At 41.1% G+C, this 72,089-nt stretch overlaps 1 protein-coding gene and 1 non-coding gene across 3 annotated transcripts; both read right to left on the bottom strand.

The window, feature by feature from the left end:
* Window positions 1–16,795: 16,795 nt before the first annotated feature.
* PPM1K (protein phosphatase, Mg2+/Mn2+ dependent 1K) lies at window positions 16,796–42,118 on the bottom strand. Of its 2 annotated transcripts, none has more exons than XM_033214120.1 (7): window positions 41,690–42,118; window positions 35,437–35,935; window positions 34,434–34,534; window positions 25,620–25,785; window positions 25,060–25,204; window positions 22,231–22,365; window positions 16,796–19,949 (listed from the first exon to the last, which is right to left on the bottom strand). In XM_033214120.1, exons 2-7 carry the CDS (start codon window positions 35,874–35,876, stop codon window positions 19,818–19,820), a joined length of 1,119 nt encoding a protein of 372 aa, XP_033070011.1. In that variant the 5' UTR covers window positions 35,877–35,935; window positions 41,690–42,118; the 3' UTR covers window positions 16,796–19,817. The 2 variants fall into 2 exon arrangements, with proteins under 2 accessions (XP_033070011.1, XP_033070012.1); XM_033214121.1 differs by lacking the exon at window positions 41,690–42,118 and adding an exon at window positions 41,244–41,371.
* On the bottom strand, window positions 32,476–32,579 carry LOC117086468. The gene has a single exon (XR_004438377.1). It is a non-coding gene; the product is annotated as a U6 spliceosomal RNA (small nuclear RNA).
* Window positions 42,119–72,089: the final 29,971 nt, after the last annotated feature.

Genomic DNA, 72,089 nt, shown 5'->3' with positions numbered 1-72,089 from the left:
ACACCTGGCAGATTATTCTTTATTCCAGGTAGAAACAAAGTTTAGAACAAACCCTGGTATGAAGTTTCTGCCATTTCTGTGGCTATATCTAAACTTCTTTTATTATTTATTTACTTATTTATATTTTGAGAGAGAGTCTAGCTCTGTTGCCTAGACTAGAATGTAGTGGCATCATCTTGGTTCACTGCAACCTCTGCTTCCTGATTTCAAGCGATTCTTCTGCCTCAGCCTCCAAAATAGCTGGGATTACAGGCATGCACCACCATGCCCAGCTAATTTTTATATTTTTAGTAGAGATGGGGTTTCGCCATGTTGGCCAGGCTAGTCTCGAATTCCGGACCTCAGATGACCCACCTGCCTCAGTCTCCCAAAGTGCTGGGATTATAGGTGTGAGCCACCGCGCCCAGACTAATGATACATTTACAAGAAGTTCTGATACAGCTATAGAGGTGGTAGGACTTTTATTTTAAGATTTGTTCTAAACAAAATAAAGCTAACCTGGCAAATACAATTTTAAAGATAATTAACACATATTGAAAGTAAATAACTATGATTCTACGGATCAGCTAGACACTGTTTAGGAGCAAAAGGGGTGATTTCTGTCCTCCAGGGGTTGGTGTCAAGGTTGAGTTGACAAGACTAACACACATGACCTGAAAAGTGTTGGCTGAATGCCATATTGGTTGAGGCTGTAGGTAATTGGAGAAGAGAGCCCAGTGTGGGATGAGGCAAGTGGTGATATTAGATCTTCACTTTCTACTGATGTAGACTTCATGCTGACTTGGCCAAGATGACCAAGTGAATTCAGCAAAGCTGAGAGAAACTGGACTCCAGCTCTCATGATTCCCATCTATTCCAGAATAATAAATGTTAGATAAGGTCTTCCTTAAGAAATAACCAAAGACTCCTTTTCCACTGTGGCAAATCTAAATGATTCCAATTTAGAAAATGCATACTGTTTTTTCTGACAGAAGATAACAAATTTCCTCCCATGTTTCATGTGAAGGAGTTAAGGGCACGCTGCCCCAAAATATGCTGCTTTGGCATGTTAAGTATTTTGAGCTGAAGCACTTGAGAAACAGCTGATGAAGGAAGGGCTCTCTGACCTCCCCTTTTCTACTTAAGAACAGGCCGTAAAACTTCCCATGAGATAGATGCCCTCCGTATACCAGAAAGATAAGAAATCATCACCAGAGACTGGGAATTGACATTGAAATGGATCTGTATAAACAAACTTAATAAGTAATCCTTATATCTTACTAGTTTTACCCACATTCATATATCTCCCAGTCATTTCCCCACAATTTATTACCTCCGGTCCAAACCCCTTTATCTTGTTATTTCTTCATAAATGTATAATTTCTTTGTCAAAAATGTTTAAAAAGATTTCTGCTCTGGCCACTTCCTTAGAACATCATTTTCTTGTGAAAGCCTGTGTACATGTAAAAATTTAATAAAAATTGTCTACTTTTCTCCTGTTTATCTGTCTTATGTCTGTTTAATTCTTAGTCCTAACCAGAGAACCTGAGAAGGTACAGGATAATGTGTTTCCTCCCCCAACAGATGTAACATGTTATTTTATGTTATTAAATATACTACTAAGACCTTTGTAATTCAATATAGAAAGGTAGAAAAGAAAGGAAAGAAGGAAAAACTAGAACGTAAATGCTTACCTGCAAGGGTATGAGTAAGTAAAATTCAGCAAATGCATACAACAGGATGTTATGCAACAGTCTGAGATAGAAATGCATGTGCTGAATTGACAAAGGTCTCCAATACATATTAATTGAAAACAGCAAGCTGCTAATTAACACAGGGCATAAAAATTCATTGATATTAAAAGACACACACAGACACACATACACACACCTCACAAAACAAAAGTATATATTTCTTTATGTACCTAGTATTCATTTATTTACAAAATCACCTAGAAAAAACTCTGAAAGACATGCCCCCAAATGGCAACAATCTCTGGGAAGTATGGCATTGGGAGGCAGGATGCAAATATACATCTCTATTATTTAAACACTTCTCATCCTTTGAGCTGGAGTTGCAAGGTAAAAATAATAACAAATAAATAACAAAAAAGATTTCCCAATAGACATTCATATATTTCCCTGTTTTTCTTAGGGTCAAAATCAAAGAGGGCTGGGTACAGTGGCTCATGCCACTAGTCTCAGCACTTTGGGAGGCCAAGGTAGGCAGATCACTTGAGTTCAGGAGTTCAAGACCAGCCTGGGCAACATTGATGGTGGCAGTGGCCTGCCTGGAGTAGACGCTGTGAGGACACTGGCTGCAGTGGGGGAGGCAGAGCCAGGGCTGCATGCACTGGAGGGAACAGGTGATCCCAGCAAGAGCCCCATGCTTTACCGAGTTGGTTGGGCAGGAGCCCACACTCCCGGGTGCACTGCAGTCGCCCAGCCATGGTTCTGGACCCAGGCATGCCTGTACGCTCAGGGCCCCAGGAAGCCCTGCAGGCTCCCACTCCCTGTCCTCTTTCCACTCTCAGCATCCACACCCATGGCAGAGCAAAGCTGCAGAAGTGTACTGTTAACTGAGCCCAGGTGCTGTTGTGACCCGGCCCGGAGTGCACACACTTGGGGCAGCACTGATGCACCACCTCCCTGCCACCGCCACCTCAGCCCCCTCCAGAAACTGCTTCTGAGGGTGAAACTTGGGGTGCCAACAAGTATTGGAGGGAGGCCTGGGGGGCTGAGGGCGGCTTGGGGCAGGCGCCCCTTGTGCAGACAGCCTGGGTGCCATGGACAGCATGTTGTTGGTGGTGGGAGGAAGACAGGTTCCTCTGTGGGAAGGGGCAGGTCCCCTGTGAAATCTTATCTTCAAACCAAGCATGGCCTGAAGCCTGGGGGCTGGGCTGCCAGTTCTTGACAAAGTCTGCCACCCACAGTGAGAACTTCCTTGATACCTTTTGGCAAATCAGGTGGTGCTTTTTCCAGGCATGCCCATGGACCCGACAGCACACAGTTCCTCCATTCTGAGCCCATAAAATCCCCGGAGTCAGCCAGACTCAAGACACTCAGGACCATTTGCCTTTGAATAGGAGCTACCCACTTCTGGTCTCCTCTCTGCTGAGAGCTGTACTGCCGCTCAGTAAACTCCTCTCTGCCTTGCTCACCCTCCAGCTATCTCCGTAACTTCATTTTTTCCTGGAAGCAGGACAAGAACCCGGGACCCGCTGAATGGCGGGAGCAAAAGGAGCTGTAACACTTTCCTAGCTGGCTCCCGAGCTGCGGCAGGAGCTAAAGGGGCTGTAACACTATAGCCCTCATGCCCTCCACGGGCACCAGGCAGCTGTCCCATGTGACAGGAAGCAGTGGTGGGGTGGGGCCAGCCCAGGAGCCCTGGGCTGACGCAGGGCAGTGGGACTGAAAGAACCGCAGCACAAACGGGCTGAAATATGCTCCCTACCCCCATCACCCAGCTCACCGTGCTGAGACGACGAGGAGAGAAGAGAGGGCTCTCCTTCTGGGAGCCCAGACCTAGGGGCTCCCTGAGCTAGAGCTCGACATGCTGTAATGCTCTCTTTGGGACTCTGTGGTTCCTGGCATCTCTGAGCTTTTGGGCGCCACCTGTTCCCCTCGTCCAGACACTAGTGCCTGCAATGGAAGCCCCTTACAATACATCTGGTCCAGCCGCATCCTTGCACAGAGCCGGCGCTTGTGTTGATGCCTGGAACTTCCCACCCTGCCACAGCAGCCAGCCTGCCTGGCTGTACACAGTGGCCAGATCCTACGCTTGCTCTCTGACACACCCCACACCCCTTGCCACTCCATGCCTGGCTCGCTCTTGGCATGCCTGGGATCCAGGCTGGCAGCACCAGCCAAGATCAGCCTGCCAGGCCAAGTGAGCAAGCCCAGTGAGCACAAGCAAAACTCAAGCATAAGTGCACCAGCCACAGAAGCTTCTGGCTGGTGAAGCAACACCCTAAGGATCCTGAGACAACATGGCAAAACCCAGTCTCTACCAAAAATACAAAAATTAGCCAGATGTTGCCTGTATTTCCACCTACTCAGGAGGCTGAGGCAGGAGGATTGCTTAAGCCAGGAGTTGAGGCTGCAGTGAGCCAGGTTCACACCACTCATACTCAAGCCTGACAACCCTTCTCCAAAAAAAATAAATAAATAAAAATTTTTTAAAAAATCAAAGATCTTCACAATCTGTATTTCCTACACCCTACTTCTCTGATCTCATTTTCCCTTTTACTGATTGATTTTATTTTCCCTTTTACTGATTCCCTACCTGTACTTCTCTGATCTCATTTTCCTTTTTATTAATTGTAATCTCCTTGCTAAACCTCAAATATACATGCATTGATGCACCTTAGGGCTTTTGAAAAGGCAGCTCCCTTTGTGAAGAATGCTCTGCCTCTGTTTACCTATAATGCTCATTAATTCACTTCCTTCAAGTTTTTCAAGTGGTAACTTCTCTGTGAGGCCTACTCTGACTTAATTATAATTCCCCCTACTAGCATTCCCAGTGTGCCTCATGTTATTCTTGTTTATAGCATTACTCACCTTCTAACATATTATATAATTTGTTACTTATTGTGTTTGTTTTTCTCCTTTCACTAGAATGTAAGCTCCAGGAGGGCATGGATTTTTACTTCGTTTGTTCATCAATATATCCTTAGTTCTTAGAATTGTGCCCAGTATACCAGTCAGTGCTTGATAACATGTGATAACTTATAAATCTGCACAAGAATATATTCATGTGTTTTGCATGTTTTTAAAAATCAAAGACTATGAATCAAATATAATCACCAATCATACAACAAAAAGTTAAAATAAAATGTTTGAGGAACTTCTGGGTTCTGTGGAACAAAGTTTGAAGATCTCTGGATTAAAGCAAAATCAGACAGAGCTCATACTGATTTAGGCATACCACTTGCAATGCAAACTCCTTTACCCTGGAACATCCATTTTTTCAAAACACTGTGAATAAACCAACCATTCCTAGGAGTTTCTGTGAAATCCCCAGGGATTGCTTTTCTGTTTTGCTTTTGTTTGAGACCGGGTCTTGCTCTGTTGACCAGGCTGTAGTGCAGTGGTGCAATCATAGCTCACTGCAGCCTCGAACTCCTGAGCTCAAGCAATCCTTCCACCTCAGCCCCTTGGGTAGCTACGACTATAGGCACATATCACCATACCCAGCTAATTGCTTTTAAAAAATTTTATAGAGATGGAGTTTCCCAGGTTGTTCTTGAACACCTGGCCCCTCGCAAGCCTCCTGCCTCAGCCTCTCAAAGCACTGGGATTACTGCTGTGAGCCACCACACCCAGTCTCTCACCTATTTCTCTCTCTCTCTCTTGCTCTCTCTCTTGCTCTCGCTCTCTCTCTCTCTTTTGTAGAGGCAGAGTCTCCCAGTGTTGCTCAGGCTGGTCTCAAACTCCTAGGCTCAAGCGATCCTCCCACCTATCTCTCTATTTATTATCAAGATTCATAATTATTATTTACAAGCTCCTCAGCACTTGTAGTTTTGACTTCTCATTTTGCCAATTATATTATACATTTCTCAGAGTTACTGGCCAAATCTTATGCTTCTATGGTCCAATAGTGTGATTCTGTTCACATAGTAATTATTTAATCAAGGCTTTATAATCAGCATTGTAAACCAAGTGAGAATATAAATGAGCCTATAAACATTATCTCAAATCACACAGAACTTTGAACTTTGAAATACTAAATCTATTTCAATGATTTTTTTCTGAATTTTAAAAGTGAAGCTCCAGAACAGAACATTGGCAACTGACAAGTTTTCCTTGTTAACTCTTCAGATTTGTGTACTGAAAGGTGGTACAAACAGCTCTTGGACAGGGAAGCTTAAATCAAAGCTAATAATTTTACTAGACAGACCAACCCCACCTCTCTTTATTACCTGGCGTATGCGTGTGGCTGTTCATAAATGTTTGGGGTCTGAGAATCCAGGTATAAGAAAGTTTATGATTGGTACCTAGATCAGCTTGACAGAGAGTAAAGACTTCCAAGAGCACAGCGCTGCCTGGTTGGTTGGTTAGTTCGTTTTCAAAAGGCTGAAGATCTACACAACAAATGCAGCAAACTTTATATATAATTTACATAATGAAGCCCTTGTATGTTTGTATATACATTTTGTGGCAGAGAAGGCAATGGAAAGTGGCATAAAGTAAGGAGATTTTTTTTTTTTTTTTGAGACAGAGTCTTGGTCTGTCACCAGGATGGAGCATAGTGGCGCGATCTTGGCTCACTGCAATCTCCGCCTCCTGGGTTCAAGCAATTCTCCTGCCTCAGCCTCCTGAGTAACTGAGATTACAAGCATGCACCACCATGCTCAGCTAATTTTTGTGTTTTTAGTAGAGACGGGTTTCACAATGTTGGCCAGGCTGGTCTCGAACTCCTGACCTCAAGTTATCGGCCATCCTCGGCCTCCCAAAGTGCTGGGATTACAGGTGTGAGCCACCTCACTCAGCCAGAAATAGGGTTTTGATAGTTACTACTGTTTCTTCCCTATCAGTTTACTAAATTTCATCACTGTCAGTATTTTTTGAGTGAGAAAGAGGCAAAAGAATATTAAGAAGAAATTCAATCAGTCAGGGAAAGAGATAGTTTTAAAAAAGAAAAAAGTAAGAAGATACTAAAAGGAAAAAAGCATAAAGAGAAGAGGTAAAAGCATAGAAATATTTGCTAAAAAAGCAAAACCTACAGAGACAGGAACCAGTGGCAGAAATGGTGATATGTTACTGTGTAGGTTGTTTATTAATTCGAATGAATCTCAAATGTCTCACAACAACCCTACATGGTATTATAATCATCCTCATTTTTAAATGACAAAACCAAGTGACAGCATGGATTAAATAACTTGCTCAGTTATTCTAGGGGACAGTGGAGGGAGATGAGATTGAGGTAACATCACTCTTTGTTGTTGGTGTTGTTGGGTTCTTAGAGACAGGGTCTTGATTTGTTACCCAGGCTGGAATCAGTGGCTCCGTCACTGCAGCCTCAATCTACCGGGCTCAAATGATCCTCCAACCTTGGCCTCCCAAAGCACTGGGATTACAGGTATAAGACATCATGCCTGGCCTAATTTCATGCTCTAAAGCATTTTTTTCACCACCTCTTATGCAAACATGTAAACATTCCAAAAGATAAGTTTCCATCATCCTTTCAAATAGTGACAACTGATTCAGCAACTTAACATAAATTTATTTGCCTTTGTTCTAACATAATTTTGAAAAAAATATTCATTTATTTGTTTGTTTGTTTATTTTTGAGACAGAGTCCCGCTGTGTCATCACCCAGGCTGGAGTGCAGTGGCATAGTCTTTCCTCATGGCAACCTCCATGCTCAGGTTCAAGTGATTCTTATGTCTTAGCCTCCTAAGTAGCTAGAATTATAGGCATGTGCCACCACACCCAGCTTTTTTATTTATTTATTTTTTTTGAGATGGAGTCTTGCTGTCACCCAGGCTAGAGTGTAGTGGTACAATCTCAGCTCACTGCAACCTCTGCTTCCTGGGTTCAAGCGATTCTCCTGCCTCAGCCTCCCAAGTACCTGAGATTACAGGCATGTACCACCATGCCCGGCTAATTTTTTGTATTTTTAGTAGAGACAGGGTTTCACTGTGTTAGGCAGGATTGTCTCAATCTCTTGACTTCATGATCCACCCACCTCAGCCTCCCAAAGTGCTGAGATTATATGCGTGAGCCACCGTGCCCAGCCTCGTATTTTTAGTAGAGGCGGGTTTCCACTATGTTGGCCAAACTAGTCTCGAACTCCTGGCCTCAAATGATCCACCTGCCTCAGCCTCCCAGAGTGCTGGGATTACAGGCATGAGCCACTGCACCCAGCCTAGACTTTAATTTTTAAGTAATTATTTTTCCCCCCTAAAATTCTAAAGGTTTTCATCTTTGGAAAAATGGCAGTATGCTCTTTCACCTACACCAAAGAATATGGTAGAGCATATTCGTTCATTTCTTCATTCGTAAATTACATGCCTATGTCCAGAACTGTGATCAGTACCATGTGTATATGACAGAATAAAACACACCTGGACACCTGGCTCCCATTCTCCAAGAACTTACACAGTGACTGTTAGGGGATAATTTGGAAGATGTTCACTGTTTTAGCATCTAATAAACTGTGTAATTTTGAAAACAAGAGGTTAGATTAGAAAACCCAACATTAATATTATCTGATTTTTAAAATGTGGATGTTGGGACAGAGATTCTCTCTAATGAGCTTGGATTTAGGCTTTGGCTTAGACAGGCTGCTCACATTTCTTTGATCCTTAAGAGCAGGCGTGGTGTCGGGAAATATCACAGTGTGAAAATCTTCTTGGCAGGACCTAAGGAGACTCTTAGATTTGTATCTTCTTACTTTATCATCATTTCTTACTTCAAGCACCAGTGTCATATTTTGTCAGCTGTGCTGCAAAACTTTCTAGAACTGATTGAACAAGAGCTTCAAACAATGCTGGGCCCACCTACTCCATTTGGTTCTAATTGGAGAAATCTGAGGACCTCATTCTTCTTAGTAACACAGTGATTTTAACTTTTTCCATGATTCATTTTTTTGGAAGGCTGCCTTCTCAAGTTTCAAAAAAGGTTCAGGAATTACATAACTCTTCTCTATTCTAAGTTTGTCATTCAGATCCATTGAATGCCTACTATGTGTCAGACCCTGTGGTAATTGTTAGGATTATATAGAAAGAAGACCTAGGCTGGGCACAGTGGATCACGCCTGTAATCCCAGCACTTTGGGAGGCTGAGGCAGGGGGATCACGAGGTCAGGAGTTCGAGACCAGCCTGGCCAACGTGGTGAAGCCCCGTCTCTACTAAAAATACAAAAATTAGCTGGGCATGGTGGTGTGCACCTGTAATCCCAGCTACTCGGGAGACTGAGGCTGGAGAACCGCTTGAACGTGGGAGGTGGAGGTTGCAGTGAGCTGAGATTGGACCATTGCACTCCAGCCTGGGTGACAAGAATGAGACTCCATCTCAGAAAAAAAAGAAGACCTAGTCCCTGCCCTTAAGGAATTCACAGTTTAAAGGAGAAGCAAGGGAAGGAAACAAAGCATCATAATGTAGGGTAATGAGTGTTTGAATAGAAGTAAGCGGCCGGGCGCGGTGGCTCAAGCCTGTAATCCCAGCACTTTGGGAGGCCGAGACGGGCGGATCACGAGGTCAGGAGATCGAGACCATCCTGGCTAACACGGTGAAACCCCGTCTCTACTAAAAATACAAAAACTAGCCGGGCGAGGTGGCGGGCGCCTGTAGTCCCAGCTACTTGGGAGGCTGAGGCAGGAGAATGGCGTAAACCCGGGAGGCGGAGCTTGCAGTGAGCTGAGATCCGGCCACTGCACTCCAGTCCGGGCGACAAAGCGAGACTCCGCCTCAAAAAAAAAAAAAAAAAAAAAGAAGTAAGCATTGGATGTAGGAATTCACAAGAGGGGAACTTAGACTGGAAGTCTTAGAATAAACATCTTGGAGGAAATGACATCTGAATTTTGAAGTCTACCAAGGAAAGAAGCAAGGAAATGAGTTAAGGGATAGAGAAAAAAGTGCCCTGAATGAGATCAAGGTTAGGAAGTGTGTTAGTCCATTCTCATGCTGTTGATAAAGACATACCTGAGACTGGGTGATTAATAAAGAAAAAGAGGTTGAATGGGCTCACCGTTCCAAGTGGCTGAGGAGGCCTCACAATCATCACAGAAGGCGAAAGACATGTCTTTACATGGCAGCAGGCAAGAGCGAATGACACCCAAGCGAAAGGGGTTTCCCCTTTTAAAACTATCAGTTCTTGGAAGACTTATTCACTAGCATGAGAACAGTATGGGGGAAGCTGCCCCCATGATTCAATTATCTCCCAGCGGGTCCCTCCCACAACACATGGGAATTATGGGAGCTACAATTCAAGATGAGATTTGAACGGGGACACAGCCAAACCATATCAAGAAGGAAAGTTGGAAGTGGAAGAAATGACGCTGGAGCAGTGGCAGGGAAGAGATTACAAAGAAAGTGTCTTTCATGCAATGCTAAAGGGCTTTAATTTTACCTAGAAGGTGCAATTGGAAGAATGTAAACGTAAGTATGCTTTGATCAGTGTGTGAAGAATGGACAAAGGGTGACCCCGAAGACAAGGGAAACCAGTTGGAAAACTCCCGTGTTGTAGTGAGGGTGGCACAGAGGAGACAAATTATAGACATGAAGGAGCAAAGGCTGGTTCCTGGGTTTTGCCTTGGGAGTCTGAGTGGGAGGCATTGCCATTCACCACAAGAGGCACATTAGAAGGAATAGGCTTGGGCAGGAATTCCATTTTGGATATGTTGAGGTGTCTAGAGGCCCTCAATGGCCATTTTCAGTCCATGTCTGGATATTTTAGTTTGGAGCTTAGGAGAGAAATCTTGGCTGGGAGTAAAGTGGCAAGTCACCAGCATACAGGTGACAGGTGCAGTCATAACGCTGTGTTGCCTTTCATAAGGAGAGAACACACCGTGAGAAGATGGTTAATGGTAGACAATGAGAGGGCAGGGGACTGAGAAGCAGCTGCTGGGTATTTAGAAGGAAAACCAGAAAAGTAGTGATGGGAAAGGTAAGACTGCTTAATGAGAGGGGAGTGGCCAAGAGGGTTAAATGCTAAAGAGCTCAAGTAAGTTAATACTAAAAAGAACCACTGTATCTAGCCAATAAGAGGTCAGCGTGGACCTTTGAGACCAATGTTTCACCGGTGTGGTGGAGTCAAAGGGCAGAGGTCAGGGAATTGAGAAGTGAATGAGAAATGGGAAAGTGAAGCCATAAATGTGGTCAGTGAAGTCTAAAATCTTAGAGTTTGGTTAACTTTAGTCTTGGTCTTGTTTACTTTTACTGTGCTTTCTCCTTCTTGCCCTGACACATTTTCCACTTACTCTCTTCCTCCTGGTTTCCAATGAATGGCTGCAGCGTTCTCATGTTCCTTCTGGTATTTTTTCACTTAATTATTAATGTGTAAGTACTTATTAACCTTATCTGACTTTTGCAGTGGAAAATAACTGACTTTGGGATGAAATAGAGCTGGGTTTGGATCCCTTGCTAGAGTCCTCAGGGGCTGCTTTTTTTGTTATTAACAGGAGTTTCAAACTATACAGAAATCCTCTCAAACCAGCCAGGAGCCAGGAGCTGAGACTGCTGGGGCTGAGGCAGCTCTTTCCTCCACTTCTGCCTCTCTCTGGGAAATGTCTTTTCTCATCTCTGCTTTTCTCCGTACTTAACAGTGTGCACGTTTTCTAGAAACCACTAGGCCAGTTTGACATATCTGTCAATCCTAGTGCCTTCTTACACAGCTCCGGAGCCTGACCTTCTCTCAGTATAAATTTTTAAGAGAATACGGTTGTTGATTAGTCAAGGATTGACTTTAGGATCATGTAATCCAAATAGCAAAAAGTGGCCAGGTGCCGCCAGTGGCTCACTTCTGTAATCCCAGCACTTTGGGAGGTGGAGGCAGGACAATAACTTGAGGTCAGGAGTTTGAGATCATCCTGGCCAACATGGTGAAACCCCATCACTACTAAAAATACAAAAATTAGCCAGGCATGGTGGCACACACCAGTAATCCCAGCTACTCGGGAGGCTGAGGCAGGAGAATTACTTAAGCCCGGGAAGCAGAGGTTGCAGTGGGCCAAGATTGTGCCCCTGCACTTTAGCCTGGTTGACAGAGCAAGGCTCTGTGTCAAAAAAAAAAAAAAAAAAAATAGCAAGAAGTGTCAGTTGGTACAAACAAGGCCACCCAGACCAAACATTTAAGCAAGAGCTATGAGTAAGGGGCAGTTCCCAGGAATGAAGGTTTGAACTGGACAGAAACTGGTGTGGGACTTTGGACAAATCCCTCAATCTTTTCAGTCTTAAACACAGAGTGAAGTTAAAACTTAGTGGGTGCAGGGCAGGGCATGGTAGCTCACACCTGTAATCCCAGCACTTTGGGAGACTCAGGCAGGGTGATCACTTGAGGCCAGGCATTTGAGGCCAGCCTGGACAACATAACAAGACCCCATCTCTACAAAAAAATGACATCTATAGTTTTAGCTACCCAGGAGGCTGACACGGGAGGATTCCTTGAGCCCAGGAGTTCCAGGCTGCAGTGAGCTGTGTCAGCACCGCTTCATTCCAGCCTGGGTGACAGAGCAAGACTGTATCTTTAAACAAACAAATAAACAAACAAAAATCTTAGTGGATGCTGTGCTGTGCGAAAAGAACTCTTTATCTAGCTGCTAGGAGCACTGCCAGGGGAAAGCTCTCATCCATCATCCTCTCCAGGTATTTCCTGATGGCAGATGGCAGAAGACAGCCTCCTTGTTCAGTCACATCCTCTTTCCAAGGATTGTCTGCATCCAATTAGTGCTCAATGTTGGGAAAATAAAAACCTGTTCCCCGGACCCCCATCAAGTGGGCACAACTCTAAGGGACATTGCAATTCCAGAGCTCCCTGCAGAGGATGGTGGGCCTCTGTTGTGACATGACAGACCAACGTCTCCCTCTGCCCATTCCTGCTTCTGTCCTTTCCCTGTCACATGTGTCGTTTCCAAGAACATTACCTAATAAACTTCCTGCACACTAATCTCAGTCTGAGTCCGCTTCCTAGGGAACCCAACCTTTGACAATACCTTACATCCAGCTTACAATGTTTTGGGAAGAAATAAATGAAATAGGACAACTCCTGGGACACCTTAATTGAAAGCTCTTTCTCTGAGCTCTTACCATGAAGTTTTCTGCTACTTTTTTTTTTTTGAGAAAGAGTCTCACTCTGTTGGTATGATCTCGGCTCACTGCAACCTCTGCTGCTCGGGCTCAAGCGATTCTCGTGCCTCAGCCTGCAGAGTAGCCAGGATTACAGGCCTGCACCACCACACCCAGCTAATTTTTGTATTTTTAGTAGACATGTGGTTTCACCATGTTAGCCAGGCTGGTCTCGAACTCTTGGCCTCAAAAGATCTGCCCCCCTCAGCCTCCCAAAGTGTGGGATTACAGGAATGAGCCACGGTGCCCAGCCTCCTACTACTACTACTTTTATTGACGCCTGCTGTTCTCCTAGCCTCTGCGCATGTGTGTGTTGTATAGCACTATTGCCTTCTTTACATTATACTCCTCTCTTTTCTGTGTGCGCTCTGCAGTAACTTAAAATTCACTCCCAGAGTATTTTCCCTTTGGTTAGGGTCAACTTCATGAGTGTCAATCCTGTGTAGCTACATAGGGCCCAGCACTTGGAAGGGTCCCATGCTTGATTTAGTGCTCTATTCTTGCAATCTTGAAATTCCTTTTCCCTTTTTTTGAGATGGAGTCTGAAGTCTTGCTCCCCGTTGCCCAGGTTGGAGTACAGTGTCGAGATCACAGCTCACTGCAGCCTCAACCTTCTGGGCTCCAGCAATCCTCCCATCTCAGTCCCCTTAGTAGCTAAGACTACAGGCGTGCACCACCACATCTGGCTAATTTTTCTATTTTTTATAGAGACAGGGTCTCACTACATTATCCAGACTGGTCTCAAACTCCTGGACTCAAAATGATCCACCCACCTGGGCCTACCAAAGTGCTGGGATTACAGGCATGAGCCACTGCACTGGACCCTTTATTAAATTCTTAATGATTTTTTAATAATGGCTCTGCATTTTCATTTTGCACTGGGCTCCGCAAAAAAAAAAAAAAGAAAAAACCAACCAACCAACAAACAAAAAACCACGTAACTAGTCTTGCTTTAGGCTCCCTGCCTCCTAAGATGTGAGCTAGATCTCCTGATCCTGGATAGAACCTATCCTTGGTGTGTTACCAAAGGCTCAGTGACTTCACTGGTTAGATCTCTGTTGCTTCCACATTTGTTTCACTTATTCAGATGAACACTGCTATCTTTCTGGTATAACTCATTTTCCTCACTTTTCCATCTCCTGACAAAATCTCTCCAGGAAGATAATCAACCACCATTGTCCCCAAGCCCTGCTACATCCACCCTGGTGTCTTTTACAGAAATGTACATAGGTCATAGGTTCTCAATATTTACCACTGGTAGACTGACTTATTAGGCTTCCCGACATGGTCATTTCTAAATCCTGTACTGTTAAGTAGTCATTCTATTCACTCCTTCACACTTGCTCCCCAGTTACATTCATCTGGCTTGTACATTTATGTGACATATTCTCAATTACCATCTCTAGTGTTCATTCATCCATTAGGTTAGAGTTTCTGGACTATGTCTTTTTTTTTTTTTTTTTTTGAGACAGAGTCTCGCTCTGTTGCCAGGCTGGAGTGCAGTGGCACGATCTCGGCTCACTGCAGGGTCCACCTCCCGGGTTCACGCCATTCTCCTGCCTCAGCCTCCTGAGTAGCTGGTACTACAGGCGCCCGCCACCACACCCGGCTCATTTTTTGTAATTTTTTAGTAGAGACGGGGTTTCACTGTGTTAGCCAGGATGGTCTTGATCTCCTGACCTTGTGATCTGCCCACCTTGGCCTCCCAAAGTGCTGGGATTACAGGTGTGAGCCACTGCGCCCAGCCTTTTTTTTCGTTTTGTTTTTTTTTTTTTTTTTGAGAGAGCGTCTCGCTCTGTCACCCAGGCTGAAGTGCAGTGGCATTATCTTGGCTCACTGCAACCTCTGCCTCCCAGGTTCAAGTGATTCTCAGGCCTCAGCCTCCCGAGTAACTGGGATTACAGGGGGGTGCCACCATGCCAGGCTAATTTTTGTATTTTCAGTAGAGATGGGGTTTCACCATGTTCACCAGGCTGGTCTCAAACTCCTGACCTCAGGTGATCCACTTGCCTTGGCCTCCCAAAGTGCTGAGATTACAAGCATGAGCCACCATGCCCGGCCCATTAACTTTTATATCACTCTTTTATGGGGTTCACAGGATCACATATACAATGTTGCAGTCTGGATGCCAAATAAACAAGTTGGATTTTTAAAATTGTTTAATGCACGTACTTTATTAGAATGATATTTTGAACACTGAGATAATGTGATTTTATTCTGCTCACAGTTACTCTTAATACATAGATCTAAAACAATGTCCAAAGCAGCAATTACATTAACTCACTATAGGAGTCATCATACACTCAGGTAGTACTTTGGTAAATTATAGAACAAATGTACACAAGGGCACTTCAGTAGAAATTAAATCAGTTTGGGGACACATCAGGTTGCTAAATTCTGTACTAGAATCCAACACCAAATGAGTCATTCTTGGAAGTGGAAGAACTCCATGATTTCATAGCCCAGAACACTAAGTATGACCACCAATGGACCATTTCAACCATCTAACAACCAATGGGAGAGTCAATTGGTCTCATCCCAAATGCCAAAAGCAAAAGGCAGGCCATCACAATTTGGCTTGTTCACCTTGTAAAGACATGACTTTATTTCTGCTTAAGTCATCTATATAAGTGAATCTAATAAATACAATAAAATGTAACCCAACCAAAATCTCACGTCACTTTTTACAGACATGGGTATATGAGAACCATGGAGGTGCTAAAGAAAAATAGAATAGGTGCTAAAAAAAAAAAAAAGTTTTCTTATTATCATATTACCATGAAATTAATGTCTGTTCTAAGGAAAGAAACTAAATGTCCTATTTGATATTGATGAGTAGGCCTCTCATTCTCTACCAAAATCCTAAAAAATAAAATAAAATAAAATTTCACTTAAAAAATAATTTCTGGGCTGGGAACGGTGCTGTAATTCCAGCACTTTGGGAGGCTGAGGCAGGAGGATCACGAGGTCAAGAGATCAAGACCATCCTGGCCAATACGGTGAAACCCTGTCTCTACTAAAAATAGAAAAATTAGCCGGGCGTGGTGGCACGCACCTGCAGTCACAGCTACTCCGGAGGCTGAAGCAGGAGAATTGCTTGAACCCAGGAGGCAGAGGTTGCAGTGAGCCGAGATCACGCCACTGCACTCCAGCCTGGCAACAGAGTAAGACTCTGTCTCAAAAAAAAAAAAAATAATAATAATAATTCCATCTTTTAGATTATGCATTAATAATTCTTTGAAGTAATTATTTTTTTAAGTGTTGGAACAGGGGAAAGTTCACATTATTGAGTACAAAGGATCAAAACAGATCCCTCTAAAATGGACATCCCCCCTAGAAAAATGCGTTAAGACTTTGAAGCACTTAAGAAATACAAATATCTGGCCAGGTGCGGTGACTCATGCCTGTAATCCCAGCATTTTGGGAGGCCGAGGTGAGTGGATCACTTGAGGTCAGGAGTTGGAGACCAGCCTGGCCAATATGGCAAAACTCCATCTCTACTAAAAAATACAAAAATTAGGCAGGCGTGGTGGCACACGCCTGTAGTTCCAGCTGCTCAGGAGGCTGAGGCAGAAGAATCGTTTGAACCCGGGAGGCAGAGGTTGCAGTGAGCCGAGATCACACCACTGTACTCCAGCCTGGGTGACAGAGTGAGACTCTGTCTCAAAAAAAAAAAAAAAAAAAATATATATATATATATGTATACAAAATCTGTAACAAATGAACAAATGTAACAATGTAACATTTGATGTTAAAAATGTAACAAATGATGGGGAACAGGACATCGATTACTTCTGAATCTATAAGGTACTTAAGAACTTGTGGAAAATCACAATGACAATGAATATTTCACCAAATAGATGGTGGCAAATAGTTTGGCAACACATATTAGAAAGGTGATTTCTATACTACACATAAATGAAAGACAAACCCAACCACAACTGATGTTTTACTACATTAATGTAATTTACACTATACCTATACCCACATGGCAAATTCAGTTTTAACTGAAAAACTAGAGCAGTCCCTTTTTTTTTTACTACTATTTGCATATTTTCCAGTATCCTAATACATGTATACTTATCTTTTATAGATTATAACAATCTACATTTAAAATTCCATTTTAATATTGTGGCACGAAAAATACAAACAACAGTACAGTATGTTTTATGCTTAGTCAAAGTTAACAGGCTCAGGGTTTTAAAACCTTTCCTGGATAAAGCAGAGTCAAGTCTACCCTATATCCCCCTCCTATAAATTCCTCTTTGTCGAATCTGGCAATCTCAGTGAGCTATGACTGCACCACTGCACTCCAGCCTGGACAACAGAGTAAGACTCTGTAACTATAAAAAACAAAAACAGACAAACTTGGCTATCTACCTCAATCCATCAATCACCCTCACGCCTCTGAACCTGACATCACTCCTAGTCTTAGTTTTTAAAGTATAAGAGAGGAATAGTGATGTAAAGCATTCAAAACAAAAATGAAACCTACATATTTATTTGTTTATTTATTTATTTGAGATGGAGTTTTTGCTCTGTTGCCCAGGCTGGAGTGCAATGGCGCAATCTTGACTCACTGCAACCTCCGCCTCCCAGGTTCAAGCAATTCTCCTTCCTCAGCCTCCCCAGTAGCTGCGATTATAGACACCCACCACCACGCCTGGCTAATTTTTGCATTTTTTGGTCGAGATGAGGTTTCACCATATTGGCCAGGCTGGTCTCTAACTCTTGACCTCAGGTGACCCATCTGCCTTGGCCTCCCAAAGTGCTAGGATTACAGGCTTGAGCCACCGTGCCTGGCCAAAACCTGCATCTTTAGAAGGTCATTTTTGTGCGTTAGTTTTCCTTTGCCTGTTGGTTTGGAAATTCTCCATGTTCCTAAAGGTAGCTTCCACATTTCTGTTCCAAGAACTGATTAGAAAAAGCAAGATGGTTTCCTGCTTTAGTTGCCTCCCTTTGGTTCCTCACCTCTCAGACAACAAACAGCATGTTGTACTCTTTCCTGTGATGTTTTTCTTTCTTTCACCTAACTTCCCTTGAAAAAAAAAATCGAAATATTTATTTAGCACTTTTTTCAAAGGGTAATTCCTGATTAATATAGGCAGAAAAACTCAAGATTTATCTTCTTCCATTCCCAAAAAGGTAAGAAAATGTGAATATTTATATTGGGCCCTCTCCCTCCTCATACACTTTTACCTAAAGCTTAAAGAAAAAAAAGTCAACTCAAAAAACAGTTGAAGGTATATACTATATCAACTTTTTCTTTTGTTTCTGCCACAACATTCCATGTCATTCTTAAGATTCAGTATTTTTCTCACATCCTATTACTTTATATACAAATTGCCATATCACAATTTTTAATCTATTTCCTCATCTGCTGATGATCACTGGGTCTCCACTATAAGGAAATTGCTCCTAGTTTGTCAAGAGTCCTTAAAAATAATATATCAATAATTTAAAACTGGTGAAAGAGCTATGCAAGATTGTTCCCTTTAGTTTTATATTACTCCAAAATATACATATGTACACATACCCACACATATAACAAATTTACATAGCTTGCAGAAATAAACTACAGATATAATTCCAAACACACGTTTAGAAATTCATTTTAACAGCAAACTTACATGCAGATAAAGAGAAGTATAGTTTTATACTTCCTAAGTTACACAGCAAGCTGAAATGGAGAATGTTTTAATGTTCATTTTAGATTTATTCTTTCTCTTAAGTCTTAGAAAACGAGCAAAAAGGAGACCTAAAACTCAAGCTATGTCTATAGCAGTATCAGTCAATGTGGTAATTTTACTAACAAATTATTCAATTGCTTACTCTATACAAAAAGTGATATACACATACTATAATACTATATACAAAATAGAGTTTTGTATATATAATATACAGAGTTTTCTATATAGTATTGTATATACAAAATAGAGTTAGAGATAACAAATCAGAACTTTATATAAAATACTTGATTACGTCAGTATTTCACTTTTGACCAGAAGACTCAGCCTGTGCATTCTTTTCTGATATTAAGGAAGTCACATTTTTATAGTATTCTTAACTACAGAAAAATAGGAAAGAATGGAGGGGAGGGCTGATGACAGCTGAAATACACATTTATAAATATGTATACAATTTAGTAATGTCATATCATGTGAATTAATTTCTTTCATTTGTTTTTTTTTTTGAGATGGAGTTTCGCTCTTGTCACCCAGGCTGGAGTGTAATGGTGTGATCTGAGCTCACTGCAACCTCCGTCTCCCGGGTTGAAGCGATTCTCCTTCCTCAGCCTCCTGAGTAGCTGGGATTACAGGTGCCTGCCACTATGCCCAGCTAATTTTTTTTTTTTTTTTCCCAGTAGAGACAAGGTTTCACCATTTTGGCCAGGCTGGTCTTGAATTCCTGACCTCAGGTGATCTGCCCACCTTGGCCTCCCGAAGTGCTGGGATTACAGGCATGAGCCACTGAGCCCAGTCAAATTAATTTCTTTTGCACAGTTACTTTCATCAATAAGTGGTCCAGAATACAAAATATGGTAACAGAGAACTGTTTTCATAATTATTTCTTGGTACAGTTATTAAAAATAAAAACTTGCATTTTAGGATTAGCGAAGTCTAGAAAAAAATTTTTTTTAAACTTGGAGATCACATATTGAATAGCTGTCAAAATTCAAACTGACTAGTTTTGAAGAACTTCAAAAACGTGCTCAAATGAATAAAGAACAAAAATGATCAAAAGAAACCCACAGCTGCCTAAGAGGCTTAAAAATTATTAATGTGACACTCTCATCTCTCACCAAGTGTATCCAAACCACTTCTCATTTGCTCTTTCCATTTAAAGACTCACAGTAGCTTCACTACACATATATTTACACTGAACATGTACAGCTGACCATAAATATGATGAGCATTTATGAAAAAACTAAGTAGTTTACACTGACTTGTGCGCTGATCTAGTGAGTCAGGAGACATTTTTGAGTTTATCAGTTTCTTGACATGCTCAGTGAAAAACTGTTGCACAGAAACTCAAAGTCCCAGCTGGTAATCAGGCCCATCGTCCACTGGAGGCAAAGCTTCTGCTGAATGAGAAGTTGATTTCAGAGTTCTTATATTTTCCCCAGGCACCAAAAGGCACCACTACTGCAGTACTGTTATCCTCAGTACCGTACTGTATTGCCTGCAAGGTTTGGCAGGAAGAAAGAGAAAAACATTGGAAATCACAGTCTATACAAAGAGAAATCAGCCTTTCCTTCCCTTGGAAATACCCTTCCCCCAGAAAGCCAAACTGGTCTTATGTGCAGTCACTAACCTACTTATTTCACAATGGTTTGTGATTTTCACCCTGTATTAATGCCCACAAGGATTATTAAATTGCACATTGAATAACAGATGACCCAAAACAACCCTATTAACTACATTCTGCTGTAGCAATTTTGGCAACAGAAACACCAGTGGACTAAGGTGCATTGGTATGCAGCTCCTGAAAATGAAGACACATGTAAAGCATTTAGTGTAGGGCGTAACGCATGGTAAGGACTTGATAATTGTTAGCTTTTATCAGGAATTCAATTCCCTTTAGGGAAATTTACCCTAACAGAATAAAAACCTTGGAAATTGAAAGAAAAAAAAACTAGTCATAATCATAAGAGAAATACAAATGGCTAATAAGCCTATGCAGATAGCTAACTCCACTAACAAAGAAAAAAGACATAAATTTCTACACTAAAATTTGATTTTTCCATCTATTGAATATCGAATTGGTAAAAAAAAATATGGCAAGAATTTGGAGAAACAAACTGTAGAACATGCTAGTGTAAACTGGTACAGTATTTCTGGAGGAGAATTTGGCAAACTTATTAAATGCTCTAGAACACTGTGTATTCTTTCATCTAGAAATTTTATTTATTTATTGAGACAGGGTCTTGTTCTGTCACCCAGGCTGGAGTGCAGCGGCACGATCTCGGCTCACTGCAGCCTCAACCTCCCAGGCTCAGGTGATCTTCCCACCTCAGCCCTCCAAGGAGCTGATACCACAGGCATGTACCACCATGCCCAGCTAAGTATGAAAAATATTTTTTTTGGAGAGACTGGGTCTCGCCATGTTGCCCGAGCTGGTCTTGAACTCCTGGGCTCAGGCAATCTTCCCATCTCAGCCTCCCAAAGTGCTGGGATTACAGGTCTAAGCCACCATCCCTGGCCTGAAAATTTTATCTCTAAGGGCTCAAGCAATCCTCCCACCTCATCCTCCCTCATTCCTGGGACTAAACATGCATGCCACTGCACCTGGATACTATTTCTAAGAATTAAACCTATTGCCTGAAGGAAACAGATATGCAAAAATAGACATCAGAATGTTTATTACAGTGCTTCCTCTATAGTATGGAAAAAATAAACATAACTAAATCTCTTGACCAGAGGAAATGTCAAATGAACTATGTATAAGAATAAAATGGAACACTATGCATTCATTACAAATTTCATTACCTTTGTGAATTAGAATGCAAATATCTGCAAGACAGGCAGCTGAAATTAGGAAAGAAGTGTTCATCCATGAAACTGGGCCTATTTCCTCAATTTCATGAACACCCTCTTTAGCACAGGTGAAGGCAGTAACCAAATGAATAATTCATGTATTATAATCATGTTTGCCCATCTAAGCAAATAATACTTTTAAAGTAAGGTCTATTATCTTAATTTGGGAAATGCAAAAATAGCTGCTGAATTAAAACATACCTCTAATACTTTAAATAATACAAAGCATAGTTTATGTTTTCTTTACTGGATATTACCCAGCTTTCTTCTAATTTTAGTTCTGACACACAACCTCATCCCTATGTCTTTTTGTATTTTGGTTTATCTTTTCCACACACCCATTCTGAATAACCAGAAAGTGACTATGCTATTCTCAAATTGGGTATTTACTTGGAGCACTCTAGTTTAATGGCCAAGAGGCTGGACTTGGGAACCTAGTTGTCTGGGTTTGAAGTCCAGTTCTGCAATTTAATAGTTCTGCGATTTAATAGTTCAGTGATTAACTCTATAGCCTCTGTACCTGTTTTCCTCATTTGTGAAAAGGGACAATAATAGCTCCAACCTAATAGGATTATTGTGATGATTACAATATATGTCACTGTACATACTGTACAATACATACAGTAAGGGGTTAATATATATGCATACTGTCTGACACATAGCAAGTGATATATTAGTTTACTATTATGATAATTTACTATTGCCATTACTATCATTTCAAGGTATGTACAAAGCCAAAGAATAAACAAAACACACTTCCTTGGCATATTAAAATTTTAACTTGGGGAAATAATAAAAAATTTTATAATTGGAAATATTATGGAATCAAGTGTAAAATTCACTGCAACACTCAAAAGCTAAAACACAATGCCTGGACTGTCCTTTCCTTCTCCTTGGGACTTTTTCAGGCAGAAGCTCTGAGTCACCTGTTCAGTCACCGCATGGGCTGCTTCGTTGGGATCATGGCACTGATTGACAAAGTCACAAATCTCTTGACTATTCACCATGAAGTTAATTCCATCTGTGGTGAGGACCAGGAAGCTATCATCAGCATGATGTAACTGCAATCAGAACAAAATGCCTATGATTATAAGCTAGACTCTGCCTCAAAGATTTTATCTGTTTTGCTAAGTGGTCATCTACATAAGTGCTGATATGGTTTGACTGTGTCCCCACCCGAATCTCATCTTTAATTATAGCTACCGTAATTCCCATGTGTTGTGGGAGGGACCTGGTGGGAGATAACTGAATCATGGCGGTGGGTCTTTCCCATGCCGTTTTCATAACAGTGAAGAAGTCTCACGAGATCTGATGGATTCATAAAGGGTAGTTCGGCTGCACATGCTCTCTTTGCCTGCCACCATGTAAGACATAATTTTGCTCCTCTTTTCTTTTTTTCTTTTTTTTGAGACAGAGTCTTGTTCTGTTGCCCAGGCTGGAGTGCAGTGGCGTGATCTCGGCTCATTGCAAGCTCTGCCTCCCGGGTTCATGCCATTCTCCTGCCTCAGCCTCCTGAGTAGCTGGGACTACAGGCACCCACCACCACGCCCGGCTAATTTTTTGTATTTTTAGTAGAGACAGGGTTCACCATGTTAGCCAGGATGGTCTCGATCTCCTGACCTCGTGATCCACCCACCTCGGCCTCCCAAAGTGCTGGGATTACAGGTGTGAGCCACTGCGCCACGCTGACTTTGCTCCTCTTTCACCTTCTAGCATGATTGTGTGGCCTCCCCATGCGAAACTGTGAACCCATTAAACCTCTTTCCCTTATAGATTACCCAGTCTTCAGTATATCTTTATTAGCAGTGCGAGGACAGACTAATACATAGGCAAACAGTGAAAATGCAAAGCCTACACGTTGGGAAAAAGTAGTAACATTTAGAATTAACCAACAAGGATAAAGCTACTATTTAGTTAGTAAAATATAAATAGCAGTTAAAAGCAGAAAGTAAAGGGTAAAGAAGTTGCAATCCTCTGAAATCCCATCACCAGAGGTAATCACTCCTAACAATTTAGCAAACACCCTTCAATATATCTTGATTTAATTCCATAATTTAACATCACAAACGGAGAGTCCAGATAGCCCAATGCTGAGAGGTAGCTCAATGTAATGGTTATGAGTGCTGCCTCTAAGGCCAGGCTTCTAGGATTTGAATCCTGCCTCTATTACCTGGCTGGGTGAGCAGAGGTGCATCGACCTCTGTATGCTTTAGATTTTCCTTGAAAAATGGGGATAGTAGTACCTACTTTGAACAGAGCCTAGCACATAGTAAACTCTGCCTAAGTATCTGCTAGATAAAATGAAGTGGGATATATATAAGACACGAAGTGGGATATCTATAGATTTGAAACCCTTCATGCAATTAATTAACAAGCGTTTGTTGCCAGTTTTGGAAGCCTACACTATACTGTGCTAGGGACTATTGTGGCTCAGGAGTTTGAGAGAAGTGTCAGCTCATGGACTGGGTGTGTGTTGGGGTGCAGTTCAGGACAATGAGGACACTGATTACTAGCATGTAATGGATGCCACAGAAGTAGAGATGGGTGATTATTTGGCTTAGTGGAAAAGGGAAGTTGGGGCAGCTTCCAAGTGGAGGTGATGCTGATCGATTGGGTGCAGGTGATGCTGGCTGACTGGGTGCAGGTGATGCTGGCTGGGTGCAGGTGATGCTGATTGATTGGGTGCAGGTGATGCTGGCTGGGTGCAGGTGATGACTGATTGGGTGCAGGTGATGCTGATTGGGTGCAGGTGATGCTGATTGATTGGGTGCAGGTGATGCTGGCTGACTGGGTGCAGGTGATGTTGGCTGACTGGGGGCAGGTGGTGCTGGCTGGGTGCAGGTGATGCTGGCTGATTGGGTGCAGGTGATGCTGGCTGATTGGGTGCAAGTGATGCTGATTGATTGGGTGCAGGTGATGCTGGTTGATTGGGTGCAGGTGATGCTGGTTGACTGGGTGCAGGTGAGAAGGAACAGCAGGACCATTCCACCAGGAGAATTCCATAGCTGGGGTGAAACAAAAACCTGACACTTCATACTGAGAGAAACCAAAATATTTCTCCCCCAAATATTGAGGATTGCTAAAGTCAAGTCACTGAAAAGGCAGGGGTACAATTCCTCAGCCTCTACTTGACAGGTGGCAGGACATCAATCCTTCTTTACTGAAGACAGCACTTGTTTATCGGTCCAGAGAAGGAACCAGCAGGCACCAGGGAAATCTGGGAACAGGTTTTACTATCTCCCCACATTTTCCTGACTTTTAAAAGACTGAAACTGTTCTCTTCTTTATCTTGTCACTATGCATGATTTATGGCTCTTTATTTAAATACAATTTAAGCAAAGCTCCTAAGCCACTGCCTTGAGAGAAATACTTTTAACTGAGGACTTTCCCCGTACAATGGGTACCGCATGCGCAAATGTCTGTTTGTTGTTGTTGTAATTAATCTGACTTTTATTTTCAAGAAAGTGTCTCAACTAAGAACCACCTAAAAAGGGGGAAAAAAAGAATTTGTTTTGTCCTCTACAATATATTAGGCCAGAATAGTAGCATCTTATTTTACCTGAAAAGTTTTTTTATCCTTCCATAAATTTAAAAATCATTTTAAAATGATTTTTTAAATCATTTATTTGATAAATCAAATCTTCCCTTTTAAAAATCATTTGGCTTCAGTTAAGGCTCCCAAAGAAAGGTGCAACAGAGACATTCCTAAATCCACTCTCTGCAGGTTTATCAAGTGTTTGCAGGTCCTTTCTTACCTTAATCCTCTTAGTTTCGGGTTCTGCTATGACACCACTGGTTTTAAGGTCCAAATCTCCAATACTTCTTGTCATCGCAAGCCTGCCATTTACGTGAGGCTGCCCCAAACTATTCCAAGCTACAAAACCACCACATTTCTTGATCCTGTTAAAAGTTAAATGACAATGATGTGATACGTAGAGAACCCACTGGGAGGCCGAGGCGGGCTGATCACGAGGTCAGGAAATCAAGACCATCCTGGCTAACATGGTGAAATCCCATCTCTACTAAAACACAAAAAATTAGCTGGGTGTGATGGTGGGCGCCTGTAGTCCCAGCTACTTGGGAGGCTGAGGCAGGAGAATGGCGTGAACCTGGGAGGCAGAGCTTGCAGTGAGCCAAGATCATGCCACTGCACTCCAGCCTGGGCGAGAGTGAGACACCATCTCAAAAAAAAAAAAAAAAAAGAAAACCAAAACCAAGTCACTGTTAAACTTAACCATGACATTGGTTTAAAAACTATTATGAACTAAAAACATCATCCACATAGAATGATATCATGGATCAGTGGTGGTAGTACCTTTCTTTTTCATCTTTTCTTTCTGGAGTATGGTCAATGGTCAGCTTCATGGGTTTTCCTTTTCTACACAAAATAGCCCGGCTGTCCCCAACACTGGCTACAACCAGTTCAATACCATCTCGCAATAGGGCTACTGTTGCAGTAGTCCCAGAGGTCAGAAGAGTTGCTACAAGTATTATGAACAAAAGAGTAGAAGTTAGTGACAGTCAAATGATTGGATATGGTATTTTTATTACAAAATAAAACACAAGCATGATAAACTGATGCTGGAATAGATCATTCTAATTTAACTAGAGCTAAGCAAAATGCAAATGAACTATGTAAGTAACAGCATGCAGAGAAACAAGTATTTAATTCAGTAACAAGGCTCTATGCAAACAGAAAGGTTGCTAACCTAATTTGGCAAACACTGCGTCACTATCTACAAATGGCCTCTATTCATATCAAGTAGAGCTGACTTGAACTTATAACAACACCTTCATGGATATCTGGTGTCCGGACTGAAAGTATTAAAATTTAATTACGTTGACTATGATGGTGGGATGACTTAGGTCTACTTGAGCCCACTGAGGCAAGCTGACTTTTCTATAGTCCATGGATTTAGAAGGTTTTCTCTTCCATTTTTTACTCCTATCCTGTGAACATATTCTCAGTTAGTAGGCTAAGTGAGATATGCCAAGGGTATACCATTTGCATATTCTACCTCTGTATGCTTCTAAAACTGTTTTAATTTTATAAATGTTCATCAAAAAATCCTAAAATGGTTACAGGCTCACCTTCTTTTCTGTTTATCTTTGTCCTCCCTAGCCATGAAACAAAGTTACAACCATCATTACAGGAGCAGAAGATCTGGGGTGGGGGAGGGGAAGGTGGAGAATGAAGTTCATTCTAGTTTTTCATAAACTTGGTGTAATTCATACTCCTAACTCCAGGAAGTTATAATACAAAGAGACAGTCTTCAAACGCAGGGCAGTACTGCCAGCTGCAACTCCTGGGGTTCTGCTTAGGGTCAGAGCATCCCACAAATATGAATTTTCTCTAATAACAAATAAAATTCATTGTTACTGGGCTTGAGGTCACCACTGTTTCCTCCATCAAACTCAGACTGCATTTCTGCATCTTCCTTTGATTTCTTCTAACAGTGTCTGCCCTAAGTTCTTTATCATCTGTTAAAAATTGTTAATTTGCATTGAGCCTTGTCAAAAGTGAGAATACTGTGAAATTATGGGCTAAAAAATAAAACAAAGTGGAAGAAATTGGAAAAGATAACTTATTTAAAGCAGGTATTGTCTTTAGTAACACTCTTAACTCTTTAAAACATTCCAAAGATGACTATGATTTTAAAAGATTTAGGAAAAACAAAGTGCTACTGATTTGACTGATTAAGACTCAATCTTTCCAAGTTTTTTTTTTTTCCCAAAAAGACAATTTTGAAAACTTCATCAGTAATGCATTGGAAGGAGATATATACATAGATAGATTTTTCCAATCAGTATATTAAAATGCCTGCTTTAATCAGAAAAGTAAGATGGAAAAGCATGAATAAACTCTACTTAATCTTTTATAGTCATGCTGAACTTTCTTGAGAAATAACATTTATAGTTGCACTATCTTTCCATTTTTCTCTTGATTTTGGAACTGTCGTGCCAATATAATATTTCTGTAATGCTGAAAGACATATTTGTCCACCATATAACATAAATGTTTTAGCATAAGTATTAGTGATATTTATATTACAAATGTTAACTCTTAACTTTAAATTACCCAAACGACTATACAGCAGTGGAGTCTTTACAGTTTGACTAGCTATAATATTTCAAATGATTTAAAGAGCCAGGTAAGGGAACACAGGCATTTATTCAGATGCTACCTGTCCTGGGAATTTAACATTCCTTCCCTTTGTTTAAACCATCTGCAATAGCTTTCTTAAAAATGGTTTATTATTGGCCACAGTAAAAGAGTTAAAATTTCATAAGTAAAAGTTTACTTATTTAGGTTTGTAATTCATGGCTCTATCACCTAGGAATTTTAAAAGAGTTCGAGTTTTTACCAACCCAACTTCACAGTTCCAAAATCCCAGGATTTATAGGAAAGGCTTCAAAACTAACTGTCAATTCTGATTTGCTAAGCATTTAAGAATGTAAATATTGAATCAGCATTCATTTTCATTTAACATTTAACATGGAAGTAAAAATTCTCACTTTTTGTCCTAACAACAAAACTAGAAAACTAAGACATCTTTCAATAAGTTCTTAACACTCACTGGACAATTTCTACTGCAAGTCATCTCAACTAATGGGACAAAGAGATGTGGGAACCTTCCCGTAGTCCAGGCTAGGAACCGCTGGACTCCTTCACCTGGGACAAAATTAAGCAGATCTCTCTTTCCACTGAAGCCCAGCATATAGTGTCCACGGGCTCCAGGTCTAGAGCTGCTGACCAGGCACAGTTCTCTGCCACAAATAACACGCACAGAGGCAAATAGGAATTTCACCCAGGAATTGTGCTCAAACATTACAAACCTGCAACACAGGGGAGAGCAGAGAAAGAGCTGCAAAATAAGGGAAGGGTTTTTTATTTTGGTGAAAATTTAACTAGCAAATTATATAATATTCCAGGAGATGCCAAATCAATTATTCCAAAACTCAGTTTGTTCCAGTTGATGGTATTTTGTAGTTGAGTCTATTTTTTTCATCACAGGGTAACACTTCTTTCTTAATTTTGTGGTTTCTAAGGTTGAAAAAACTGTATAAAAATGTATCTGTACCAAGACACATAAATGGTGACACAGACATACATTTAACACACTCACAAAAACACTCATGCATATACACATTCACTGAAATAGTTGGTCTTAAACACAGTAAATCACTACCTTTACTGAGTTAGAAAAAATGTACTGTAAATTTGTTTGGTAGCAATATCAGAATTGTCTCAATAATAGAAAGGTAAATCTATAGCTACAGCATGGAAGAATTTGTATCTGACAAACAGGATGTAAACTACAGTATACCACCAAATTACTGGGACTTAAATATATATCCAGAAGAAATCAAAGCACCTGCTATACCAGATACATGGAGTAATGCATTTGTTAATGGTGCTTAATGCAGAATTTTGAGTAGAATGATTAATTTAAATTCATTGTTTAAATAAAGGCTAGCGAGACTCAGTTTATAATTTTATATAATTCACAAAATGTGTATTTCTGCAGCTCTCTCTTTCCCCCAGTGTTGCAGGTCGACACATCAAAAGAAAAATGATCAAGATTTTGAATGCCAACATAAAGAGCAAAAGCTGTATTTTTCAAAGTATAATGACCCCTAGTAATTACTCAATTGTGTAAATAATACTATATATAAACCAATACAGTTTCAATATTTATTAAAAATGGGTGTTCTAGACTCATGACTCATGAACACCAAAATCAAAGTAATGAGCTGAAGCAGTAGCAGCACAATAAGAATATCTCATCAATGCTCTCCCTACTTGTTCTTCTTTTGACTGTCCCAGCATAGGGGATTCAAAAATGCTGTGTTTACAGCCCTGGTTCTTTTGTAGGTTAATTCTTTCATAAAGAGGTCACAGGATATGAGGAACATAAAAGTTTCTGGTGAGACTCATAATGCCATCAATGTCCCCCACTCTGAATGTCAGAGCGAGTCTTCTCTTTTTGTTCCATTTGTCTCTTTCAGAACTTTGTTGCTTTCAAAGTTTAAGCAATCTGGAAACACTCTGAAGAGCTTATAGGAAATACAGAATTATAACCTGATTTTCTACCATCTAGTTTGTTCTAAGCGGCTATCTGGTTGTTTGTTTATTTATTTATTTATTTATTTTTTTGAGACGGAGTCTCGCTCTGTCACCCAGGCTGGAGTGCTGTGGCCGGATCTCAGCTCACTGCAAGCTCCGCCTCCTGGGTTCACGCCATTCTCCTGTCTCAGCCTCCCCGGTAGCTGGGACTACAGGCGCCGCCACGTGGCCTGGCTAGTTTTTTTTTTGTAGTTTTTAGTAGAGATGGGTTTTCGCCGTGTTAGCCAGGATGGTCTCGATCTCCTGACCTCGTGATCCGCCCGTCTCGGCCTCCCAAAGTGCTGGGATTACAGGCTTGAGCCACCGCGCCCGGCCTGTGGCTATCTGTTTATAAACAACAGACTGGTGGGATATCATCCGGATTTACTGGCTGCTTTTATTAATTGTAAAAGTAGACAATACTGGTATAAATTGAATTAAAAAATTAAAAGATGGTGATGAAATTTGCTACTGATAACTAAGGACAGGTTTAAAATGCTTTAACAAAAAAGCAATAAAAATAGCTGACAATTTCTTACGGGCAAGGGAATCTTGTTCTTGCCATTTCTTGATAAGTGGCATTTTGATTTTATTCTTTTCAAAATATCCCCAGCTACAACAGTAAATTATTTTATTTTATTCTACTCAGATGATAAGCTTTTATTATATTTTACAGATCAGTCATCCAGGACATGCTGTGTCTGTGGTTGGCATCGTCTCATTTTTGAAAGGACTGAATGCACATAAAAGTCTCTTGCCCACGCTGAACTTGCACATGCTTGGGAGAGAAGAGCTCTCACTAAGCGTAACTTGAATGTGAACTTGCTTAGGCAACAGCAGTGCCATTCAACAGTAAATATTTTAAATGTTAATAAGATAATTTGAAGTTCTTTATGTAGCTGTTAACAGCTTTGGAACTGAAGTTGAGAAGAGATAAGAATGTTTTAATTTCACTTAACGAAGTTAATATGGTATTGATACAGGAGCTAGAAATAAATTATTTAGGCAGATAGTGAGGGTAAAGGAGTCCTTGGCAAGGCTTCCTTTGTAACAAAAAGCAGCCACCAAACCATTTCTTTTCTAACAAAGAGCAACCTGAAAAATTGAGCTACAAACATAAATAAGCAAGCTGGAAGCTTGCACAGGTGAATGCCAGCAGCTGTGCCAATAGAAAAGGACTACCTGGGCTGGGAGTGATGGCTCATGCTGGTTATCCCAGCACATAGGGAGGCTGAGGCAGATGGATCACCTGAGATCAGGAGTTAGATTCCAGCCTGACCAACATGGCAAAACCCTGTCTCTACTAAAAATACAAAAATTAGCCAGGCATGGTGGCAGGTGCCTGTAATCCCGGGTACTCTGGAGGCTGAGGCAGGGGAATCACTTGAACCTGGGAGGTGGAGGTTGCAGTGAGCTGAGACTGCGCCATTGCACTCTAGCCTGGGAGACTAGAGTGAAACTCTGTCTCAAAAAAAAAAAAAAAAAAAAGAAAGAAAGAAAAGAAAAGGGCTACCTGGGACCAAGCATGTTCAGTATGCTTCATCTTCCCTTTTCTTTGTCACCATGTGTACAGTAAAGAAATGGGCAACATGGCACTGGCCAGGTAGAGAATGCATCTGCATAATAAAAGATTAGAGTGGGTGTGACCAGATTATGGAATGCTCTGCAAATTGCACACCTAGCCCGAACCAGTTTTTCATGTGCTATGCAAATGGCATACCTAGCCCTAACCAGTTTTTCGTGTACTATGCAAGTGGCACATCTGGTCCAACCAATCTTTTGTGCCCTATGTAAATCAGACACTGCCTCCTCAAGCTCACCCATAAAGCCTACTGTACTTCACCGTGGACTAGAAACCTGTTTGGGGCCCCTCTTTTTGAGGAGAGAGCTTTTCTCTTTCTTTCACCTATTACGTCTCCACTCTTAACCTCACTCCTTGTGTGTCCTCGTCCTTGATTTCCTTGGCATGAAACAATGAAACTCAAGTATTACATCAGATGAGCAATGCTGCTTCGGTAGGACTGAGGGGCACGCCTCTCTTTTATACCTAAAATCTCACCATTAGTGATTCACTTCTATGGTTTAACTAAGCCTTCTTCAGGTGTCTGCTAATTAAAATTCAAATCCACCCAGGAGTGACAGCTCATTAAAATGCATACATTTTATTAATAATTTGATTAAATCAGCTATATGATAATCAAAGAAAAAATTATAGTAACTTCAGTGAGAAAGAGTAGGCAGTGGAGATCTCAGTTCAATCCAAATAATTATTGAGTACCTGCCAGGTTCTATGCAGGGTGCTGCACACTGGAGATTCAAAAATGAATAAGCCACAGTCCTTCACCTCACAGGAAGGGTTCAAGAGGAGGGGAAAGGGGTTAATACTAAAAAAGAAAAGATGAAAGAAACTGGAGAGGGTAAACTGCACTTACTACAAAATTTTGTTTCACTGGCACTGGTCCTATCTATATACATAGGCCGAAAAGAATATTATCCACTCTTATAATACTGATACTGCTTCAGTTCTTGCTAAAAACCAAAGTTTTAAACTTAAATAATAACTTTGAAATACAAAATGACATTTTAAAATATCCACAAATTGAACAGTTACACAACATATGGCATTCTATCTTTAGTGGCTTTAATGTATTTGATAAAAACAGGCCCTAAATATCAAAAGACAATTTTTGCCATCTTTGAAGGCTTTGGCAACTTATTAAGAATAAGATTTTTAAATGTTCTCAAAACACTAATTTTTAAAAAACACAGACCAATAAGAATATATACAAAATAAGATTTAATAACAAAATAAAATTTTAATAACAATTTAATAACAAAATAAGATTTAATAACTATTATAATAGACTTTTTCTTGTAGTACACACTAAGAGCACCATCCTGTCTTGCTCCATTATACTTTCAAACAAATTACCATTATAAGAAAAATCCATTTTAAAATATCTTAAGAATGTTCTGGGATCATTACCTCAAAGCATATGACAGAGGAATTAAATTAAATAATGCATTTTAATTTCTTTATTACAAATTAATTTTATTAAGAATAAAAAATATGGAACGCTTCCTGCACTTGTGTGCCATTCTTACACAAGGACCATGCTGATCTCTGTATCATTCCAATATTAGTGTATGTGCTGCTGAAGTCAGCATATGAATTACATTTTTGTGATTAATTTCTTTACATGACTGTTTAATTGTTTTTGTGACAAAGGTATCTTTAGAAAGTTTCTTTTAAGATAGGCAAGTTAATAAAATTCTTTAAGTTCAAAATTCTATTGAGTTATACTTTATTCAATAATAAAAGGAGTCCTGTCATATTTTACATCAAGTCAATCACTGTTTGGTTTAAGCATCTACATTGACTAGATACTTTTAAAAAAGGCTGATGGCACTGAGAAGGTCAGTGTTTTTGGTTGGTGGTCACATGCCTGGGATAAATTTGGACATTCTGATCCAAAAACCTTGCCCAGTAAGCTGCAGCTATTTACAGAACAGCTGGGGCACACCACTGGCACTACAGTCAATAAACATTGTGGGGTGAGACATAGCCAGACTCACAGCCAACTTGGTTAATATGAAATAAGAGCATACCAAAATTCAAGAAGTAATAAAAATAAAACTGTAAGAAAACATTCTATTTCCTCTTCTCCTTCATGTGTTTTAACTATTTGGAACAAGAGCTAAATCTTATGCATAAAGTTTACCTCTTTCAACTTCTGTCTTCTTAAAGGTAAGGATCCCGTTGAAAGAAAAAGAAAAAATTCCAAACGAATGAGAGAAAAGAAAATGGGCCTAAATATCTATAAACTGGAAAACATATCCCTGAACAGAGTGGACTGTAATGCTTTCCTGAGGACTGTGATAGTAAGGTTCTCAAAAAAACCTCAGGAAAAATCTCAAGATGGTAAATAGAACCACCCTAGAGTTACTTTCTCCTTTCCTCATGAGAGGAGAGAGAGAATGCTGGTTGTCAGGAAAATCTCAGCCCTAACTCTGAACTGACCTTGACCATTCTAATCTTCAGTTCCTTCACTGTGAAATGCAGAGAATCTCTATCCTTATGTATTCCAACTGAAGACTGTGAAAATGACATTTCTGTGGTGCACGTGGTTTTTTGTTTTTTGTGGGTTTTTTGTTTTTTTTTTTTTTAGAAAAGGATGAACCAAATATAGATCAAGATTACTGCATGATTCATTTTCAAATCATTTATAAGGTTACATGCACACATTCATTTCACTGGTACAGAAATTTTCAGGGTTAACTTTAACAGCAAAAGATTTGAGGCTAGCTAACTAAAAAACATTTGCTGTATTTTCCTGAAATGGTTTTGATAAATTTAGTCAAAACCAGAAACATTTCACTTTCAAAATTTAAGGACATGCAGTATACACAAAATTTTAAATTCAGCTAGCATGCCCTTCTGCTGAAAATATCACTAGTTACCAGAGGAAAGCTGCAAGATTGAGCTTTTCAAAAAGTGACAGAAAAATATTTTCCTTCTAATTATACAAATTAGTGCATATTAACATTGTATTTTTCTATTTAGGACCTATTTGCAATTTTTTTCTTGTTGGACAATGACTATCCTAGCTAGATGTGATTACCCTGTAGTGTATTTCAGCACTTGGTCACCAGATCCATCTAAAAAAAAACAAAAACCCAAAACAAAACTCATAGTATGGGCATTTTGTCCATAAAATGAGCAAACAGATTAAACATTTTTTAAATCTTTTAAAAACTAAAGTACAACATAAGAACTGTTTTGGGGCTTCTCTTTCTGAAGAACTCTCCAATATATTTCATTTAAAAGTGAGGTATTAACATTAATTTGGATTCCCAACTGCATTTAATGTGATTCTTCATATAAACTCATTTCTACATAAATCCTTACAAACAACTGTACATTAAAATCCCCTCCCCCAAAGGACTTAAATTGTTGCCTTTTTACTCCTCCCCCACCCCACATACTCCCTAGGACCCAAGGAATGTGACAGTTTTACATACCATCAGCAGACAGGCGGGCATGACTCGAAAAGGCTTTATCTATTTCTAGAAAAGCCAAGATCAACACAGTTTCTAAGTTCTTCTCCTTAGGAAGCAAATCCCTTTGTGGGGAAGAAAAAAAAAGAGCCTCAAACAATCATTTTACAATAGGTTTCTCTCCTCACTGTTACTCTAGCTAGCAGTCATTCCACACAACGGGCCTCATGATTTTCCAGTCAAATGCTGAAGACTTACTGGCTAAGGAATACTTATTGAGAATCCACTAAGCATCAGGCACTGTGATAAGCTTTTAAGGGCACAAAAATGAAAGTCCAAGTCCTTGTCCTTGAAGAATTAATCCTCACTACCACAACTCTGAGAGGTCAAGAGTTCCCTCCTATTATGAGTTCTTTCGTGGAATGAAGTATACACAGGAAGTCAAGAAATGGTCACTGGGAAGTCAAATATAGTCACATGGTCATAACTCCATCACGTGTTCTCCCTCTTTCGATTTTAGCAGTAATGTGATCCTCAAAAATGCATTAATAATAGTTGAAGTAAATAAACTGAAGAGCTCCAAAATGCCTGCATTAAATGCATTTTTCCCACACTAATGCCAATCATCCAAAGCTATTTTCAACAAGTCAAGTATTCAAAGCTATTCACACCACTTGAAAGAGTAATTACCATTTACTGAAGCACTTAGACGTCCTACACTTATGGGAGTAAATGCTTCTCATAGGTTATCTCATGTACATTATGCCACTTCACTTAAAATAATCACAAATTAAGTGCCATACATTTTGGTTAATGCTTTCCCCAGGGGAGCTGTTAAAACATGCATTTCTGAAATTGTGATAACCATAAGAAATAAATGGCACACTTAACTACTGTTCATTCATGAAGCAGCAGCATGCACTCACTCAAGTAGTATGTTTACCCTGGAAGCCTCAGTCAAAGGGTGAAAGTTTAAGTAGGAAGCATGGGGAACTGCAAAGTCAGGAGCGAAAGTCATTGTACATACATAATACATTTCTCCATGTGGGTATGACAGAAATCAGCTGCTGCAGGTCCACCGTGTCCATCATACACTGCAAAGTACAGGACCTCATCTGTCAGCTGAGCGAAGTCAAATCGATCTTCATTCTCTTTCCGTTTGCCAATCTGTGAGACGCACCCCACATTTTCCAAGCTGATTTTGGGAATTGGCTTGCCATACTTAATGCTGGGTGGCAGCAGAATTGGCTCATCAATGCGGTTATCCCAGATCCCAAAATTGTCCCAGGTAGCTGGACTCCCACTACCGTCTGAGTCAAACCGAGAACACCTAGGCTCTGAAGTGGAGCTGTGGCACGTGGGTGTCACCCGCCTGTCGTCCTGCAGCAGGCGGGAGCTTAGCAGCACTCTCCTTCTCACCTGGTTCCCACCACTTCTGACCAAAGTAATTAAGGCAGCTGTTGACATAACTCAGCTCCAAAGGACTCAGTGATGAGGGAAAGGTCAATGGAACAATAATGGAATGTCTTCAAGAAAAATGATGCAAGTTGCAGGGGACAGTGGGAGAGAGGGGGAGAGGAGGAAAGGAAAAGGGGGAGGGAGAGAGAGACCATCAGAAATTTTGAATATAACTGATACGTCATCAAATATTACCAAAAATGAAAGTCATAAAGGATTTGACAGAAAATACATATATTTATGTTCTATATTGGGTAGGCATCCAATAGCCTACTTCTAAGAACAGTGGATCAAAAATGAATCGATTTTCCTACCCCATTCACAGCATTTAAATTCTATTAAAATTTGATGGTGTGCACATACACAGAACATGTGTCTCTTAAACTTGAACCTGCCATCACTCGTTAAAATGCAGGTTCTGACCCAGTGGCTATGAGGTGGAGTCATTCTGCATTTCTAACCAATACCCTGGTGATACGGAAGCTGCTCGTCTGCAAGTTACACTTCCAGTAGCAAGGACACAGAATATAGATATAAATAAATATACTTCCCTTCATTAACTCTATTGCTTTCAAGAAAAGATAGGGGTAAATATTAACAATAGCAACAAAGTCTCTTCAAGAAAAAATAACAGGCTAATAGAATACTTAAAATAGTTCTGTTTCCAAAGAATGGCCAAGTTTTAGCAAAAACATAATCTAGGATAAATCTAAGTTTTATTTTAAGATTTCTCAACCTACTAAACTTTACATACTATATTACTATGGTAAATATAAATTGGTGTGCAAACACCCCAGAGGCACAAAGATAAGCCAGTTTCAATGCTCCCCTTCCTGGGAGACTCTCTCACTAGGAGTGTGTGGGTGTGATCTCAGGAACCTGGCAGCACTGCATTTGTGACAAGCAGCCCTGATTTCTGAACAAGTGAACTATGTATTTACATTCACAACTTCCCCGACCCTAGCAACCCACCAACACTTGAGACTACACTTCTTTGAAACTATTACTTTATACCCCCATTTCTGGACTCCACCCCGAAACTCAATCCTAAAGCCTCTCTTGGCATTACATACAGGGTGTTATTCCTACCTGAATGGGGAATTCCTACGCCACTGGAGGTAAGGCTGTTTCTGGGAATTTTCCACACAAATAAAAAATTTGTCTCCATAGGATTTTGTTCTATTACTTTATTCATTTAAAATCAACTTAAAAAGACGGCAGAAGACTAAGATTTGATGATGTTGGTGGATGGTCTACAGATATTATATTATTCTCAATCCTATGTTTATATTATTTCACAATAAAAAATGAACTTGAAAAAATGTATCTTTCCAAAAGGTATAAACATACACAAATGAAACCCAGCTTGAGTGCAGTTATGAGAAAATGCACTACAGATTTCAAACAATTACTTTCAAGTGAATTTTTGGAAATCAGTCTAGCTATGTATGTATAGGGAAGGTCATTACTTCTTTTGGTGGGTAAAACAGGCAAAAGAAAGAATAAGGTTCCAAAGAACATCCTTAGACATTTATTTGTTTTAATTTCTTGTAGAGATGAGTTCTCACTTTGTTGCCCAGTCTGCTCTTGAACTCCTGACTTCAAGTGATCCTCCCACCTCAGCCTTCCAAAGAATTGGAATTACAAGCATGCACCACAGAGCCTGGCCTCAATCTTTAGATATTTAAGCAATAAAAAATATATGAGCTCTGCCACAACAGAATTTAGAATAAAGATGGCCACCAAAACAAGTAATGCATCATCAAAGACTTAGGAAGTCACCCCTTCTTGGCCTTTTGGCCAAGATCCTGCATATAAGGCTGAAATTCATTTCTTTATAAGACAACATTGGTGGGGGGTTGGAGAGTGGCAGAGACACAGCATCTCTGGTTATTAAAGAGAAGTAACATGGCTAGACCTGTACAGGCTAGACCTGTACAGGCTCACACCTGTAACCCCAGCACTTTGAGAGCCCAAGGCGGGCAAATCACTTGAGAACAGGAGTTGGAGACCAGCCACTGGCAACCTTGCAAAACCCTGTCTCCACTAAAAATACAAAAATTAGCTAGGCATGGTTCCGCATGCCTATAGTCCCAGCTACTCAGAGGGCTGAGGTGGGAGGATTGCTTGAGGCCAGGAATTTGAGACTATCCTGGGCAACATGGTGAAACCCCATCTCTACAAAAATGAGGTGGACGGATTGCTTGAGCCTGGGAGGCGGAGGCTGCAGTGAGCCAAGATCACACCACTGCACTCCAGCCTGGGCGATAGAGCAAGACGCTGCCTATTTAAAAAAAGAAAAAGAGAGTGAGAGAGAGAAATAACACATTCCATTGTAAGAGATGTTTGTTCTTTTGCTTCTAATTGAGAGCTAGATTTTATTCAGCAACAATTATGGATTCAAGCCAGCAATGGTGTGTTACAAAAAAAAAATTTATAAAGCCAATTTATGTTAACTACAGTTGATGAATTGAGATTTCAAACTATAATACAATCTACCAGGTGATAGATGTACTAATTATTTGGCGATAATTCCCAAAGCAGCTTTATATCATATAGGAAAAAAAAGAACTTTAAATAAATACATTTATTAGAAAATATTCATATTTGAAGAGTTAACTTGAGATTAGCAAAATACTATTGTTTTGGCTTCAGTCCGAAAGTATATATGCCATATTCAGCCTTGGGCTACTTTGCAGCCATGCACCTACTTTAAACCAGAGTTCTGGAATTACAAATAAATAAATATTAAAGTTTTTCTGCAGCCCTTCTAGTATATTTTTGCCTTTTTATCTCCTTTTATCCTCCCCCCAATTTTTTTTTAAATAATAAAGTAGAACTGCATTGTAACAGAGAACAAATATCCACTGGAAACATTTTTAAGAAATGAGATAAAATGCAAATTGAGCACTTTCTGTAAGGTTAAAAACCTGCATATTTTAAAATCAATCATCAACCTGGCATCCTTCCTCATGTATTGTTTCTATAATCATCTCAGAAAGCAGGCAGTCATAGGAAAACACCTACTTTAAGACATGTTATTGACAGAGATGAAATGTGACCCAGATATATAGCTAGTTTAAAAAAAAAAAAAACAGGTCAGCATTGCTTAGGTAAACAAGAGATGTTATGAAGTGACTCCATGTCCTTTTCCATCTGCAATGTAACTAAATCATACCAATCCCCTCCATATTCCCTAAGAAACAATTCAAAGGCAGCTGGAGTTCCCAAAGTAAAAAACAACTTTGAATTAAACCTGCACATTAAGAAAACTTTCCCCCTCCAGAGCTTCAAAATCGGAATCTGCCATCATAGACCCCACAGCTCTGTTGATGCCCACAGAAATGACTATGCTTTGACGAGCAAGGCAAGGGGAGTAGAACTTGTGATGTGAAAAATGAAAACCTTAAGGAAAAAAAAAAAAGCAATCAGTGTTCTCTACAACAAAAGAGTGGAGAACAAATTAGCAAATATCTAAGAATTGTCTTTGTCAGTTCACCAATTAAAAATTGGAGTGAGTTCATTATTCTGCAAACTAAGAGAGAGAAGGAATCTTTTTAAGTAAGCAGGGGAGATTTAGCTCAATCTTTTAATCGGAAAACATGGCTACTTTATTTTTATAAACCATTTTAACATTATATTCAATCTTCGGAAGTCAAGTCATCCAAGAGGAAAGCACTGTCTCTGGCAGGAAGGTGTACTGGATTTGAATTAAACTGTTCTTGTACGTTAAAAGCAGGTCAAAAGGGCAGTTTAAGCACATGCTAACATTATTCAGGAGTTGAGTTCTGAAACCTGCTTAGATTTTATCCCTCTAGAAAAAATATTTTAAGAAAGCATTCCTATCTGCCCATTGTGAAGTGACATTTAGGTATCTACAACTTCCACAATGAGAACACAGCCATTTTAAATATTCTTAAACCAAATATTTACTTATCGACCTTTTAAGAAAATCAATTAAAGCATCCCAGTGAATTCAAATAGTATGGAAATTTCCAGAATGTATTTCAGCTAATTTGGACCCCAATACCTTATCAATACCCTGCCAGGAGGAAGGGAAAGAAAATTTACTGCTTTACCTGAGGGGAAAAAAGAAAAAAACAATGAAAACTCCAAAGGACTCCCCTTAGGTTTAATGTGAATATCTATGTTCAGATACGTGACTGGAGAAAAGCACTGAAATGTGAGCAGAGAAAAGTACTCAGTATTCTATTCCCATAGATATCTTTTCAGACACATTAGTAAATATGCATACAAGCCATAGACTATATCCCAAACCTGTAACTTGATAATGCCTTTAAGAACTTTCCTTCACAGTCTATTATGTCACCAGCCACTCTCCCCTCTTCTTTCCTCCTCTCTTAGGACTCCAGTCAAGGAAGTTGCCAGGGTGATTAGCAGTAATGACTAAGGTTGCAAGAAAAAATCATTAGCGAGAACTCACTACTCAAATATTATAACTAAAGTATTCTATCAGGCACACACTCACACATGCTGCTCTTCTTCCTGTCACGGCTGCCTAACTAGAATACCACGGACCATGGCTGTTTTTCTTTTTCTTTCTGTGACAAGGTCTCGCTCTGTCGCCTAGACTGGAGTGCAATGGTGCGATCTCGGCTCACTGCAGCCTCGACCACCCAGGCTCAAGCAATCCTCCCACCTCAACCTCCGGGGCTGGAACCGCAGGCACATGCCACCATGCCCGGGTAATTTTTGTATTTTTTTGTAGAGCCGAAGGTTTCGCTATGTTGCCCAGGCTGGTCTCGAACTCCTCGGCTGAAGCCCGCTTTGGCCTCCCAAAGTGCTGGGAGCCACTGCGCCTGGCCTCATTGCTCTTTTTCATGGTCATTGTAATTTGTCACTTGAGTCACCCATTCTGAAACCTAAGGACCACCTCATTCCTCCGCCCTGACGGAAAGAACCTAAGAGGCCTTGCTGCACGTTAATAGTGGGAGGCTCAGAAAAGCCAGTGGAGCTTTAGAGACTGCAAATTCCCTGGCTACTTCCACCTGGAACTTCTTTGTCACCTTCGATGAATTCTCTCATCTACAGAAAGCAGCTGCTGAAAAAGACATCACCAGCTACAAGGCCTTGAGTACTACAATGCTCCCCGCGCAAAGTAAAACCCAAGTCTTCGGATCAAAACCAGTCGGGGCTGTGCATCCTTCCCGATGCCGGACCTCCTGAAAAGCTCGGCTGTGGACAGCTCAGGATCCTGGGCTCGGCTCGCTGGCCCTGACAGGCGAGTGGCCAGGGTGACACACGGCGGGAAGAACACACGCCCGCCCGCCTGCCTGTGAAGCCTCGCAGATGGCTGGGCTCCCTCGGCACCTTCCGCCGCCAGGTCTCCGCCTCCCAACCTCCCTCTGGGCGTACCGAGCCCGTTGTCGCCACATTTCCCTCGCCCAGGTGGCGACGCGGCGCCCAGCCCGTAGCATCCTCGCTTCCGGAGCCTCGGGCAAGGGTCTCCAGTCCCGGCCCACCGACCCTGCCCCGCTCGCGCCCTCCAGCCTGCGACCACATTCCAGGCCAAGCGCAGTCTGGGCTGGAAACCAGCCGCCTGGGGCGCAGGCAGCCAAGCTGGGCCCCGCCCCACCCAGACGAGCTGCTCCTGACCTCCAAAGGGAAGAAAGCGGCGCTTTGAGAACCCAGAGAGGCCGCCGGCCAAGCACCGACTCAGGGGGCAGGGGAACGGAAATCGACGTCTCCCCTTCGCCCTCCCGGGAAACCCTTCTCCGTTTACTCTCCATTCCGCGACAGCCAATAAAGAACAGAATACACGGTTAGCAGAAATAAATGAATTGCACTCTCTAGGCTCTTACCTCTGGATGGCTACGTCCTGAAAAATGTTTTAATTAGCTAACGGAGGGCGAAGAAAGGGCTTTCTAGGTCGGTAAATAAGAGTGCCTTCTCCGTTGTCTCGGAGCTCCGAAGCTAGCAGTCAAAGCAGCCACTGCCTTGCCTGCTGGAAATTCTCGAAAATTTTTCTCCCGCAGTTGACCAGATGGAGAGGGAGAAGTCTGTTCCCGCTGACTGACAGCAGATCCAGCCAGTCGGCGCTCGGCGAGACGATTGGCCCGCCGCCTGGGCCCTCGATCGCAGCCAATCACAGATGCCGATGGGAACGAGCCTCCCCGCGGCTGCTATTTGACTTCGCACGCAGTCCTCTAGCTGCGTGGCGTAACGACATCGCCCTGGGCCAGTGGTGGCTCGCGGCGGCGCCCCGCCCCCCCGAGCTTGGCTCCCCAGCCAAAGAGGGGGCGCGCTTGGGCGGTGGGTGGAGCCGCGAGTCTTGGTACCTCGCCAGCGGGCTGAGAGCCGAGGTGGTTTCGCTTCGGGCAAAGGGACTGTGGTTGTGACCGCCAGGAAACCGAGAACGGAATGTCAACACTGCCTGGGCTTAGAGCTTGAAAGGCATCTGATTTCACTGCCATGTCTTTGAAAAGTAGTGCACAGTGCAGTGTTCTTCGTGGCTGAACAGGTATCTTGTGATCTTTCGGGAATGTCTATTCATTCATTCAACAAGTATTTCTGTGTTTATTGAAGGACGTCTTGTATGCTAGGCATTTGCTAGGCACTGGGGATACGCCCCTAACACAGATAGACATGATAGCTACCCTCATAGAATTTTCAGTCTAACAAAGGAGAGGGAGAAAACCAACAAGTAAACAAGCTCATAGAATAGTAACTAATTGATTTGTTTTTCTAAAGACCACCAGAGCGAGCACAAAAGAACCAGCGAGTAGGCAAAGGCCAGGAGCAAAACTGCAAGTTTATTTTTGGTCACCTAGCTTCAGGGAAGTAGGTGGGTAGGGAGAGGTCTGTTGGCCTCCGGCAAAGGAGGCCGACAGAGTCCCCCGGTGGGCCTCTCGGAGGGAGTTCCTAATACAGTCCCCACCGGAGTGAGGGACTGAGGAAGGCCGCGCGTGGCGTCCGTCTGGAGCGGCTTTTCTAGGAGTGGGAGGGCAATAGGCGGGGCAGGGGCGTGTGGAGGGGGGGGCGTTCCGCAGGTGCGACCAGGTAAATCTTGGTCTCTTGATTGACGTCACCAGGCGCATGCCCGGTTGGTCTGCACCCTCCCTGGGCGCCGGCTGCATTTTCGCGCGCGCGGGCGGGAAAAGTTGGTGAAGAAGAACCCGGAAGCGCGCCATTCTGCCTCCGTTCGTCCAAACACTAATCATGTCAAGAAAAGAAATAGACGTGGTGTGGACTCTGGGGGATGACTTCAGATACGGTTGTTATATGAGAACCTTATAAAATGGCATTTAAACAATCAGTCATTCAGCCTTGGAACCAATAAAATGATGAATTGTTCTGGGCAGAGGGGACAACAGACAAAGGTCTCTAGGTGGGACAGCCCGGCGTTTTGGAAGAACAGAAAGAAAGCCAAAGTGTCCTCAGCATATGGAGAGCGGGGAAGAGCAGCATGATGTGAGGGAGATGAGGCAGATGGGGGCTTGGAGTTGGCATTACATTTTAAATTTAATGGGCTTCTATTGAGGCATTCGAAAAAAAGAAGTGAAAGGATCTGGGTTTAGACTTTACATCACTTTGGTTAGTGTGCAAAGAACACTTAAGCTATTGGGAAACTGATTAGGAGATTATGACAGATGAAATGTAAGGTGGAAGATGACTTGGATTAAACTATGACAATGTCACTGAAGGGAGAGAAAAGCAGAGAGATTAGAGATTTTAAAGATAAAGAATTAACTTGATTTGGCATTTTAGTTATTCTAGGCCAGGGACAACTGTTCTGAATCCAGTGCATTTAATAACCCTGTTAGAGAGTGACTTTCACATTGATGGCTCACAGATTATAGTAATAACCTTGAGTAATATTATGTTGAGTTGACATCTTTTCATAGACTTCCTGGATTTTTTTCTTTTTTCTTTTTTTCTTTTTCTTGAGACAGGGTTTTACTTCTGCCCAGGCTGGAGTGAAGTGACACTGTTTCAGCTCACTGAAACCTCTGCTTCTCAGGCTCAACTGATCCTCCTCTTCAGCCTCCCAAGTAGCTGGGACTACAGGCACGCTCAACCATACACAGCTATGTTTATATTTTTTATAGAGATGGGGCTTCCCCATGTTGCCCAGGCTGGTCTTGAACTCCTGAACTCAAGCAATCCACCCACGTCAGCCTCCCAAAGTGCTGGGATTACAGGCATGAGCCGCTGTGCCTGGCCTGGAATTTAAAAACATAAAAATTTTATTGAAATATGTGTCTTAAAAAGTGCACATATCCTAAGTGTAGACAGCTCCATGAATTTTCACAGTCTGCAGACACCTTTGTATCCAGCACCCAGATCAAGGAACAAAACATTATTAATATCTGGAAACCCCATCAACCTGCCTTCCAACCTGCCTTCTTCCAAGGGAGTTTCTATGCTGACTTTCAACAGCATAGGTAGTTTTGCCTATCTTTATATTGTTATATATAAAGACATAAAGTATGTGTTCTTTTGGTTTTGGCTACTTGCACTCAACATTACACTTGTAAGATTCTTCCATATTGTTGTATGCAGTTGTAGATCATTTTGTTTTCCATTCTGTGGATATACTGTAATTTATGAATTCATTCTTCTGATGGACATTAGGGCAGTTTGCTATTTAGAGCCATTATAGATAGTGCTACTGTGAGCAGTCTAGTACATATCTCTTGGTGATGGCCTTTTCATTTGATGGAGTATTTTGGTAGCTGAGTTAGAATAGTTTTTAAAAATCTATTCATCAGTAATGTAGTATCATGTGTTGCAGTATCTCAATCATTTGGATTAAAATTTGGTGCAGATAATGAAGGACTTTGCTTTCACAAATGTGAAAAATTTTGGCAACAAGAAAGAAGAAAGATGTGGGAAATTTTAAGCTTGGAAGTGTACAATATTTTGAATTGTCCTGGAGTTTTGACCTTTTTTATAACCACTTGCATGCCCAGCATCTGAGAACATCATGACTTTGCAAAATCCTTGTACCATAACAGACTGGAATCCACAGTCATATGATAAGCAAAGCCACTTAGGCTGTTCTGAAGAATATCTTTGATACTAAAACAGTCCTTGAAATTACCTTTGAAATCACACCATTTCACACTCTACCACAGCTCATTAAAATTAAAGCCAGCAGTTTACTTCTTATGAATTTATGCTTCTGAGTTTGAATCTCTGAAGCATAGTTAAATATACTACAAAAAGAATTCATGGCCAGCACAGTGGCTCATGCCTGTAATCCCAGCACTTTGGGAAGCTAAGGTTGCCAATCACTTGAGCTGGGAGTTCGAGACTAGCCTGGGCAGCATGTCAAAACCTTGGTCTCTACAAAAAAATACAAAAATGAGCCAGGCATGGTAGCACATACCTGTGATCCCAGCTACTGGGGAGGGTGAGGTGGGAGGATCACCTGAGCCCAGGAGGTCCAGGCTGCAGTGAACCATGATCTCACTACTGTACTCTAGCCTAGGTGGCAGAGTGAGACCCTGTCTCAAAAAAAAGAAAAAAAAAAGGCTGGGTGCGGTGGCTCACGCCTGTAATCCCAGCACTTTGGGGGGCCGACACAGTGGATTACAAGGTCAGGAGATCGAGACCATCCAGGCTAACACGGTGAAACCCTGTCTCTACAAAAAATACAAAAATTAGCTGGGCGAGGTGGCGGTCGCCTGTAGTCCCAGCTACTCAGGAGGCTGAGGCAGGAGAATGGCGTGAACCTGGGAGGCGGAGCTTGCAGTGAGCCGAGATCACATTGCCGCACTCCAGCCTGGGCAACAACGCAAGACTCTGTCTCAAAAAAAAAAAAAAATCGCAATTATTTGTATATCAAACCTCATGACATGCAGTTTATCTATATAAGAAACCTGTTCATGTACCCCAGAACCTAAAATAAAAGCTTTTAAAACTGTGACTAATGTGTAAAGGAAATCATTATTTGGTATTTGACAAAAAATTTAAAAATGAAAAAGAATTCACCACAGAGGCTGACGTGGCATGACAGATCACTGCACAATGTACAAAACAATCAAGGGGATACAGCACTCCATACATTCAGTAAGTTGAGCTACTTCTTTCTTCAGTTTATATTTTATTTTATTTACTTATTTTTTTTCTAGAGACAGGGTCTCCCTGTGTTTCCCAGGCTGGAGTGAAGGGACTATTCACAAGTGTGATAATAGTCCACTATAGCCTTGAACTCCTGGGCTCAAGTGATTCTCCCGCCTCACTGGAGTAGCTAGGACAACAGGCATGCACCACTGTACCCAGCTCAATTTATGTTTTAAAGAATTGAACCATCTGCTGAAAACCACTGGCTATCAGAAAATTATGCCCGAAACAATTCATAGGGCTTTGAATGGGTGGGTGGTATGTATAACTGCAGAATTATTAATACTCATTAATGAATCATTTGTTGTTAAAATTAGATATGGACATTTTTGTATACTCAGAATCAGCAATTTTCTAGAAAAGTATCTGTATGCTACTTTTGGCCTCATGCCTAAAACATGGACCTGGGATACTAGGATGTATTTTTTCCACAGTTCAGGTTACTCTGTCCTGAATTGCTAGCTCAGATGTCCCGTCTCTGTGTTACCAGGATAATTGCCAAAACACTGACCTAGAGACATTTTAGGCCTGTCACAGCGGCTCATCCCTGTAATCCCACCACTTTCGGAGGCCAAGGCAGGAAGATAGCTTGAGGCCAGGAATTCAAGACCAGCTTGGGCAACACTGTGAGAGCCCTGTTCTAAAAAAAAAAGAAAAGAAAAAAAAAAAGACTAGCCAGACATCGTGCTGCATGCCTGTAGTCCCAATGACTTGAGACGCTGAGGTGGGAGGATGACTGGATCCCAGGAGTTCGGCGTTGCAGTGCGCTATGACCATGCCACTGCACTCCAGCCTGGGCAACAAAGCGAGACCTTGTCTCTTTAAAAATAAAAAGAGAGAGAGAATTTGAAATCTTGTCCTTGGATGCAATTAAACTTGCAGTAATGATTTTATTTTAAAATATGATTGTTGCTTCCCCCACCCTGTGTAATTTACCTCTACAAATTTAGAATAAATAAGCTTCAGGCTGGGCGCAGTGGCTCACATCTGTAATCCCAGCACTTTGGGAGGCCAAGGCAGGTGGATCATGTGAGGTCAGGAGTTCAAGACCAGCCTGGCCAACATGGTGAAACGCCGTCTCTACTAAAAATACAAAAATTAGCTGGGTGTGGTGGCACGCACCTGTAATCCCAGCTACTCTGGAGGATGAGGCAGGAGAACCACTTGAACCTGGGAGGCAGAGGTTGCAGTGAGCCAAGATCATGCCACTGCACTGCAGTCTGAGCAAAAGAGCAAGACTCCGTCTCAAAAAAAAAAAAAAAAAAGCTTCGACCAGTACCAATGCTACAGAGATTTGAAATGTCTTTCCATTCCACCTCTGATTATTTGACTATTATTCATTCTATTTGATCTTATTCAAGTCTTTAATTGCATGTTTCCCATCAGAGCTGTTGTGAGAACAATCATATTTTGTAAATGTATTTAGTAAGAAAGGTTATACAAAATTGTGTTTTAGTTAAATCGCAAATGCTCAAAATCAAGGAAACAAAATATGATAGTCATTATTAGCATTGTTTGCTAAATACTTACTGCTTTCATCACCCAAGCTAGTAGTGTCAGGGGAGGGCTGGCACCTGTGACTTGTCCTGGTCAATGAATTGTGAGTGGAGGTGACAGGGTAATTTTTGAGTATGAGCATTTCATGTCCCTGTGCAAGACCCTCCAAGGTTCACTTGCCTCTGCCATTGCAACCAACAATGTTGCAGAGAATGGCTGCTCCCTGAATGACTCCAAGGAAGAGAATTCCACTGCCAGCCTATGATACCCATGGAACATGAGCAAGAAACAAACCTTTAATGTAGTTTGTTACTGGATATTAACCTAACTTCACCTATCCTATCTCAACTGATACAAATATTAACCCTAACTTAAAATTAACTTAAAATTGTTTACTTGAATTGTTCTTGGGGTAATTTTAGCCTAAGGGAAATTTTCATGCATTTATTCAGTAATTATTCATGAAGATCATACTATCTATCAGGAACTATGTTAGGCTGTGGATTCATGGCAATAAATGAACAACATAAACATGGTCTCTGCTTTCATGAAAATTGGAAGGAAAATTCGAAGGTAGGCAACTACCTATGATGAATACTACAAGTGACAAAGTATAGTGTTATTTGGTGTGGCTGGATATTATACAAAGCTACCAAGAAACAATGGAGAAAGAGGAAACAAGTTTCTAATTCAAGAAGTATCTTGAAAACATAGAAAACATTCCTTATATTTGAATCTGAAGCCCTTCAGGGCTCACACCGCTTTTGACCAATGTGGGTCCTCAGGCAAAAACCCAATTCCCTGTGCCTCTGTTTCATCATCTGTAAAACAGCACTAAATATAACCTGCCCTGGCTAACTTACATAATCACTGCCAGAAATCAATTAGGTAGAGAATATAAGTGTCCCATAAAAATAAGCAGTGTTGTTATTCTTTGAAGCTTTTACAGGGCATTGAAGAAGCCTATAAATATGCAGTGTAAAAAATTGAAAACCCTATAAAGCAACATACAAACACATTTAAATTAATGTTGTATCCTTCTAGCTGTGGGAAATGGTGCAGAATAACACGGTGAAAATTATACCTTGGATAATCTAAAAGTCAATGTTTATTGCCAAGTAATAACTGCTAATGCATTGCTATTAGGATATGGCTGAAACAGGCCAAAAATTCCCTTGTAATCCCTATAAAGAATATTCAATAAATATTTTTCTTGCCAGTGGAATGAAGTGAATGTATAACTAGTTTTATCCGAGCTGAACAACAGAAAAATGCACACAGTATTAAGAGAAACTGACTTTGTCTTTGAAATCTGTAATGCTGGAAGTGTGTATGCTTATATCCTATGGGAAATGATGTCCAGTTTTCTAAACTCATTGCTGTCTTCTGAGTCTCATTTATATTAGAGTTTGGAATATCAAGGTAACATTGTAAGAGATGATGAAAGGCCTGTTTGTCACTGGTTGTCAAGCAAACAAATGCACGTACAAACACACCTCCTTATTTTGTACAGAGTGGGTGTAGGTGCTGAACTGCTTTCCTGTTGGTCAGTTTCTCTTCCAATGGCAGAAAAGAAAGTATTATTTTTCCAGCTAATTGACATACTCTGGGAAAGTAACCAACTGTGTTTCTTTCCCTAGCAGTGTTAGATATAGACTTTAAACCAGGGTTAGTTTTATAAGTTATTGTGGCTTTGGGCAATCTAGATTTTATATGCAAAAATACTCCAGAAAATTCAAATTTTGTGCTGTGAGAAATGTGCAAGAGAGATCTGTTTTCTTGAAGATGCTTTAATATAAGGAAATAAGAATACAAAGAAATAAGAATCCACAGTCATTCTACCACAGTGACACCAGGAAAGACCTTACCCAGGTCACAAATGACAGCAAAAATGATGTTCCCTTACCCCACCCTGTCTTCTCATAGACCATACGAAGCCACAGGAAGCTGGAGTCTGGGTGGAAGGAGAATTATAGCAAAGAAAAAAGGGAAGGGGACCAAGAGAGGGACAGCAGGCTGCCCACAGGATGGACCTCTGTATGGCCTGAAATGTGTTTCAATGTAAACAGTAAGGGAACAGATGCTCATTGCTCTTCCAGTAACAAACTGGAAATGCAAAAACAAACCTGTATAATGCAAGGCTATACTATTTTCTACCTGTTCTCTCTTTCCCTAGTTTCTCCCTCCTTCTAGCGAATCCTATACCCTTTGATACTCTTTTCATCTTATGACATTATTGCACAAAGTTTCACTAGTTTCCCATTTCCAGTAGGGGAAAAACAATCCTAAACTTCTGAGGCCGTATTCAAACTCTTCCATGGGCTGCTCCTGCCATGGAGCAGGTAGAATTCCTGCTTCTTTGGGTGACTTAAGTCTTTTTCTCTTAAGGACTTCAACTGATTGGTTGAGGGCTACCCCCATATGGAGGATAATCTTCCAGATGAGGTTTACTGATTTAAATATCAGTCCCATCTAAAAATACCTTCACAACTAGACTGGCGTTGGACAAAATGTCAGAGAACCTCGGCCTGGCCAAATTGGCAAATAAAATTAACCATGATGCTAACCCTTACAAATGCTTCCTCTGTCTAGGCACTGTTCTAAATGTTCTATGTGTTATCAACTCACTTAATCCTTACAGCAGCCCAAAGGGAAGGGACAGTGTTATGATTGTCATCCCCATTTTACAAATGAGGCACAGAGAGAGAGGTTGAGTAACTTGCCTGAGGTCACACAGCTTGTAAATGATGGAGCTGGGATATGAATCCTCCCAGTCTGGCTCCACAGTTTAGATTCCTAACTACTGTGCTATTTACCTCAAAAATAGAAAATGAAAGCTGAGCTGATTGATAGTTTATATGTTCTTCCTGTAAATGTCTTTGTGTGCCCACAATTAACATCTATTTAATGTCAATTTTTACAAAAACCTTACATATATCCACACTATAGTCCTTTGATGTATTTAGTACTATCCCAGTGTTACAGATGAGGAAATTTTGAGGCACAAAGTTAATGACTCGCCTCAGGCCATACAGTGGAACAGCAGGGATTTCGGGCTTAAATTACTTGGCCTCTTAGTTTCCAAGGTATATCATCTTACTGCATTGCCTCTCTGTACATAGTTCATCAAGGTTAAACATTTTAAGAATGTTCTGGGCCAGGTGTGGTGGCTCACGTCTGCAGTCCAAGTGCTTTGGGAGGCTGCTGAGGCAGGAGGATCACTTGAGCCCAGGACTTAGAGTATAGGGAGCTGTGGTCGCACCACTGCACTCCAACCTGAGTGGCAGAGTGAGACCCCCATCTCTTAAAAAAAAGACAAAAAAAGATGTTCTGAATAATCTCTGTTTAAAAGACCTTAAATTACTTTAACAAAAGTCAGATTTCTGTTTTGATACATTCCACAAGTGAAATACACTGTACATAAAGGATAAGTTTCTGACCATTTCATGTACCAGGAAAGAATCAAGTAATGACATGTTATTCAATAAGACTAGAACTTATATTAAGATTTTCTTTATTAATGTATTGTCTTTTTTCTTTTTTGAGATGGAGTCTCACTCTATTCCCCAGGCTGGAGTGCAGTGGTGTGATCTTTGCTCACTGCAACCTCTGCGTCCTGGGTTCAAACGATTCTCATGCCTCAGCCTCCCGAGTAGCTGGGATTACAGGCATGCGCCACCATGCCTGACTAATTTTTGTATTTTCAGTAGAGACAGGGTTTTACCATTTTGGACAGGCTAGTCTCAAACTCCTGACCTCAAGTGATTCACCTGGCTCAACCTCGCAAAGTCCTGGGATTACAGGCATGAACCACTGCGCCTGGCCTATTTTCTAGAAGAAAGAGAATGAAGAAAGGTGAACTGTCTTAATAATTGACTTCAGTCATCATTTAGCAGCCACAGTGGGTCCTTTGTGATTACATATATATATATATAGAGAGAGAGAGAGAGAGAGTACATATTTGTGATCTTAAAGGAATTCACAAATCTTAGTTGTACAGGTACTGAACATGAAAAATTATGAGATTTATATGAGGAAATTTGAAAACATAACAAAGCTGCTGAAAATAAGAATGGATAGATCAGAGCTGAAAGAGATTAATAGACATACTGGTGTAGTCATTATTGAGAAACTAACATAGTTGCTCCCAGGAGGTGAGATCCATTACATATTGTGGCACAGACAGCTAAATGCCTAATCTGATTTCCATTCTACACTTCCTCCTTAGTAACAGAACCCTGATTCTTATGTGGCACATTGCTGACCAAAATATAAGATTGTTTTATAACCTTTCCTATAATTAGTCTGGCTGTACTGCTAACTTCAATGCTGATAAGATGTAAGTAGATATATGTGAACTTCCAGAAAGCCACAACACAAGGACGCAGGCATACCTTTCTGTCACTGCTGTCCTGTAACTTGAGAATCATCTTGGATTGTGAAGTGACATGGTCCAGTTGGCAGAGCAGTGCCACCATCCTTCCAGGGAGGAAGCTGAGTCTCTGGTGGTCATAGGGAACTATAATAGCCTTGTACAGAGGTGAAAAGATGTGATAGCTTTTTTCATTCATCATAAGGTTTGTGGCTGACACTCCTATAACAAAAGACAAACAAGAGAAAGGCGCAAAAAGTTTATTTAATCAAAGTTTTTTTGTGACATGGAAGGCTTCAGAAATGAAAACCAAAGATCCAGAGAAAACTGTCTATTTTTATGTGTAGGTTCAATGATAAATGGACTGCCATGTAGAAATGTGATTGGACAAAAACAGAATGATCTAGTGGTGATAGATTGAGTAGGGAAACCCAGCAAGGCCTATTTGTTCAGATTCTCCTGGGTCTCTGCATGGCTATCTGCATGGCATGCCTTCATCTTGAGTATAGGACAGCACCCCTCTGGAATGAGGGTCGTATAACCTACTATCAGACAATGTAGGTCAGAGAATATTTTTATGGCCAGCTCCTACACAGAAAGGCAAGGCAAAGTTAGAATAACACTTCTGCATTTTATGGCTGACTTTGGAGGAGAGGGATTCTTAGGAAAAAAATTCTGATGGGCCTGATTTGGGTTTTATGCCCAATCTTTGAGCCATTTGAGGGTTAGCATTATAATTTGTCCAGTTGTGGGCTGGGTGTTGTAGCTCATGCTGATAATCCTAGCACTTGATGAGGCCAAGGTGGGAGAATCACTTGAGATCAGGAGTTCTAGACCAACCTGGGCAACATAGTAAGACCCTGTCTTTACAAAAATAATCGAGGTGGCCACTACAGGTGTCACCTGTATATGTGTGTGTGTGTGTGTGTGTGTGTGTGTGTGTGGTCCATATATATATGGTCAGGGGTAAGGAGGGGATGTTGTTTGGGCCAGGAGTTCAAGGCTACAGTAAGCCAGCAATAATCATGACACTGTACTTCAGCCTGGGTGACAGAGCAAGACCTCGTCTCAGAAGAAAAGAAAAAAAAAAAAAGGATTTTTTTTCTTCCCGTTAGCTTAAAACAACACCAATTTGTTATGTTCTTCTACAGCTGAGCTGGGGTTTAGCTGATTTGGGTTTGACTTAGCTGGGCAGCTCTGCATCTCACTGCAGGGCTGTAGGTTGGCTGAATCAGCTTTGCCCTCCGTGTCTCATTCTTCTTGAACAAGTACGATACCCAAGGCCTGTTCTTTTTGTGACAATAGCAGAAGCACAAGAGATTGAGAGGAAGCACTCAAGGGTTTTTAACACTTAGACCTGGAACTGGGCACATTGTCATGATGTCTGCATGCCATTGGCCAAAATGAGTCACATATCGTTATGGGATCTTTGGGGTGTCACTTTTCTGGGCAGAAACCTTTCTAGCCAGTGGTGCCTTTGCCTGAGTTTGCTCAGGCTGGCTGGGCTCATTCCACTCACTTGGCCTGGGTAGGCTGCTCTTGGCTCATGCTACTGGCCTGAATCCCATGCCTGCCAAGGGAGACTGCATGGAGCAGTGAAGGGTGTGTGGGCAAATATGGTGTTTGATCACTGCATAGTCAGACATGCCCCTGCTGCAGTGGGCAGGGGCAGCACAGGTGCTGGCACCCTGCAAGGCTATGGCTGGACCAGGTGCACTACAAGCAGCTTCCACAGCTGGCACTGGGTAACATGGTGGCACTCAGAAGCTTGAAGATGCCAGAAACTTCAGGGCCCCAAAGACAGAATCACAGTCCTGGATCAGGGGCTCCCAAGTCTGGGCTCCCCAAAGGGCTACAGCTCGTCTTTGCTTCTCTTTGCCCACAACATTGTGAGCAAGGGGCATGTCTCAGTCCTGTTTGCGTTACAACTCTTAGCCTCATTTGGCAGGTCCCAAGTTCTTGTCCTGCACCCAGGAAGAAGGAGGTATGCAGACAAGTGGAGGGTAAACAAGACGAAGAGGAGCTCAATTGAGTGACAGTAGCTCAGAGGAGACCCTGGAGTGGGTAGCTCCTGTCTGCAGCTGGTTGTCCTAATATCTGCTGCTCTCAGCAGAGAGGAAGCCCTGGAGTGGGTAGCTCCTGTCTGCAGCTGGCTGTCCTGATGTCTGCCTCCTGCTGCTGTTCATGGCACCCAGGCTGTAGGAGCCAAGGGGTGCATTCAGGCCAGTGCCAAGCTGCTTTCAGCCTCTCCCCACTTCAGCTTCCCTCCTATGCTTGTCAGCACCCAAAATCTGGAGGGGGCTAAGGCAGCAGGGGGCTGGTGTGCCAACATTGCCCTGAGAGTGTGGACACCCAGCCTGGCTGTGTCAGCACCTGGGTTTGGCCCTGACTTTGTTTGGAGATCAGAGCAGGCACTGACAGCAGGGAGAAGCCAGGCAGTGGGAGCAGGCATTTCTGAGCCTGTGAGGGCAAGGGTGGCCTTCCAGGGCCCCCAAGAGTGCAGGGATGCCTGGGGCCACAGACCACTTGGGTGGCTGCAGCTGCACCGGGGAGAGTGGGGTTCCTTCCTGCTCCTTGGAACAAGAGGCCTGGGTCTGCAGTGACGGTTTGGACAGATACAGCTGTGCCCAGGAGGGTGGGGCTCCTGCCTAGTTCCCAGGTCCCAAGAGCACAGGGATGCCCGGGTCCATAGCTGTGGCTTGGGTGGTGACAGTCGCACCCAGGAAGCTTCTGCCCCAGCTTGGAAGAGTTGGGTCTCCCATTTGTCCTCAGCTCTCACCAGCTTTATGGAGCATGCAGCCCCAGCTGTGCCTCCTTGCTGCAGCTGGTGTGATGGCAGCAGCTGCTCCAAATGGCCTACTGCTACCATCAATATATAGTAGATTCAACATGACTGTTAATCAATTTCAGTTCCCCCCATCAAGAGGTAGAGTTTTCTCCCCCTGCATGTATTCCTTGCCCCTTGAATATGAGTTTGTGACTTGCTTTGACCAATAGAATGAAGTACAAGTGAAATTTATGGCTTGTAAACCATAGTCTAAAAAGGCCTTTGCAGTCCAGTTCACACCCTCTTGGAATGCTACAGCCAAGACAGTGGGATGAGGAAGTCCAGCTCAGGTTAACCTCTTTGTGGATGAAAGCCCGCATGGAGAGAGGCCCAAGCTTCCCAATTTCCTAGCTCAGCTCTCGGTTGACCCAATAGCTGGATGTAACTTCATGAGTTTGCCCAGGTGAGAACAGCAAAAGAACCCCTATCCAACCTGCAGAATTGTTGCATAGTTGTTTTAAGCCACTAAGTTTGGGGATGGTTTGGGATGCAGCAGTAGATAAAGAATACAATATGGCTAAGTCCGAAATCAAGAGGCAGGTAAGTATACTCTCCATACGACAAGTGTGTGGCTGCATGGAGGGTGAAGGTTTGAGACCAAGAATTCCGTCCACTATCAGGTATAATATCTGAATTTTAATTACTTTAATTCTAGATTGATCTTCAGTTGTTAGTGGCTGCTGGCATATTAAATCTGTTTTCTAGCTCCCCAACCCATTCTATCTTTGTGATAGCTTATCTTCAGTTCTTTTCTTCCTTTACTCACATGCTATTTCTCCACCAAAAGGTGAATTCTGTTTCTGCACTCTTGAATCTGGGCTGACTGTGACTACTCTGACAAATAAAATACAGTGAAGTCATCCTTAACCTTTCAGAGGACTGGCAACTTCCACTCCCTGCCTCTTGGAAGTCTGGCACCATGTAAGAAGAACAACTATCCTGACTACTCTGCTATGAGAAAGCAAGTTTTTGGCACCTTATTAAAGACAAATGATTGCTTACCCATATGTGTGGAGTCTTCATTAGAGAAAAGGAGTTAGGTTGGTGGGACTGAGTGAAAGCAAAAAGAGAAAGCAGATAAGCTATAAGTCTGCCTTTCTTCATGGTCTGGGACACATAGCCCTTCTGCACAAATAGCTCACAATCTTCCTGCACCCAGCTATCAGTAGATACCTGCAAGTTAGCTCACTGCAACCTTGGCATTGTCTGCACAAAGCCCTCTTCAGCATACAGCATAAACACTCATCTATAAAATCTCCAGCAAGGCTTTATTTCCTGACAATCAGCAATTCTTCTGCTGATTCTACCAGTTGCTCCCTGGCAACATATTTTTATACTTTCTCTAATAAATCTGCCTTTCTTTATCTACAACTGCCTTGGTAAATTATTTTATCCACACACCACTGGTCCAGATAGTCGTTGCTCACCCATGACATTATGTTTAGTGAAGTTCTGTTCTGTGTTTTCATTTTTTTAGATGGTAGATATTACATTTTGTGTATCTGTTCATCATATGATGGACATTTGGGTTGTTTCCACTTCTTAGCTATTATGAATAATGCTGCTATAAACATTATTATATAGGTGTTGGTGTGGACACATGATTTCATGATTTTGGATATTTATCTACAAGTGGAATTGCTAAGCCAGATGGTAGCTACTACACATCTTTGCATCCCCTTTCCTAAAAGGATAAACTGGTTTTTTGTTGTTGTTTTTTATTTCTTGTAGAAATGAGGTCTTGCCATCTTACCCAGGCTGATATTGAACTCTTGGGCTTAAGCAATCCTGGCATGAGCCACCACACTCGACCAGGGATATAAACAGAAAACATTCTGTGTTAATGTAAATGATGTTGTATATTTATTCCTCGCCTCTTTTCTGACTTTGTCTTCTACTCTCCCCAGGGTGGTTCTGCTCTGGGTCCCTTGACCTCTATAAGAGACAGCTACAGGCCAGGCGCAGTGGCTCACACCTGTAATTTTAGCACTTTGGGAGGCCGAGGCAGGCATATCACGAGGTCAGGGGTTCAAGACCAGCCTGGTCAACATGGTGAAACCCCCGTCTCTACTAAAAATACAGAAATTAGCTGGGCGTGGTGGTGCGTGCCTGCAATCCCAGCTACTTGGGAGGCTGAGGCAGGAGAATCGCTTGAACCAGGGAGTCAGAGGTTGTAGTGAGCTGAGGTTGTGCCACTGCACTCCAGCCTGGAAACTTAGCAAGACTCCATCTCAAAAAAAAAAAAAAAAAAGAGAACACGCGCGCGAGAGAGTTACAGGGACTATTCTCTTGCTTCATTCAGATCTCTAGTCACTGAAAATTGTATTAGAGGAATCTTCCCTGATCATTGCCTAAAACAGCTCCCCTTACCATCTATTCCCTTGCCAATCCCTATCTTCAGAGCACATAGCACCCCGGTATTTACTCATTTTTTAATTTATTTATGTCTGCCTTTCGTCAGACTGGTGGGAGGGGTGGATCTTCATTTTTTAAATTATTGCATCCATAGCACCTAGAGCAGAGCCCAAGTACTCAATATATATAGGTTAGATAAATTAGTGAGTGAGTGAATGAATGAATGAAGAATCTTCGGTTTCCTTTCCTCTTCTGCATTAAGGACTGTCTAGTGGGAAATTATATCAAGCAAACACCATGCAAAATTGGCCACTATCAGAAAATTCCAAGGGTCATTTGTGGGCCTAGCTGAGTCATGAAAGTAGAAAAGAAAATAGAATTTAAAATTAATCTCACCACTTCTGTTCTCACTTCATGGCATGGCTTCTGTTGTTTTCCTCTTTAGCTACTTAGGGAAAAATTAGGCCTTTTATATCCTTCAGTGTTTTCTGTTGTCTACATTAAACAATGTGTGGCAGAGAACAGTGGGGCTAATAAGAAACCTCGGATCCACTGATGCCTTAATTGTCGATCCAAAAAGAGCTCACCTGATTTTCTCTTTGTGGGTGTTTTTAAAAATATACAATTTTTTTGAGATAGGTTCTCACTCTGGCTGGAGTGCAGTGGTGTGATCTCGGCTCACTGCAGCCTCAACCTCCCAAGGTCAAGTGATCCTTCCACCTCAGCTTCCCAAGTATCTGGGACCACTGGTGTGCACCACCATGCCTGGCAAAATTTCGTATTTTATGGAGATGTGGTTCACCATGTTGCCCAGGTTGGTCTCCTAGGCTCGAGCAATCCGCCTGCCTGGGCCTCCTAAATTGCTGGGATTACAAGTGTGAGCTATGGCACCTGGCCTTTAAAAATTCTTAATTCCTGGAAGCGCATGTCAGCCTAACTTTTCCCACCAGGTTTTCTTCATCTTACCAGAGGTCTCCTTGATGTGTTCTTAAAGTCTGTCCTTTCATCTCTCTTTCTTTCTTTGTCATTTGCCCCCACTTTTCTCATCTTCTGCCCCATTCCAATTCAAGGGTTGATTTAGACAGCTACAACACTAGCAGATGTCTGTATTTCTGTGTTACTTTCAATTTTCTGCCATGTAGTTTTTTGTTTGTTTTTTGAGATTGAGTCTCACTCTTGTTGTCTAGGCTGGAGTGCAATGGCACGATCTTGGCTCACTGCAACCTCCACCTCCTGGTTTCAAGCAATTTTCCCGCCTCAGCCTTCCGAGTAGCTGGGGTTACAGGCATACGCCACCACACCCAGCTAATTTTGTATTTTTAGTAGAGATAGAGTTTCACCATATTGGTCAGGCTGGTCTAGAACTCCTGACCTCAGGAGATCCACCCGCCTCAGCCTCCTAAAGTGCTGGGATCACAAGCATGAGCCAACAAGCCTGGCACATATAGTTATTTCTTATCTCAGCTTAGTTATATTGAGCAAATGTTTGTGGACTAGATGTGCGGAACATTTGCTAGGCCTTGGAGATACTGACATTTTAAAACAATTTCTACTTACAGTATTTTGCAATGTTAGCAGTCTCCACTTTATTCCTTTATGTTGTGATTGCAACCTTCTTGCAACTTCTCTATGGGCTTAAAATAGCTTGTACATAGGCAGTGTTCATTAGTGTGGGAAATTAGTTGAACTGAAGTGATAACCAATCTAGAATCTGCTTTCGAAATTTTTTCCACTCCTTGTTAATCCAATCTACATCTACCCAGGAGTATCCTGTAAGTAGTGGTGGCAGGTTTTTCTGAGGTGGGCAGTCTATCCAAACCTACCACAAAGTCAGAGGAAGCTGAGAAGTCAAAGAAAGAGGCTGACAAATCCAATTTCTTAGAAGGAAACATTTAATAGAGACTTATGAACAGAAGCCATGTCTACATCACCAGAGGCAGTGAAAAAAGATGGTAGATCCCCACACTATTACCTCCTAGGCCCAGGGCGTATATACCAGAGGTGAGGAGCAAGCTGGCTTGAGAGAGAATGGGTAGGAATTTTCTCTGAGGGCAAGATTGATGGTAAGTACATGCTCTCACATAAGGGACAATAGATGAACTGGGCATCTCAGAGGCATTCCCAGAACCGAGGTTAATCTGAAGCCAACATGGCGGATTACCCTCCAAGATGGAGTTACTTTGACCTCCCATCTAAGATGAAGTTGGTTTGGCCTTCACATACTGTTCTATTTTTGACATTGAAGCTAAGAGGCAATTAGCCCAAGAAAATATTTGTAAATCATATATCTGATAAGGGGCTTGTATTCAGAACATATAAAGAACTTTTGCAACTCAGTAATGAAAAGACAAATAGCTCAATGAAAAAATGGGTGTGCTAGTGGCTGGACTCTGTGGCTCACACCTGTAATCCCAACACTGTGGGGAGGCCAAGGCATCAAGATCACTTGAGCCCAAGAGTTCAAGACCAGCCTGGGCAACACAGTGAGACTCCGTATCCCCTAACCCCAATCACTACCAGAAAAAAACAAAAAATAGCCAGGGGTAGTGGCGCATGCCTGTGGTCGTAGCTACTTGGAAGGCTGAAGTGGGAGGATTGCTTGAGCCTGGTGGGTTGAGGCTGCAGTGAGCTGTGATAACGCCATTGCACTCCAGGCTGGGTGACAGTGAGACCATGTTTCTAAAAAAAAAATTTTTTTTTTGAGACAGTGTCTTGCTCTGTCACCCAGGCTGGAGTGCAGTGGTACCATCTCGGCTCACTGTAAGCTCCGCCTCCCAGGTTCATACCATTCTCCTGCCTCAGCCTACTGAATAGCTGGGACTACAGCACCCGTCACCACGCCCAGCTAACTTTTTTGTATTTTTAGTAGAGACGGGGTTTCAGTGTTAGCCAGGATGGTCTCCATCTCCTAACCTCGTGATCCATCTGCCTCAGCCTCCCTAAGCGCTGGGATTACAGGTGCGAGCCACTACACCCAGCCAAAAAAATTTTTTTAATGGGGAAGAATCTGAATAGTTTTCCAAAGAAAATATACAAATTGCCAATAACCTAACAAAAAGATGCAACATCATTAGTCATTAGAGAAATGCAAATAAAAATTACGAGATACCACTTCACACCTAAAAGGATGGCTGTAATTTTTAAAAATGGACATTAACAAATTGTAGTATAATATGAAACACTTTTGGTCTTTGTCCCTAGTTCCTGTCACAGAGTACCTAAAACCTTTGGCATTTTCTATCTGGGTCGGGGCTCCGAGATAGCCTCAGGATGGGACTGGTCACCAGAAAGACTAAGTGATTAGAGGGTTGAAACTTTCAGCTCTACCTACCAAACTCTGGAAAAGGTGTCAGGGGATTTTATAGCCCATTGGTCAGAAGTGTAGGTGACAACATACTTGGATTGGTGTTGGAAGTTGGGGGCAATCTTGTGGGACACCCAGTTGGTGTTCACTAGAGAAGTTGGTGTGTCAGGAAATACCTTTACATATCTCGTCACAGAAGTGTTCTGTGTTGAGTGTGTGAGTAGAGAGAAAAAACTGTTTTTCCTCTTCACATGAGTGTAGGCAAGGATGTGGAGAAATTCTCGTATATTGCTGGTAAGAATACAAAACGGTAAACACTGTGGAAAACAGTTTGGCAATATATAAAACATTAAACATAGAGTTACTATTTGACCCACCTGTTCCCAGGTATATACCCAAGAGAAATTAAAACAAATACACATCTCTGTAAAACCATGTACACTTGGCCCTCTACATCCATGAAGTCCACATCCTTGCCTTCAACCATGGATCAAAAATATTTAGGGGAAAAAGATAAAAAATAATATCCTGAAAGCTGATGGGGCATTAAAAATGATGCAGTAAACAGTAATAAAAAGTTAAAAACACAATATACGACTATTTACATAGCATTTACATTGTATAAGGTATTATATGTAATCTAGAGATGATTTACAGTAGACCAAAGGATGTGTGTAGTTTATATGCAAATACTAAGGAACTTCAGTATCCTTGGATTTTAGTATCCATGTTGGTCCTAGAACCAGTTCCCCACAGATACCAAGCAACAACTGGACCTGAATGTACATAGCAGATTATCCATAAGTGCAAACAACCCAAATGTTTGTCAACCAATGAACAGATAAAGAAATGTGATACAGTCATAGGATGGAACATTATTCAACAATAAAAAGGAATAAAAGGCCGGGTGCAGTGGCTCACGCCTGTAATCTCAGCACTTTGGGAGGCTGAGGCGGGCAGATCACTTGAGGTCAGGAGTTCGAGACCAGCCTGACCAACATGGTGAAACCCTGTCTCTACTAAAAATAGAAAAATTAGTTGGGCGTGGTGGCACATACCTACTTGGGAGGCCGAGGTAGGAGAATGGCTTGAACCCAGGAGGTGGAGGTTGCAGTGAGCCAAGATTGCAATATTGCACTCCAGCCTGAGTGACAGAGTGAGACCCCATCTCAAAAAAAAAAAAAAAAAAAAAAGGAATAAGGTACTGATGCATGCTATGACATGGAAGAACCTTAAAACATTATGCTAAGTAAAAGAAACCAGTTTCAAAAGACCACATATTGTGTGCTTCCATTTGTATGAAATGCTCAGAATAGGAAAATCTGTAGGCACAGGAGGTAGATTTATGGTTGTCTAGGCTGAAGAGTGTGGGAGTTTGGGCAGAAATAGGGAGTAAATATTCATGGATACTGGATTTGAGGGGAGTGATGAAAATGTTCTAAAATTGTGGTGACAGTTGCACAACCCTGTGAATATATTTTAAACTATTGAATTATCCACTTTAAATAAGTGAATTATATGGTAGATGAATTATACTTCATAAAAGCTATTAAAAAAATGAGATAGGAGGCTGAGCATCACTCCTATAATCATAGCACTTTGGGAGGCCAAAACGAGAGGATTGGTTGAGCCCAGGAGTTTGAGACCAGTCTGGATAACATAGACCTCGTCTGTATTAGTTCATTCTCACACTGCTATGAAGAAACACCCAAGACTGGGTAATTCATAAAGGAAAGACATTTAATTGACTCACAGTTTCCCATGGCTGGGAAGTCCTCAGGAAACTTACAATCATGGCAGAAGGCAGAGGAGAAACAGGCACCTTCTTCACATGGTAGCAGAACAGAGTGAGTGCAAACAGGGGAAATTCCAGACGCTTATAAAACCATCAGCTCTCATGAGACTCACTCACTATCAGGAGAACAGCATGGGGGAACCACCCCCATTATCTCCATACTTGGTCCCACCCTTGATGCATGGGAATTATAAAGATTACAATTCACGATGAGAATTTAGGTGGGGATACAGCCAAACCATATCACTGTCTCTACAACAACGTTTTTAAAAAATTAACCAGCTATGGTTGCACGTACCTGTGGTCCCAGCTACTTTGGAGGCTGAGGTAGAGGGTCACTTGATCATGATTGCACCACTGCACTCCAGCTTGGGTGACACAGAGAGACCCTCTCTCAAAAAAAGAGGAAAAGAAAATGTACATTCTATGATCCAACAATTCTGCTCCAGGTATATAACCCAAAGAAATTTTCACACAGGGCTATATGGGAACATGTGCATAGATGCTTGCTGTATCACAGCCTTGTACAGCTCTGGGTGGCAAGGAGCTGGAGGCTATCTGGGTGCTCATCCTTGGGAGAGTGGACAGGTAAAATGTGGTGGGTGTCTATGTTGGAGTCTAATACCTCGGTGAGCAGCATTGGCTTAAATGTAGGCAAAATGGCATAGTTGACTTGTAAATACATAAGCATTGAGTGGAAAACCGTAAAACCCTGGAGGAGATATATAATACAATACCATTTCTATAAGTTAAAAATGCATGTAGGCTGAGCACAGTGGCTCATGCCTATAATTCCACCAGTTTGGGAGGCTGAGGTCGGAGGACTGCTTGAGCCCAGGAGTTCAAGACTAGTCTGGGCAAACAAAGTGAGACCCCATCTTTACAAAAAGTTTTTTTTTTTTTAACTTAGCCAGGTGCAGTGGCACACGCCTATGGTCCCAGCTAAATGGGAGGCTGAGGCAGGAGGATCATGTCAGCCCAGTAGATCAAGGGTGCAGTAAGCCGTGTTGCCATGTTCACACCACTGCACTCCAGCCTGGGTAACAGAGTGACACCTTGTCTCCAAAGAAAAAAAAGAAAACGCATACATGCAAATCAATATATTTTGTAATAATACATTGAAACAAAAAGGTAGCCCACTCAAATAGAAGTGGAAATTAGTCCTGTGCTTGGATCTCTTTTCTTATGCGTCATAAAAGGTCAGAATATATGGAGTTAGAAAACATCAAAAAGCATCCTGTAAGACTACAGGAGAGATTGGTGCCTCGGATAAGAAGGTGTATGACTTCACCTTCAGTTACATCAGTCGAAACAATCAATAAGAATAGATGTTGCAAGATTTTGGCCACATTTTGAGATGGCCTAAAGTTTCTTAATTCTTTAAAGGGTCAGTAGTGAGGATTTGTTTCTCCAAAACAACATTTGAACCTTGGTTTCCTGAAATTGAAAATGGTTGGTTTTGTGCTGATCTAAGGAGCTGAACCATTGACTCTACAAGGGCCCTTGGTGTGCCCCTTCAGTTTTTCTATCAGCCCAGCTACATACCATAGGCTGGTTTCCTTAAAGCAAATGTACCCCTTGTTCACTCCACAACTGCACTTTTTGCATCATTCTGCTCCTAGCATTTCTTCACAGACCTTCCTGCCTAATGTTAAATGGACTAAGCCAGATTCCATGGCAGATGGACTTGGTTTCACCTCTTGGTATCACCATTTACAGCTGAGTGTTGTCAACTTACATAATAAATGGAGAGAGGATCTCTAAAGAAAAATGATATTTATTCAGATATAGGGCATTGCAGTGGGAATATATGTGACATAGTAAACTAACATGCATATTCAGGGAGGTAACGGAAGATGAAAATTGTTTTTTTTTTTTTTTTTTAAAGACATCTTTGTTTCAAGATAATGATCTCTGGCTACCAGCATCAATAACAAGAGTGACTCCAGTCTGACGTTGGACAAGCAGTTGCTGGACAGATGTCCTCACAGAAGTTTTTTTTTTTTGTAAGGTTGCAGTGGCGTTTGTGCAAGGTTGCAGTTTTTGCAGAGTCTTTTGTGATAGTTTTTGTCATCACATATTTATGCACAAGAACCCTGTCTTCATAGCCTTCTCTAGTTCTATTTGTCATGATTTTTGTTAGCGCCAGTTACCCCATTTTGATTCTGACAACTTTCACATTTCCCCTTTTTGATTAAGATCTTTCTCTGAAAACATCATTGATCAATCATCCTGTAGTTAGATGGTTTTTTCCCTTACCCACTCTGAGTATGTCCTTACCATGCTAAGGATTCGATTGTCCCTCAGTGCCAGGATGGAGCCATTCTGGTTCGGTGGTCTGATTCCACATTGGAGAGAGTAAATGGCAGCTAGAGTCAGTGTCAAAATCCTTTAAGCCACATTTGAGCTATAAGGGAGGTTTAAAAGGAGTGACTCTCAGGCTATGTATACCTGGAGTCCATAATTAAGTTTTATTTTATCTGTTATATATTCTTTCGCTGTGAACTCAAAGTGCTGGGCTGGCATTATTCTGTTAGAAGTCATACTTCTGACCGGGTGCGGGGCGCAGTGGTTCATGCCTGTAATCCCAGCACTCTGAGAGGCCAAGGCAGGCAGATCACAAGGTCAGGAGATGGAGACCATCCTGAAGAACGTGGTGAAACCCCATCTCTACTAAAATTCAAAAATTGCTGGACGTGATGGTGCACACCTGTAGTCCCAGCTACTCGGGAGACTGAGGCAGGGGAATCACTTGAACCCAGGAGACGGAGGTTGCAGTGAGCCAAGATGGTGCCACTGCACTCCAGCCTGGTGACAGAGTAAGACTCTGTCTCGAAAAAAAAAAAAAAAACAGTCGTACTTCTGCAAGTTTAACAAGTAACAGATACAAAGTTTAAAAAGGGAACATATGAAGTAAAATTAATAGTAATATGACAATCCCAGTTTGCATAATGGTTTTGAGCCATAAACCTAGGCTTAAGGGCACCCAGTTAAATAACTCAAATGACCATTATCCTATCAAATGAAAACATTAAGAGGGGGAAGCGTCTCGTGAGATGAAATCTTATTTTGATGTCTTGAAAAAAGCTGTCTACAGCTTGAAAATGTCAACTTCTCACCCCGGTTTGCAGTTTTAATGTCTCTGGTTATGGCATTGCATGATTTGGTGAACTTTCTCTGTAGCTCATACATCAGGCACAAGACTTAGTTTTTAAAATTTGTCTAGTATCTGCTTAGAGGGCTGAAGGAAAAAGAATAGCTCCTATTTTTAGTAATTCCAACAACAACAACAACAAAAAAGGTTGGATTAGAGGAGTCTAGAAAAAATTCAGGATCTAGTCTAATCTATGAGTAGACAAAAAGATCTTGAAAACAAAGCACGGAACTACAATATAGTAACAGGTACGATATAGCATTTTTAAAGAAACATAACTTTTTCTTTCTTAATCACACAGGAGTTTCAGATGTAAAACTACTTGAGTCTGGAATGCCAAATAAAGACATCTGCTAGATTTTACTTAGAGTCTTAAGGTTCCGCAACCTGCCAGGAAGCGACAACTTTTACTCACTCACTCTAAGGGTGGGAATCCTTGAATTCAGGCATTCAATCCACATTCTCAAATGTAACATTTTAGTCAAAGCCTTGGTAATACAACCAATTTTCCAATTTTATCCTGCTATCAAGAGAAAGCAGATTTTTTTATTGGACTTAGGCAAATAAACACATTACCATAAAAATACTCTTGAATACTTTCCAGATTTTGGATGAATCAAATGGGGAGAAAAAGCAAATACTTCCATCTTTGTTCACAAAAGTGTACTTGACCAAATTGCTATAAACTATAGATAGCTTAAGAAAAATGTTTCTTTACATCTGAAAAACAAAACATTTAAGTAAAGAACCAATAATGTTTCAAATAAAAGTCATAAAAACATCTTCATCAGTTACTTAATGTCATGTAACTCATTTTTCTTCTGCTTCATCTTGATTAGCACTTAATGAACCCATCAGTTTCTTTATTAGAGTTTTACAAGTTTTTATTTAGTCCATTGACCTTTATAAAAATTTTTTGTGAGTACATAGTAGGCGTGTATATTTATGGGGTACATGAGCTATTATTTTGACACAGGCATGCAAAGTGTAATTATCACATCAGGGTAAATGGGGGTATCCATTACCTCAAGCATTTATTCATTCTTTGTGTTACAAACAATCCAATTATACTCTTTTGGCTATTTTAAAATGTACAATGATTTATTGTTGACTATAGTCACCCTGTTGTGCTATCAAACACTAAATCTTATTCATTTTATCTAATTATATTTTTGTACTTGTTAACCATCCCCATCCTCCACACCTGCACTACCCTTCCCAGGCTCTGCTAAACATCATTCTACTCTCTATCTCTGTGACCTCAATTGTTTTAAGTTTTAGCCACCACAAATAAGTGAGAGTATGCAAAGCTTGTCTTTCCATGCCTGGCTTATTTCACTTAATGTAATAACCTCGAATTCCACCCATGTTGTTGCAAACCACAGGATCTCATTTTTTTATGGCTGAATAGTACTCCATTGTGTACCTTTCTTTCTTTCTTTTCTTTCTTTTTCTTTCTTTCTCTCTCTCTCTCTCTCCCTCCCTCCCTCCCTCCTTTCTTTCTTTCTTTCTTCTTTCTTTCCTTCTTTCTTTCTTTCTTTCTTTCTTTCTTTTCTTCTTTCTTTCTTTCTTTCTTTCTTTCTTTCTTCTTTCTCTCTCTCTTTCTTTCTTTTTTGAGACAGAGTCTTGCTCTCTTGCCCAGGCTGGAGTGCAGTGGTACAATCTCCACTCACTGCAACCTCCATCTCCTAGGTTCAAGCAATTCTCATGCCTTAGCTTCCAGAGTAACTGGGATAACAGGCATGGGCCATCATGCCCGGCTAATTTTTGTATTTTTGGTAGAGATGGGGTTTCATCATGTTGGCCAGGCTGGTGTCGAACTCCTGGCCTCAAGTGATTTGCCCACATTGGCCTTCCAAAGTGCTGGGATTACAGGCATGAATCACTGTGACTGGCTCCACATTTTCTTTATCCATTCATCTGCTGATGGACACTTAGGATGTGTCCAAATCTTGGCTATTGTGAATAGTGCTGCAATAAGCATGAGAATGAGGATGTCTCTTCAATATACTGATTTTCTTTATTCTGGGTGTATACCTAGAAGTGGGATTGCTGGATCATAAGTAGCTCTATTTTTAGTTTTTTTGAGGAACCTCCAAACTGTTTTCCATGCTGGTTGTACTAATTTACATTTCCCATCAAGTGTGTGAATACTCACTTTTCTCCACATCTTCTCTAGCATTTGTTATTGCATGTCTTTTGGATAAAAGCCGTTTTAACTGGGGTGAGATGATACCTCATTGTAGTTTTGATTTGCGTTCCTCTGATGATTTAATGATGTTGAGTGTACTTCATAAACCTGTTTGCCTTTGTATGTCTTCTTTTGAGAAATGTCTATTCAGATCCTTTGCCCATTTTCTAATTGGATTATTAAATTTTTCCCTATAGAGTTGTTTGAACTCCTTATATAGTCTGGTTATTAATCACTTCTCAGATGGGTAGCTAACAAATATTTTCTCCCATTCGTGGGCTGTCTCTTCACTTTGTTGATAACTTCCTTTAGTGTAAAGAAGATGTTTAACTTGATGTGATCCTATTTGTCCATTTTTGCTTTGGTTGCCTGTGCTTGTGGGGCATTACTCAAGAAATCTTTGCCCAGTCCAATGTCCTGGAGAGTTTCCCCAATGTTTTCTTTTAGTAGTTTCCAAGTCTGAGGTCTTAAATTTAAGTCTTTAATTCATTTTGATTTGATTTTTGTATATGGTGAGAGAGAGGTTTAGTTTCATTCTTCTGCATATTGATATCCTGTTTTCTCAGTACTATTTATTGAAGAGACTGTTCTTTTCCCAGTGTATGTTCTTGCCACCTTTGTCAAAAATAAGTTCACTGCAGACGTATGGATTTATTTCTGGGTTTTCTATTCTGTTCCATTGGTCTGTGAGTCCGTTTTTATGCCAATACTGTACTATTTTGGTTTCTATAATTCTGTGGGTATAATTTGAAGTCAGGTAATGTGATTCCTCTAGTTTTGTTCTTTTTGCTTACATAATTGAATATCCTGGGTCTTTTGGGATTCCATATACATTTTTTAATTGGCTGGGTGCAATGGTTCACACCTGCAATCCCAGCACTTTGGAAGGCTGAGGCGGGAGGATCACCTAAGCCCAGGAGCTCAAGACGTGCCTGGGAAACACAGTGAAACACTGTCTCTACAAAAAACTGCAAAAATGAGCCAGGTGTGATAGCACATACCTGTAGTCCCAACTACTCAGGAGGCTGAGGTGGGAGGATCTCTTGAGCCCAGGAGGCAGAGGGTGCAGTGAGCCCAAGATTGTACCAGCCACTTCACTCCAGCCTGGATGACACGGTGACACTCTGTCTCAAAATAAATAAATACATACATACAAAAATACATAAACTTTAAAATTGTTTTTTCTATTTTTATGAATAATGTCATTGGTATTTTTATAGAGATTGCATTGAATCTATAGATTGCTTTGTGTAATAAGACATTTCAACAATGTTGATTTTTCCAATGCATGAACATGGAATATCTTTCCATTTTTTGTATCCTCTTCAATTTCTTTCATCAATATTTTATAATTTTCAATATAGAGATATTTCATTTCTTTAAGTTAGTTCCTAGGTATTTTGCTTCATTTGTAGCTATTGTACATAGGATTACTTTTTAAATTTTGTTTTCAAGTTGTTCACTGTTTATGTATAGAAATGCTGCTGATTTTTGTATGTTGGTTTTGTATCCTGCAACTTTACTGAATTTGCTAATCAATTCTAACAGTTTTTTGGTGGAGTCTTTAGGATTTTCTAAATATAAGATACTATGATCTGCAAACAAGGATAATTTGACTTCTTCCTTTCCCATTTGGATCTCCTTCATTTCTTTGTCTGGTCTAATTGCTCTAGCTAGAACTTCCAGTACTATGTTGAATGACAGTGGTGAAAGTGGGCATCCTTGTCATATTCCAGATTTTGTAGGAAAGGCTTTCAGTGTTTTTCTCCATTCAGTATGATGCTAGCCATGGGTCTGTCATATACGGCTTTTATTGTGTTGTGGTATGTTCCTTCTATACCCAGTTTTTTGATTTTTTTTTTATCATGAAGAGATGTTGAACTTTACCAAATTCTTTTTCAATATCAATTGAAATGATCATATCGTTTTTGTCCTTCATTCTCATTGTTATTGTTGTTGCTGTTTTGGGGACAGGGTCTCACTCTGTTGCCCTTGGCTTAAGTGCAGTGGTGCAATCTTGGCTCATAGCAATCTCTGCCTCCTGGGCTCAAGCAATCCTCCCACCTCAGTCTCCTGAGTAGCTGAGACTACTGGCATGTACCACCACACTTGGCTAATTTATTAATTTTTTGTAGAGACAAGGTCTCCCTATATTTCCAAGGCTGGTCTCAAACTCAAAGAGATCCTTCTGCCTCAGCCTCCCCAAGTGTGTGCTTGGATTACAGACACAAGCCACCACACCAGGCATTTTCCTTCATTCTCTAGATATGATGTATCATATTGATTGAGTAGCATATGTTGAACCATTCTTGCATCCCTGGGATAAATCCCACTTGGTCATGATGAATGACCTTTTTAATGTGTTGTTGAATTTGGTTTGCTGTAACAGTATTTTGTTGAGGATTTTTGCAACTACATTCATCAGAGATATTAACCTGTTGTTTTCTTTTCTTGATGTGTTTTTGTCTGGTTTTGGTATCAGGGCAATACCAACCTTGTAGAACAAGTTTGGAAGTATTCCTTCCTCCTCTATTTTTTAGAATAGTTTGAGTAGGATTAGGTTTTTTTTTTTTTTTTTTTTTTAATATTTGCTAAAATGCAACAGTGAAGCCATCTGGTCCTGGGCTTTTCTTTGCTGTAGGGCTTTTCATTACAACTTAGATCTTATTACTTCTTATTTGTGACTTTGGGTTTTGGATTTCTTCACGGTTCCATCTTAGTAGGTTGTATGTGACTAGGAATTTATCCATTTCTTTTGGATTTTCCAATTTATTGGCATATAGTTACTCATAGTAGCCTCCAATGATCCTTTGAATTTCTGTGGTGTCGGTTGTAATGTCCTATTTTACATCACTGATTTTTTTTTTTTTTTGAGATGGAGTCTCGCTCTGTCACCCAGGCTGGAGTGCAGTGGTGCAACCTTCACTCACTGCAATCTCTGCCTCCCGGGTTCACGCCATTCTCCTGCCTCAGCCTCCCGAGTAGCTGGGACTACAGGCACCCGCCACCGTGTCCGGCTAATTTTTTGTGTTTTTAGTAGAGACGGAGTTTCACCTTGTTAGTCAGGATGGTCTCGATCTCCTGACCTCGTGATCCGCCCACCTCGGCCTCCCAAAGTGCTGCGATTACAGGTGTGAGCCACCACTCCCAGCCCTTTCATCTCTGATTTTATTCTTATGGTTTTTCTCTCTTCTTAGTGTAGCTAAAGATTTGCAATTTTGTTTAACTTTTGAAAAAACCCAACTTTTTTTCATTGATCTTTTCCTTTGTTTTCTTCATTTCAATTTTATTTATTTCTGACCTAGTCTTTATTATTTATTTTCTTCTACTGATTTTGGTTTTGGTTTACTCTTGCTTTTATAACTCATAACTCTTAAAAGTTATTTATTTGAAGTTTTTCTACTTTTTTGATGTAAGCACTTATAGCTGTAAACTTTCCTCTTAGCAATGCTTTTGCCATATCTCATAAGTTTTGGTGTATTTTGATACTGTCAAGATATTTGATACAGTAGTATCAAAATATGCCACATCAAAAGGACAGTTGTAATGTCTCCTTTTTCATCCCTGATTTTATTTATCTGGGTCTTCTCTTTTTATTTTCTTCATTAGTCTGGCTAAAGATTTGTCAATTTTGTTTGTCTTTTCAAAAAACCAACTTTTTGTCTCATTATTTTTTTGTGTTGTTTTTTCATTTCAAATTCATTGATTGCTGCTCTGGTCTTTATTGTTACTTTTCCTCTACTAAGTTTGATCCTGTCTCAAACTTAGTAGAAGAATGTATATATTTATATATTTGAGACAGGATCTTGCTTTATTGCCCAGGCAGGAGTTCAATGGGATGATCACAGCTCACTGCAGTCTCGACCTCTTGGGCTCAAGTGATCCTCCAATCTCAACCTCCTGAGTAGCTGGGACTACAGTCATACACCACCACACTCGGCTAATTTGTTATTTCATTTGTTCCAATAAATTTTTAAATATTTTCCTTAGTTTCTTCATTGACCCACTGATCGTTCAGGAACATATTCTTTAATTTCCAAGTATTTGTATAGTTTCTAAAATTTCTCTTGTGATTGATTCCTAGTTTTATTACACTGTGGTTAGAGAAAATACTTAATATAATTTCGATTTTTTTGAATTTTTAAGGACTGTTTTGTAGTCTCATATATGGCTTATCCTTGCAAATGATCCACATGCTAAGCAGGAGAATGTGTATTCTGCAGCCATTGGATGAAATGTTCTGTAAATATCTATTGGGCTCATTTGGTTTATAGTGCAGATTAAGTTCAATGTTTCTTTGTTGATTTTCTGTCTGGAAGATTTGTCCAGTGCTGACAGTGGGATATTGAAGTCTCCAGCTATTATTGCACTGGGGTCTGTCTTTCTCTTTAGCTTTGATAGTATTTGCTTTATATATCTGGGTGTGCCAGTGTTAGCTGCATATAAATTTACAATTGTTACATCTTCTTACTGAAGTAATCCCTTTAGCATTATATAGTGATCTTCTTTGTCTCCTTTTATGATTTTTATATTGAAACCTGGGTCCTGGGCTTTTCTTTACAAGGAGAATTTTTATTATGGCTTTAATCTCATTACTTGTTATTGGTCTATTCAGGTTTTGGATTCTTTCATGGTTCA

The sequence above is a fragment of the Trachypithecus francoisi genome, unplaced genomic scaffold (genome assembly GCF_009764315.1).
Source record: "Trachypithecus francoisi isolate TF-2019V2 unplaced genomic scaffold, Tfra_2.0 Lachesis_group1, whole genome shotgun sequence".
Classification (NCBI taxonomy): Eukaryota; Metazoa; Chordata; class Mammalia; order Primates; family Cercopithecidae; genus Trachypithecus; species Trachypithecus francoisi.
Note: the sequence above shows the minus strand (reverse complement) of the source record. Positions and strands in the feature narration are given on the sequence as shown.

Bases quoted from the DNA above. Each gene is read 5' to 3' on its own strand.
- PPM1K (XM_033214120.1), bottom strand. From the start codon at position 35,876: ATGTCAACAGCTGCCTTAATTACTTTGGTCAGAAGTGGTGGGAACCAG. The intron at 25,786-34,433 runs GTATGTAAAACT...TAATACTTGTAG, and splicing joins TGCCCGCCTGTCTGCTGATG to CAACTCTTCTGACCTCTGGG. The intron at 25,205-25,619 runs GTACTACCACCA...AACTTTTAACAG, and splicing joins AGAAAAGATGAAAAAGAAAG to GATCAAGAAATGTGGTGGTT.